The sequence below is a fragment of the Oppia nitens genome, unplaced genomic scaffold (genome assembly GCF_028296485.1).
Source record: "Oppia nitens isolate AA-2021 unplaced genomic scaffold, nextdenovo-longstitch-racon4-pilon3 scaffold24_pilon_pilon_pilon, whole genome shotgun sequence".
Lineage (NCBI taxonomy): Eukaryota > Metazoa > Arthropoda > Arachnida > Sarcoptiformes > Oppiidae > Oppia > Oppia nitens.
In genome coordinates, this window is record NW_026533204.1 from 1 (window position 1) to 72,089 (window position 72,089).

The following is a 72,089-nucleotide window of genomic DNA, read 5'->3' on the forward strand; positions in this document are numbered from 1 at the left end:
ATTTAGAACATTTTGAAGCATTATGTTTAGATTTATTTAAAAATAAATTAAAATAATATAGTATAAATAAATTGTATTAAAATTGATTAAATATTTAGACATTAATAAATATTAAACATCATAAATAAAGTCAAAAATAATTGAATAAATATTTAGGACATTTTGAAGCTTTAAATCTACAAATATTTAAAAATGAATTAAAATAATATTGTATAAATAAAGTCAAAAATAATTGAATAATTATTTAGGACATTTTGAAGCATTATGTTTAGATTTATTTAAAAATGAATAAATATTAAACATCATAAATAAATTCAAAAATAATTGAATAATTATTTAGGACATTTTGAAGCTTTATATCTACAAATATTTAAAAATGAATTAAAATAATATTGTATAAATAAATTGAATTAAAATTGATTAAATATTTATGACATTTTGAAGCATTATGTTTAGATTTATTTAAAAATGAATTAAAATAAAATAGTATAAATAAATTGTATTAAAATTGATTAAATATTTAGTACATTTTGAAGCATTATGTTTAGATTTATTTAAAAATGAATTAATATTAAACATCATAAATAAAGTCAAAAATAATTGAATAAATATTTAGGATATTTTGAAGCATTATGTTTAGATTTATTTAAAAATGAATAAATATTAAATCTCATAAATAAAGTCAAAAATAATTGAATAAATATTTAGGACATTTTGAAGCATTATGTTTAGATTTATTTAAAAATGAATTAAAATAATATAGTATAAATAAATTGTATTAAAATTGATTAAATATTTAGGACATTTTGAAGCATTATCTTTAGATTTATTTAAAAATGAATTAAAATAATATAGTATAAATAAATTGTATTAAAATTGATTAAATATTTAGGACATTTTGAAGCATTATGTTTAGATTTATTTAAAAATTAATTAAAATAATATAGTATAAATAAATTGTATTAAAATTGATTAAATATTTAGGACATTTTGAAGCATTATGTTTAGATTTATTTAAAAATGAATTAATATTAAACATCATAAATAAAGTCAAAAATAATTGAATAAATATTTAGAACATTTTGAAGCATTATGTTTAGATTTATTTAAAAATAAATTAAAATAATATAGTATAAATAAATTGTATTAAAATTGATTAAATATTTAGACATTAATAAATATTAAACATCATAAATAAAGTCAAAAATAATTGAATAAATATTTAGGTTTAGCTTTAAATCTACAAATATTTAAAAATGAATTAAAATAATATTGTATAAATAAAGTCAAAAATAATTGAATAATTATTTAGGACATTTTGAAGCATTATGTTTAGATTTATTTAAAAATGAATAAATATTAAACATCATAAATAAATTCAAAAATAATTGAATAATTATTTAGGACATTTTGAAGCTTTATATCTACAAATATTTAAAAATGAATTAAAATAATATTGTATAAATAAATTGAATTAAAATTGATTAAATATTTAGGACATTTTGAAGCATTATGTTTAGATTTATTTAAAAATGAATTAAAATAATATAGTATAAATAAATTGTATTAAAATTGATTAAATATTTAGTACATTTTGAAGCATTATGTTTAGATTTATTTAAAAATGAATTAATATTAAACATCATAAATAAAGTCAAAAATAATTGAATAAATATTTAGGACATTTTGAAGCATTATGTTTAGAATTATTTAAAAATGAATTAATATTAAACATCATAAATAAAGTCAAAAATAATTGAATAAATATTTAGGACATTTTGAAGCATTATGTTTAGATTTATTTAAAAATGAATTAAAATAATATAGTATAAATATATTGTATTAAAATTAATTAAATATTTAGGACATTTTGAAGCATTATGTTTAGATTTATTTAAAAATGAATTAATATTAAACATCATAAATAAAGTCAAAAATAATTGAATAAATATTTAGAACATTTTGAAGCATTATGTTTAGATTTATTTAAAAATAAATTAAAATAATATAGTATAAATAAATTGTATTAAAATTGATTAAATATTTAGACATTAATAAATATTAAACATCATAAATAAAGTCAAAAATAATTGAATAAATATTTAGGACATTTTGAAGCTTTAAATCTACAAATATTTAAAAATGAATTAAAATAATATTGTATAAATAAAGTCAAAAATAATTGAATAATTATTTAGGACATTTTGAAGCATTATGTTTAGATTTATTTAAAAATGAATAAATATTAAACATCATAAATAAATTCAAAAATAATTGAATAATTATTTAGGACATTTTGAAGCTTTATATCTACAAATATTTAAAAATGAATTAAAATAATATTGTATAAATAAATTGAATTAAAATTGATTAAATATTTATGACATTTTGAAGCATTATGTTTAGATTTATTTAAAAATGAATTAAAATAAAATAGTATAAATAAATTGTATTAAAATTGATTAAATATTTAGGACATTTTGAAGCATTATGTTTAGATTTATTTAAAAATGAATTAATATTAAACATCATAAATAAAGTCAAAAATAATTGAATAAATATTTAGAACATTTTGAAGCATTATGTTTAGATTTATTTAAAAATAAATTAAAATTTAGTATAAATAAATTTATTTGATTAAAATGAATAAATATTAAAATCATAAATAAAGTCAAAAATAATTGAATAAATATTTAGGACATTTTGAAAAATCTACAAATATTTAAAAATGAATTAAAATAATATTGTATAAATAAAGTCAAAAATAATTGAATAATTATTTAGGACATTTTGAAGCATTATGTTTAGATTTATTTAAAAATGAATAAATATTAAACATCATAAATAAATTCAAAAATAATTGAATAATTATTTAGGACATTTTGAAGCTTTATATCTACAAATATTTAAAAATGAATTAAAATAATATTGTATAAATAAATTGTATTAAAATTGATTAAATATTTAGGACATTTTGAAGCATTATGTTTAGATTTATTTAAAAATGAATTAAAATAATATAGTATAAATAAATTGTATTAAAATTGATTAAATATTTAGGACATTTTGAAGCATTATGTTTAGATTTATTTAAAAATGAATTAATATTAAACATCATAAATAAAGTCAAAAATATTTGAATAAATATTTAGGACATTTTGAAGCATTATGTTTAGATTTATTTAAAAATGAATTAATATTAAACATCATAAATAAAGTCAAAAATAATTGAATAAATATTTAGGACATTTTGAAGCATTATGTTTAGATTTATTTAAAAATGAATTAAAATAATATAGTATAAATATATTGTATTAAAATTAATTAAATATTTAGGACATTTTGAAGCATTATGTTTAGATTTATTTAAAAATGAATTAATATTAAACATCATAAATAAAGTCAAAAATAATTGAATAAATATTTAGAACATTTTGAAGCATTATGTTTAGATTTATTTAAAAATAAATTAAAATAATATAGTATAAATAAATTGTATTAAAATTGATTAAATATTTAGACATTAATAAATATTAAACATCATAAATAAAGTCAAAAATAATTGAATAAATATTTAGGACATTTTGAAGCTTTAAATCTACAAATATTTAAAAATGAATTAAAATAATATTGTATAAATAAAGTCAAAAATAATTGAATAATTATTTAGGACATTTTGAAGCATTATGTTTAGATTTATTTAAAAATGAATAAATATTAAACATCATAAATAAATTCAAAAATAATTGAATAATTATTTAGGACATTTTGAAGCTTTATATCTACAAATATTTAAAAATGAATTAAAATAATATTGTATAAATAAATTGAATTAAAATTGATTAAATATTTAGGACATTTTGAAGCATTATGTTTAGATTTATTTAAAAATGAATTAAAATAATATAGTATAAATAAATTGTATTAAAATTGATTAAATATTTAGTACATTTTGAAGCATTATGTTTAGATTTATTTAAAAATGAATTAATATTAAACATCATAAATAAAGTCAAAAATAATTGAATAAATATTTAGGACATTTTGAAGCATTATGTTTAGATTTATTTAAAAATGAATTAATATTAAACATCATAAATAAAGTCAAAAATAATTGAATAAATATTTAGGACATTTTGAAGCATTATGTTTAGATTTATTTAAAAATGAATTAAAATAATATAGTATAAATATATTGTATTAAAATTAATTAAATATTTAGGACATTTTGAAGCATTATGTTTAGATTTATTTAAAAATGAATTAATATTAAACATCATAAATAAAGTCAAAAATAATTGAATAAATATTTAGGACATTTTGAAGCATTATGTTTAGATTTATTTAAAAATGAATAAATATTAAATCTCATAAATAAAATCAAAAATAATTGAATAAATATTTAGGACATTTTGAAGCATTATGTTTAGATTTATTTAAAAATGAATTAAAATAATATAGTATAAATAAATTGTATTAAAATTAATTAAATATTTAGGACATTTTGAAGCATTATGTTTAGATTTATTTAAAAATGAATTAAAATAATATAGTATAAATAAATTGTATTAAAATTGATTAAATATTTAGGACATTTTGAAGCATTATGTTTAGATTTATTTAAAAATGAATTAATATTAAACATCATAAATAAAGTCAAAAATAATTGAATAAATATTTAGAACATTTTGAAGCATTATGTTTAGATTTATTTAAAAATAAATTAAAATAATATAGTATAAATAAATTGTATTAAAATTGATTAAATATTTAGACATTAATAAATATTAAACATCATAAATAAAGTCAAAAATAATTGAATAAATATTTAGGACATTTTGAAGCTTTAAATCTACAAATATTTAAAAATGAATTAAAATAATATTGTATAAATAAAGTCAAAAATAATTGAATAATTATTTAGGACATTTTGAAGCATTATGTTTAGATTTATTTAAAAATGAATAAATATTAAACATCATAAATAAATTCAAAAATAATTGAATAAGTATTTAGGACATTTTGAAGCTTTATATCTACAAATATTTAAAAATGAATTAAAATAATATTGTATAAATAAATTGAATTAAAATTGATTAAATATTTAGGACATTTTGAAGCATTATGTTTAGATTTATTTAAAAATGAATTAAAATAAAATAGTATAAATAAATTGTATTAAAATTGATTAAATATTTAGGACATTTTGAAGCATTATCTTTAGATTTATTTGAAAATGAATTAAAATAATATAGTATAAATAAATTGTATTAAAATTGATTAAGTATTTAGGACATTTTGAAGCATTATGTTTAGATTTATTTAAAAATTAATTAAAATAATATAGTATAAATAAATTGTATTAAAATTGATTAAATATTTAGGACATTTTGAAGCATTATGTTTAGATTTATTTAAAAATGAATTAAAATAATATAGTATAAATAAATTGTATTAAAATTGATTAAATATTTAGTACATTTTGAAGCATTATGTTTAGATTTATTTAAAAATGAATTAATATTAAACATCATAAATAAAGTCAAAAATAATTGAATAAATATTTAGGACATTTTGAAGCATTATGTTTAGAATTATTTAAAAATGAATTAATATTAAACATCATAAATAAAGTCAAAAATAATTGAATAAATATTTAGGACATTTTGAAGCATTATGTTTAGATTTATTTAAAAATGAATTAAAATAATATAGTATAAATATATTGTATTAAAATTAATTAAATATTTAGGAAATTTTGAAGCATTATGTTTAGATTTATTTAAAAATGAATTAATATTAAACATCATAAATAAAGTCAAAAATAATTGAATAAATATTTAGAACATTTTGAAGCATTATGTTTAGATTTATTTAAAAATAAATTAAAATAATATAGTATAAATAAATTGTATTAAAATTGATTAAATATTTAGACATTAATAAATATTAAACATCATAAATAAAGTCAAAATAATAATTGAATAAATATTTAGGACATTTTGAAGCTTTAAATCTACAAATATTTAAAAATGAATTAAAATAATATTGTATAAATAAAGTCAAAAATAATTGAATAATTATTTAGGACATTTTGAAGCATTATGTTTAGATTTATTTAAAAATGAATAAATATTAAACATCATAAATAAATTCAAAAATAATTGAATAATTATTTAGGACATTTTGAAGCTTTATATCTACAAATATTTAAAAATGAATTAAAATAATATTGTATAAATAAATTGAATTAAAATTGATTAAATATTTATGACATTTTGAAGCATTATGTTTAGATTTATTTAAAAATGAATTAAAATAAAATAGTATAAATAAATTGTATTAAAATTGATTAAATATTTAGTACATTTTGAAGCATTATGTTTAGATTTATTTAAAAATGAATTAATATTAAACATCATAAATAAAGTCAAAAATAATTGAATAAATATTTAGGACATTTTGAAGCATTATGTTTAGATTTATTTAAAAATGAATAAATATTAAATCTCATAAATAAAATCAAAAATAATTGAATAAATATTTAGGACATTTTGAAGCATTATGTTTAGATTTATTTAAAAATGAATTAAAATAATATAGTATAAATAAATTGTATTAAAATTGATTAAATATTTAGGACATTTTGAAGCATTATCTTTAGATTTATTTAAAAATGAATTAAAATAATATAGTATAAATAAATTGTATTAAAATTGATTAAATATTTAGGACATTTTGAAGCATTATGTTTAGATTTATTTAAAAATTAATTAAAATAATATAGTATAAATAAATTGTATTAAAATTGATTAAATATTTAGGACATTTTGAAGCATTATGTTTAGATTTATTTAAAAATGAATTAAAATATTATAGTATAAATAAATTGTATTAAAATTGATTAAATATTTAGTACATTTTGAAGCATTATGTTTAGATTTATTTAAAAATGAATTAAAATAAAATAGTATAAATAAATTGTATTAAAATTGATTAAATATTTAGTACATTTTGAAGCATTATGTTTAGATTTATTTAAAAATGAATTAATATTAAACATCATAAATAAAGTCAAAAATAATTGAATAATTATTTAGGACATTTTGAAGCTTTATATCTACAAATATTTAAAAATGAATTAAAATAATATTGTATAAATAAATTGAATTAAAATTGATTAAATATTTATGACATTTTGAAGCATTATGTTTAGATTTATTTAAAAATGAATTAAAATAAAATAGTATAAATAAATTGTATTAAAATTGATTAAATATTTAGTACATTTTGAAGCATTATGTTTAGATTTATTTAAAAATGAATTAATATTAAACATCATAAATAAAGTCAAAAATAATTGAATAAATATTTAGGACATTTTGAAGCATTATGTTTAGATTTATTTAAAAATGAATAAATATTAAACATCATAAATAAATTCAAAAATAATTGAATAATTATTTAGGACATTTTGAAGCATTATGTTTAGATTTATTTAAAAATGAATAAATATTAAACATCATAAATAAATTCAAAAATAATTGAATAATTATTTAGGACATTTTGAAGCTTTATATCTACAAATATTTAAAAATGAATTAAAATAATATTGTATAAATAAATTGAATTAAAATTGATTAAATATTTATGACATTTTGAAGCATTATGTTTAGATTTATTTAAAAATGAATTAAAATAAAATTGTATAAATAAATTGTATTAAAATTGATTAAATATTTAGTACATTTTGAAGCATTATGTTTAGATTTATTTAAAAATGAATTAAAATAAAATAGTATAAATAAATTGTATTAAAATTGATTAAATATTTAGTACATTTTGAAGCATTATGTTTAGATTTATTTAAAAATGAATTAATATTAAACATCATAAATAAAGTCAAAAATAATTGAATAATTATTTAGGACATTTTGAAGCTTTATATCTACAAATATTTAAAAATGAATTAAAATAATATTGTATAAATAAATTGAATTAAAATTGATTAAATATTTAGGACATTTTGAAGCATTATGTTTAGATTTATTTAAAAATGAATAAATATTAAATCTCATAAATAAAATCAAAAATAATTGAATAAATATTTAGGACATTTTGAAGCATTATGTTTAGATTTATTTAAAAATGAATTAATATTAAACATCATAAATAAAGTCAAAAATAATTGAATAAATATTTAGGACATTTTGAAGCATTATGTTTAGATTTATTTAAAAATGAATTAATATTAAACATCATAAATAAAGTCAAAAATAATTGAATAAATATTTAGGACATTTTGAAGCATTATGTTTAGATTTATTTAAAAATGAATAAATATTAAATCTCATAAATAAAATCAAAAATAATTGAATAAATATTTAGGACATTTTGAAGCATTATGTTTAGATTTATTTAAAAATGAATTAAAATAATATAGTATAAATAAATTGTATTAAAATTGATTAAATATTTAGGACATTTTGAAGCATTATCTTTAGATTTATTTAAAAATTAATTAAAATAATATAGTATAAATAAATTGTATTAAAATTGATTAAATATTTAGGACATTTTGAAGCATTATGTTTAGATTTATTTAAAAATGAATTAAAATAATATAGTATAAATAAATTGTATTAAAATTGATTAAATATTTAGTACATTTTGAAGCATTATGTTTAGATTTATTTAAAAATGAATTAATATTAAACATCATAAATAAAGTCAAAAATAATTGAATAAATATTTAGGACATTTTGAAGCATTATGTTTAGAACTATTTAAAAATGAATTAATATTAAACATCATAAATAAAGTCAAAAATAATTGAATAAATATTTAGGACATTTTGAAGCATTATGTTTAGATTTATTTAAAAATGAATTAAAATAATATAGTATAAATATATTGTATTAAAATTAATTAAATATTTAGGACATTTTGAAGCATTATGTTTAGATTTATTTAAAAATTAATAAATATTAAACATCATAAATAAATTCAAAAATAATTTAATAAATAATTAGGATTTTTTGAAGCTTTAAATCTACAAATATTTAAAAATGAATTAAAATAATATTGTATAAATAAAGTCAAAAATAATTGAATAATTATTTAGGACATTTTGAAGCTTTAAATCTAAAAATATTTAAAAATGAATTAAAATAATATTGTATAAATAAATTGAATTAAAATTGATTAAATATTTAGGACATTTTGAAGTATTATGTTTAGATTTATTTAAAAATGAATAAATATTTAACATCATAAATAAAGTCAAAAATAATTGAATAATTATTTAGGACTTCGCCTGGCGGTAACACCGTTTTGAATAGCCTGTTCGCGGGCTGCCGCAGCGGTGCGAGCAGCAGTATCCAATGTGGCCATACGCTCTGCCAACTCATCGAGGTTGGTTCGGCGTTGATTTGCTGTGTTAGGCTATCCAAGTCGTCGGCTATATTCGCCATGTCTTCGGCATTATCTTCGTTAATATCTTTGGTAATATCTTCGGCGTCGGTAAGCGGCAAGATTGCCCTATAGTTATTACCGGATCGAAGAGACATCGGTACCTTCTTCGGTCTTTCTATTACATCCGTGTTTTCTGCGATGCCAATGTTTATTGGTTTTGTTTCATACGTAACTCTTGTGTAAAGTATTTCGACGTCTTCTTCGTTTTCTGCATTTTTAATTACATTATCTGCATCTGTTGTATCATTTTCATCATCTGCATCATTCGAATCATCGTCGTCGTCTTTAATTTCATATGCCTTTAACTATAGATCATTTCTTAGAGTAATAAAATTTCTTGGATGTCTATAATCATTGTAGGTGCTTAGGAAATATTCAGGTGCTATCTCGTTTTCTGTAGCATTATCTATATCCATTTCTGAATCACTAGAGATATCAATTATCTCTATATACAGAACGATTGAATTATTAATTCGATGTTGACGGTTTAAAATAAGGTAGGTTCACTGAATTATTAGTTGAGTTAATAGTTAGGCGCACATTATTGTTGGCATCATTTGTCCGTTGATTGTTTCCGTATGAGACCATAGACGAGTCACTGTTTGATTTATTATTAGACATCTTTTATAAAATACAATTAAAATAAAAGTTTAGAAGTGCACAAATAATTAATTTCACTAATTAAAATTTTTATAGTAATTATCACAGCGCTCATAATTCAATTCAAATGTTAGGAGTTTTGCGCTTTACCCCAAATATTTATAAATTAGTTTTAGTTAAGTGTTAGTATTGAAAGTCATAATTGTTTGTAGTTCACAAAATATTGTTTTTTTAAATTGTATAGGTAATTGTCTTTTTTGTAATGGTTATTAGTCTCTTAAATCAATTCTCTCATTCCTCCAATTTAAGATGTGAGAAGACAGGGTCTAAATCAGTTTTCGAACCGATACCCCGTCACAAAAATGTTATTTATTAGTAATCTTTATAATTTTGGTCACAATCGCGATTCTGAACAATATAAGCATAGTTGATATGCTGGTTCTAGACCATGGTGTTTACTCGTCACACATTCATTGTTTGCATCCATAACCATCCCGTTCAGTCCATTGTTGGGTCTCAGTCGAGAGTCGAGCGTTCAAAGTCAACGAAGCGATCATATATGTCATTCGCCTTCCTCAGGCAGTCGAACCAATGCTCTCATTACTCACTAGAGAGTAAGATATGTCATAAGGTTATGTCGGTTTTCGTAACAACACCCTTTGTTGACAAGATTTTGAGATACCATTCCATCGGTTCTCATAAATCTATGATCTTTTTAGGCGGTCGCGCCTCTATTTTGACAAAAGGGACTCCAATCGAAGAGTCCTTTCGCCATTATGTTAGATTGTATATTAAAGTGGTACAGTTCTAGACGAAGATCGATACCATCAGATATGAAAGTGTTGGTACAGTACTAGTCGAAACACAGCACAGCTTTCCCGCAAACATGAACACTGGCCAATTCAAGTCCAATGCTACCGATTTTAGACAAGTTCTTAATCCCACCGCTGCCACCAAATGTGTTGTGTTGCCGTCTTTTCTGTCTCGCTATAGTCCCGAGACCATAATCGACACACCCAACCCGAGATCTGTCTGACCATAGATCTCATCGAAGACCGTTCGATAATAGACTTCGCTTAAGACCAACTGTCCTCAACAATATCACAGTCGACACACGATAAAGTAATCCGTAATAAATGGTACACACAATATAATAATTAAAAGTATTGTTTATTTAATAATTAATAAAATAAAAGTATAGAATAAAAATTCAAAAAGTACATAACAATATAACTGCACTGCCCGGAACTTATGAACAATGATTTGCAAGTCGATGCAAAGCAAAAGCAGGCCACTTCAGGCAGAGCTTAAGCTCACTGTTCGAAGCTCTAACTATATAGCCCATTATATTGAGCAGACCAGTCGAATCTCAGCCATAAGCCGAGAGCATTTGAGAAAATCCAATCATAGAGTTGAAATTTTTATTTAAAAAATAAATATTGTTATGGTAACTTATCTTAAAATGCCACTTAAAAAATCTAACATGTAACATGTAAAAAATATACTAAATGTTTTAAAAAAATTGTGTTAAAAAAGTGCAACGTGGAACTATTAAATATAATAAAATTTAATTATATTAATAAGAATTTAAAAATAGTTTAAATAATAATGGACTTTAAAAATAAAAAAAAATTACAAAAATAAGGTAATATATAATTTATATCTTTGTATAAAAATAAATAATTGTATTTAAAAAATAAAACCTATTAGATTAATTGTAAATATTTATTTTTTATATTTTTCATTCATTTATTAAATTATAGAAAAAATATGTTATTATTTCATCTATCTTTGTAATTGCGATTTTGGTTAATGTTAATTATACTACTTCTGGACAAAATACTGACAATGAAAATAATGAAAAATTTTGTAAAATTTTGATTAATGAAATAAATAGTAATACTGCCGATACAGGTATTTAAAATATAAGATATATAAAATAATAAAAATTATAATACAGTGTAATAGCATTGATTTGGATGAATGGGATAATGATTTCGATTACGAGATAAACAATTCGATGACTGAATTCGATAAATATATTGCTAGAATTATTTTAATAGTTTATATAAAAAATGTTATTAGCGGTAAAAAAATAATTTTTAGTAATACTTAAATTTATTTCCCGTAAATCATTAATTTTTATACTTGTCTATTAAACAGATGTAACACTAATAATATAATTTTAGAATTAATGTAAACTTTAACATTATGTAGTTTGTCATATATATCGAATTCAATATATCAGTCAACGAATTGTTTATCTCGTAATCGATTTCATCAAAATCAATACTATTAATTTAAAATATACAATGAATTTTAAATTTAAATAGCAAAATATAAAAATATAAAAAGATACAACTACAGATCATAAAGATAATTATGTTTATTTTGAACCAAGTAACCTTTTTTAATATTTTATTATTAAATATTAAAAGCAATTTAATAAGGTTTTTTAGCATTTAAATATTTTTTCCTTATTAAAATTACCTTTCTATTAATATTTTATTTAAATTCTAGACAATATATTTATATTATAATTATTAATTTTTATAATTTTTATAATTTTTATAATTTTTATAATTATAATTATTATAATTATTAAAATTATTATAATTATTATAATTATTATAATAATTATTATAATTATAAATATCATAAATATTGTTTATATATTTTTTTGTTTATTATTTAGCACTTTGTATACTAAATGTTAGTATTTTGAATAAAATTTCATTTTAAAGTTAGATCTCAACAATATTTTTTTTTCAAAATAAAATGTCATAATCTGACTCTAACACATTTAGAACTAATATGAGCCAATGAGTCTCAAATGCTCTCGGCCTATGATCTCAGCTCAACACTTGAGTGACTTTACAATAAGAACTACATAAGTATTTATTTGCTTTTGAATCAATAGGTCTTATTGTTTGCAGACGATCCTAATGAGTGTCGTGTGCATACAAGCCTTACTATACAATACATAAGTACCCCTCACTTAGAAATTACTATATAAATTCCCATTAATAATAGACATTAAATTTACTACTTAATGTTCCCACTAATATTCCCCAATATTTTAGTTTAAAACCTTAATTATAATAAACTACGATTTTTAGACGGAATAATTCACGGGTTTACTCGGGTAATTATCCCTTAATTATATAACTTTAACTTTTAAATCCCGGGACTCCTGGTTTGTCCCGTTGGGACTAAAAACAGTAATCTCATTTACAACTCTAATGTATGTGGTGTCGGCACTCATCGATAGATGGAAGTACCGGCGCCACAATACATGTACATCTTTACATGACAATTTTAATAATAATAAATATTACAATTATTACAATAATAATAAGCATAATAAGCATAATTAGAATCCTTTATTGTTGATTTTCTTGTTTTTGACGTTTTCTGCGTTTGTCTTTTCTTAATTGGTATGTGATCTTAGGCTTTTGATCTGATTTGATCTGATCTTATGACACTAGTTAATCCAGTCCTGTCATTGAATGCTAAGCGTCCCATAGTATGCCAATAACGTCCATTAACATGGTCTTTTCTAGTCCTTATCGTTAATAGTTATATCCTTTCTTTATTTTTTCGATTACATTTAGTAAACGATGCCTTTATTTTTAGATTTGTTCATCATTTCTTTTAACATCAAGAATGTCGACTCTTCTATCTCCTGACATCCCTGTACGGCTCAATACAGTTTATTCTCATTTATCCATTAAGTTTTAAGTCTTAAGTTTTCAATTTTGTTCATTGTAAGATTTTTTTAATTTATGTTTTTTTATAATTTTTGTAATTTGTTTTATTTGAAAGTATGATTTCAATATAATGAGTGATCATTTCTGTCTATTGAAACTACGAGTCACTCTTCAACCGTTTGCGCAAACACATGCTCAATCAGGAACATAACCTGTATAACGTGATTTGTTAAGGAAAATTAAATTTATCTTCAATTCAAATCTAAAAATGTATTGTTATAGTCAATTTTTATTCAAAGCAATGTTATTTCTATGGGTAATTTTAAATGATTATTGAGGACAGGTAGACAAGTATTGTGTAATTTAATTTTGCTATATTATATGGGTCATAGGGCACCGGGAAGTTAGCTACCTAATGCTTAATTTTTGTAATTTTTTTCAAATGCAAAAATTTTCAATTTGTATTAAAATTTTCAATTTTTATTAAAAGTAATGTTATTTCTATGGAAAATTTTAAATTTCTATTGAGCTCAGGTAGACTTTATGGACAGGTTGGCAGGTGTTGTGTTATTACATTATGATATATTGTATGTGTCACAGGCATACATCAAACATATAAGCACCGATAGATATACACTAACTTATACATGCAAATTGACTTTATATGTAGTTGCAGCGCTATTGCTATGACTTTACTGGATAACATTGCTAACTTCCACAGTGTGCGAGTGGATTTGATCTATGGTCACAGGGCACCGGGAGGTTATTTACATGTGCAAATTTCACAAAAATGATTAAACTTTAAATTTTTTAAAAATTATTTAAATATATATATATAAATCTAAAATTTCTCAAGAGTTTAGACGTATAAATGAGTATTGGTTCTGTAGTTTTGTTACATTAGGTTAAGTAGTTTGTTGTTAAGTAGTTGTATAAAACAAATTATGAAGTCATTCAAATTACTTATGATAAATATTTTAAAATTAGTTAAAGAATTGCACGGCTATACATGTTGCGCGGGACAAACTAGTTCAATATAATGTTTTATTTGATTTCAACTTTAACTCATTCATTCAAAATTATTCTATTGTATCTGATGTATGCCCCGAACATAAACCGATTAGGTTCCGATCTCTAGTTTTAACCTTCGTGGATTTTAGTGTATTCTTTAAAAATATTCAAAAGTAACGTTTGATGTGAACAGTATATTGTAATAATTGGTAACCAAATTGGCAATAGAGAGGCGCCACTCACTGTACTAACCAATCAACGATTTGTTAGTGTGTTTGTGTGTTACTCACTATTATATACATACTCTTCATGTTATAAATGTCCAACACTGAAAATGGGCGGAGCCTACAATTAAACACAACTACTATACATATTGTAGCATTTTGTAGGTATATATATTATATATTAAATCTATAATCTATGGTTTGTTTATAAGGCAAAGTCTATGTATGTTTTGACTATTACTTAAAAAAGCGTTATATACGCCACTATTATATACAGTGTGTGTACTGTAGTGTAGTATTGAATGCAATCTAAGTGTTAGTGTATTATAATATCGAGTGATGTCATGTGCGTTATGACCGGCGACTCATACCATACACACACACATACAGACAGACAGACAGACAGAYACTACCGGAGCCCACAATAATTGAYTCATTTTTTCTTTTTTTGTTGTTATTGTTTTAGTTGATCCCATAATTAATTGGTTAAATAATAGGATCCGTTTGACAAAACCGCCAAATAATAGTATAGTCTTTGATTAATTGGTTGATATCATTAGTTTCCTGAAGTATTGACATCATTGACGAAGAAGTTGTGGTTGAAATTGATTTCACCCGTCATATGAACTGCTTTTTGTATATTATTATTATTATCTCTTCTGTTCACTTCACACGTGTGTTCACCACTTAGTCCGTAAACCATGAGTCTGAAAGACATCCTAACGAAGACCATCTCTCCGAGTAAGTGTTGCTTTTGTTGTTGTCGTCGCTGATGACYATCTTGTTTGTCACCAGACATTAGTTGAATATTTGATTACATATTATTAAGTTATTTTGTTTTCCTTCTGTGTGTCCAACAGATCAGATTGAGCTGAAGGCCGCTCAACAATATCTGGAGCAACTGTGCCAACAAAATCTGGTCAGTATTTAGTTAACCTCATGTTTTTTTGACCTACCAGTGCTCGAGAAAGATATTAATTATTGGGTTAATCCTTATGAGACTTAATATAGCATTTCCTCTACTTTTTTATGTTATTCACAAAATAAATGTCTAATTGAATTGATTTATTTGAAGAGATTTATCAGTCATTCAAGAAAGTATGCATTTGTCGTCTTATCAGTTGACAAATGCATTGACTCTTTGACTCTATTATTATCATTCATTCAACACATTTCTCTTTTAATGAAGAGATAAATACCACTTCTTGTATAAACAATGTATTTTCATTACATCTAATGTCAAATATTTTATTCTTTAATCATTTTATTAATTAAAATGATATTTAGCCGGAATTTTTGAAACAATTATCGGAGATCTTAAGCAATATTGGATGCGAACCATTCATCAGACAACAGGCGGCACTACAACTGAAGAACCAATTGACTTCCAAAGATATTGAGATTCAGCGCCAGTTTCAACAACGATGGTTAGCTTTTCCAGAAGACGTACGCTCTTATGTCAAGCAAAATGTGATCAATGCGTTGGGAACGGAACAATCGCGTCCATCGTCGGCCGCACAATGCGTGGCCTACATCGGTGTCGCCGAATTGCCGCACAATTTTTGGCCCGAACTGATACCGATTCTCACACAGAACGTAACAAATGCCAACAGCACCGAAATGATGAAAGAGTCGACACTGGAAGCCATTGGCTATATTTGTCAGGAAATAGATCCCGAAATACTGGTCGCTCAGTCAAACAATATCCTCACCGCTATTGTTCACGGCATGCGTCGGGACGAGACATCCAATAATGTGAAGTTAGCCGCCACTACTGCTCTTTGCAATTCACTTGAGTTTACCAAAGCTAACTTCGACAAAGACACGGAACGACACTTCATTATGCAAGTGGTTTGTGAGGGCACACAGTGTCCCGATATTAAGGTATGGATTCGTGAAATGAATTAGTTTTTTTATATTTATTAATTATAATATTTTTTAGGTCAAAGTTTCGGCTCTTCAATGTTTGGTTAAAATTATGTCACTTTATTACCAACATATGGAGCAATACATGGGTCCGGCGCTGTTTGCCATAACAATGCAGGCGATGCGCTCCGAACACGACGAGATTGCACTACAAGGCATTGAGTTCTGGTCAAACGTTTGCGATGAAGAAACTGATTTGTCTATCGAGGCTACCGAAGCCGCAGAACAGGGTAGGCCACCGACACGTACCTCAAAATTTTATGCCAAAGGCGCGCTCCAATATCTGGTGCCAATACTGATGCAAACGTTGACAAAACAAGAAGAAAGCGATGATGAAGACGACTGGAATCCATGCAAAGCGGCCGGCGTTTGTTTGATGCTTATGTCCGCGTGTACTGAAGATGCCATCATTCCGCATGTGTTGCCATTTGTTAAGGACAACATATCACACCAGGACTGGCGATTTAGGGATGCGGCAGTTATGGCTTTTGGTTGTATTTTAGAGGGTCCTGACTGTAGTGCACTGAGACCGCTAGTGGACAGTGCTCTGCCAACGCTGATCGTTATGATGAAGGATCAGTGCGTTATAGTAAGAGATACGGTCGCCTGGACTATAGGGCGTATCTGCGAAATAACACCCGAAAGTGTCCTTAGAGAGAACGTATTGAAACAATTGTTAGACGCATTGCTCGAAGGTTTGCGATCCGAACCGCGTGTGGCCGCAAACGTTTGCTGGGCATTCAATTCGTTATCCGAAGCGGCCATCGAGAACGTCCAGGAAACCGATGGTACCGAACCAAAAACCTATGGTTTGTCGCCGTAYTTCCAGCTGATCGTACAAAAACTGTTGGAATGTACCGAACGTCAAGATGGAGGACAGGCCAATCTGAGATCTGCCGCATACGAGGCGCTGATGGAAATGATTAAAAACAGTGCAACCGATTGCTATCCCATAGTCCAGAGCACAACAATGATTATATTGGAACGACTCAATCACGTTCTGTCACTTGAGAATCACATCGACAACATGCAGGCCGACAGATCCCAAGTGAATGATCTTCAATCGCTATTATGCGCAACACTTCAGTCGGTATTACGAAAGATGACACCCGAAGACGCGCCCAGAATATCCGATGCCATTATGACTGCATTGTTGCAAATGTTTAACGCAAGTGGAAAGTCTGGTGGAGTACAGGAGGACGCACTTATGGCTGTCGGCACACTTATCGAGACCTTAGGCGATGGTTTTCTCAAATATATGGATGTCTTCCGACCGTTTTTAATACTCGGTCTCAGAAATTATGCCGAATATCAAGTCTGTACCGCTGCTGTTGGTCTGGTCGGTGATATATGTCGTTCAATTAGCGGCAAAATATTGCCGTATTGTGATGAACTGATGACCGTTTTGATTGAAAATCTAAGCAATAATGCCGTACACAGAAGTGTTAAGCCTCAGATTCTATCAGTTTTCGGTGACATTTCACTGGCCATCGGTACCGAGTTTAAGAAATATCTGGACGTTGTTCTCCAGACGCTTATGCAGGCAACACAAATACAGGCCGATCCAAACGATTTTGAATTAGTCGATTACGTCAATGAGCTCCGGGAGAATTGTCTCGAGGCGTACACTGGTATTGTTCAGGGACTCAAAGGCGATGCTGAAGTACCTAATCCAGAGGTGCAGCTCATTTTGCCGCACGTCCCATACATGGCTCAGTTTGTCACTCTAGTTGCCAGCGATGCCGAGATAACCGATACATTAATATCTTCGTGCTCAGGTCTTATCGGTGACCTATGCGTTGCTTTCGGTAACGTTATGATTCAATTGGTCGACAACGAGCACATCCAGATTATGCTTAATAGAGGCAAAAAATCGAAGAATACCAAAGCCAGAACATTAACCATTTGGGCCATCAAAGAGATTAAGAAGTTGAAGGGTGTGATGAACGCTACCCCCGGTCTCTAATTTGTTGCCACAGATTAATCAAATGTAAGAACTCTTGGATTAACGATATTATTAGTGTTTTTTATTTTATAAATCTATAATAACTTCTGATTAATAATTGAGAAAACAAAAAATTATATAATAATTATATGTTTGTATACTTATATATATATATATWTTTTAATTTTTATATATATTTTAAATATCATTCAAAAATTTAATGCACTTTAATTAATGAATTAAAATTTTGTTAATTATCATAGTTTTCATAATTATTTTTTAATTTTGGAATTAATTGGAATGTTTAATGTATAGAATAACAGTTTTTATAATTACATTTCTGAAAAGTGTATTATTTTTAATGTACTGTATATTTATTAAATATATATAAATCGTTTACTAACTTTTTTTGTTTGTTTACAACAATATTTATTGTGAATTTAATAACGTGTTTTTAATTTCGTTAATCTTTTTTTATCGCAGAATCTCTACTAAAACACACAGCGATGAACATTTGAAGATAATTTGTGGCCAAAAAAAAAATTAAAAAACTTCAACACAACAAACAAAATCAATTATCTCTCGTCAAACAGTTTATTATTAAACAAATTGTTTGGACAAACAAACAAATAAACAAAACACACAACAAAACTTGCGCTGCGATTACACCACACATATTAAAAAAACAATAATTAAAATACCGCTAGCGATACAACTGCGCGCCCGATAATACTGCTATATTTAGCGCCGGTATGCGAGTGCGAGTGAATGGTGTGTGAGTGTGTGTGTGTGTGTATGTATGTGTGATACTTGTATGATTGAGTGTATGAGAGTGGGTGAGTGAATGAATGAATGAATGAATGACTATGTATGAGTGGGTGAGTGAGTGATAATAATTATTTTTCGTATGACCCCAACATTCAAACAGGACATACAGTGATAAATATTATAATAATAATAATAAAACAGAAAACAATTTACAAATACAATACAAAATCAATGGACACAAGAAAAAAATCACAACAAGTTTATAATCAGTTTAATTATCATTCCTTATGTGTCTAATCATACCGTAAATTTAAAAGTAATAAATTAAAAAAATAATATTAATTTTCAATAATACATTAATAATAACAATAATAATATAAATGAAAAACATTTAACAGCTATTACTATGAATTGAGTGAATGAATGAATGAATGAGAAGTGTGAGTGTTTTGAATCACAAAAAAACAATATCAACAAAAAAATACACTTTAATTAACATCTCATTTATGACAATTAATCAAATAATTTATGAATTATATTGAAAAAAATATAAAAATAGTAAAATTTACAAAAATACATATATTATTATATATAACAGATTTATCATAAATTAAACTATATTTTAGTTAATTACTAAATTAAATGATTAAAAAAATTGTTTTAAATTTTTATTATACTAATTAAAAAATTTGTTAATAATATTTGTTATTATCAGAAGAAGAAAAAAACATTCAAACTATGTTTTGCAACAAAATTATTGTTTAATTTGCGATTTTCTTTATATTTATTGGATTGAAATTAATTTATAATTTAATAATTTAGCATTTTAATAATTGATGATCAAATTGTAATAATTTTTTTTGTTTCAAATAAAACATTGCGCGCGTTTTCACCCAATACTAAAATTACTTTATTTAATCTTTACATTTAATTTTAATGCAATATTCAACACTAAATTAAATAAAATGAAAATTACTATTTTTCTGAAATAATTAAATTCTTTATAAAATTTATACATTAAATTTGTGCTATAATTTACAAATTGATAAATTCATTTATTTTAATTATACTTTTTTGTTATAATCTAATTGAAAAATATAAGAAGTACTACAAAAGTTATAAAAATATTTTGAATACTTTTTATCATTTATTTCTATTTTTATTAAAATGATTGAAGTGTTATACAGTATATACCTGTATATTATAGCCGTAGTATAGATCTATGATATATATCAATATATATTTTTAAGTACCGGTATTTGAATTGTGATTATATAGTAAAAATATTTGGTTAAATTAAAAATATTATATACCTTTAGTGTGTTTTAAATAATAATATTATTAAAAACTAAATTAACAAAAATAAATAAATGGGATTTAGAGAGAAAATATGCAAATAAGTTATACACTACTGAATGCTGTGATTAGTAATTGAGAGAAAAACCATTTATAATTGATTGCATACACTATTTATAGAGACATTTATTAAAAGGTGTTCACGATTTAGATAACAACGATATTTGTATAGAAAGTATTTGAAAGTTATTACACATTAAAAAAAATAGTGTATAATATACTGGTATATAAATATAATGATAAAGAAATTTTGAAGTAAAAGTTAGTTTTTTTGTTATGTTAATTTTATTGCTACCAATATAACGAAAAAATCAATCAATTATTTAATTTATTATATAATATAACATTGTTTATTATTATATTAATATAACTATAATATTATAGCTATATTTGTTCTCAATTATCGTTATTTTTTCGTTAAAATATTGAATGTCTATAATTATTTAATTTTAATAACATATTTGTATCATTTTTTTTTGTTCGTGTAATTCATGTATATATTTAAACGGATTGAATGGGGGGAACATGTAATCAATAATTTATTGCAATTTATATCTAAACCTAATTTTTTGGTCATTTTCTTGTTGTTGTTATTAATATTTTTATTACTACTGTATTATAGATAGTTTATTATAGATATATATATAAATTAATAAGTTAATATTAGCAATAATTTGTAGTTTTTATTTATGTACTAATATTTTTCTATAATCTAAATTTTTTTCTCACCCATTAATAAATTATAAAAAAAAAACTATATTTGGTCTAAATTTATATTGAAAAAATATTTATTATTTTAACTTATATTATTAGTTTAATATGCATAGTATACATTGTATACAGTATATTTTTGTGAATATATAGAAAAAAAGAAAAATTTACTGATAATTTTATTTTTCATTTCAATAATAATAATCACAAAAAAATACAAAATATAAAAATATTTTTACATTACTAATCAATTTKTGTGGGTTTTTACTTGTTTTTTTTTTGTTACAAATTTTATTTGTCATTATATTAGAAAGAAAATAAAAAATTTGATACTATTTATGAAATAAGTATTTTATTCTCTCTCTCAACCAATTTAATACATATATTTACAATTATTTATTTTATTTTATGTGTGAAAATATTTTATTTAGTAATATAAAGTGAAAATTATATGTAAAAATACTATAATTAGTTAACTTAAATTAATAATATCATTGTACAGTACTTTACATATCAACTTTTTTAAACAACAAATTAATAAATAATAACATTTAAGTGATAATTTCACACACAATGTAAACAATTATAATTAACTTATTGCTATAATTTATTAATGATTTTTTTTATTTAGCATGGACAATTTTTTTTAACAAACTGGGACTCCATATAATAATTTTTAGAGAAAGAGAGAGAGAGAGAGAGAGAGAAAGAGAGAGAGAGAGAGAGAGAGAGAGAGAAGAGTCATCAATGCCTATCGATAGTCATCATCAATGGGAGTCAATGATAGGTTTTAAAAAAACTGATTATTTTTTAATTATTATTTAGTTAATATTATAAAAGATAAATTTTCTTATCAAAATATGAAAAAATGAAAAATTAGTAAATTAATTAACAAAATAAATTTATGACTAAAATAGATGTCCACTAAAACTTTTTTAACTATTTAACCTGAAATGAAATCAAATATATTATATTAGTGTCGCACGAATTATTATTATTATTATTTTATATATTTTAAATGACAACATTACACGCAATGTTTTGTTTGATAATTATGATATTTTTGAAAAGTGTGTTATTAAAATTTTTAGTTTTGTTAAATTAATTTAAGATCAAATCTAAACTTATTTTTTATATTTATTGATTTTATAATAAATGTTAATTTATATTTAGCAAAATATTAAATATTATTTATGTCTTAAATTTAATTATTTTTTAGTTTAAATTAATTGTAAAAAATATATTTTATTATTATTTTACTTATGTTTACATTAGTCCTACAATATAATTATATTTTGCATTATTAATATAATTATTAACTTTATATTTTTAAAAATATAATATAAAAATCAATATTTATTTAGTAAATTACATATTAATAATTATATTTATTTATATATTAAATTGAGCTAATTGAGTTTTAATTAAAACTCTTTTAAAATATTAAATATTATACTGTATTTAAAATATTATTTAGTTTTTTATTGTAATTTATAATATTTTGTCGTATAAAATAAATATAATTCAATTTTACAAAATAATTAATAAATGCCAATTATATAAATGCAAAGTTGATTAATAATTAGTAATATTTTATTTTGCATATCATATAAAGTATTATTAGTACAGTATTAGTATTGAATATAAATGTGTTATTAATATTTTATTTTTTTAAACTATAACGGGTTAGAAAATATAATTTTTCAATGACTAAGATTTTGATTAATTTTATTATAATAATAATAATATATTATTTATAACTTATAATCAATTGTAAAATTGGTTTCATTTATACCTGTATAATAAAATTAATGTGTAAATTTTTTTTTTAAAAATTACTATTAATAATTCAAAACTTAAATAATATTTAAAAAAGAATTTTTTTTATATCTTGTATTATTAATAAATAATAAAAAAATTTCTTATAATTAATTAATTAATTATACGAACAAAATAAATAAGACATTTGTCGATTACTGTATTATTATTATTATTTATATATCGATTTTAATGAGCACAGGTAGCTCAGTGAGAAAGAGTCGGGTAGTACTATATTTGAATCTTTAATTAAGTAGTTAATCTATTTTTTATAATTTTTATTTAAATACACAATTATATATAATATATAAATATAATCATATCATTTATGTTTTTTAAAAATATACTTTTTTACCTTTATGTATTATAATTATTTATGTAATATATACAGTATATATATATAATTTGTTCACTGATTGCCAAAAAATATAATTTATTATTTTATTAACCTTTTGCTGTACAAAGTGATAACCAAATGCTGTCTTTAATATTTAATATAAAATAACTTATATCCTAAAAAAACAAAAAGAAAGTATGAGTTTGTTATTAATAAAATAAAACCGTTTTATCACAAATAAAGTGATATATTATCGAAAAACAAATAACTAAAATAATTAATATAATCAAAAGTTATTTAGTTAACCGGTTAGCATAAATATTATTTAATTTGATAATCTATAATATATATATATAATTTTTTTAATTGAATACAAATTTATAGACAATAATCTATATAATTTAAAAATTTGTTTCGGATAATAATTCAGTATAATATGATTATAAATACTTTTAAATTAATATAACATATAATTTCTATTACAAATCATTATAATTAAAAAGAAATTTGTTGATTTTTAGTCAAATAATTTTTATCTAAATACAAAAATAGATACAATTTATAAATATAATTTTGTTAATTAAAATCTTAAAACCATAATTTAACAATCTAATAAATTTATTTTAATCACATTATAGCATTTGTTTAATTTTTATTTATATTAGTAAACAATGATTTATTTTATTTAAGTTTACTATTTTTTAAAATAATACATTCAATATTATTTATACATTAATTTGTCACATTAGTATTAAATGTACGGTATATGTATAAAAAATGTTTAAAGTAAAAAAGGATAAAAATTATTTTTAGTAATTAATTTAAAGTTATGGCTAAATTCACGCGAAAAACTCAAAATTAAATTAAAAACATTTAAATTATAAAATTATATTTTATAATATATAATTCAAAAATAATATTTACTTTTAATAACATAAATAATTCAAATTATAAATTCAAAATTTCAAATAGTTTGTTATTTCAAATAGCAAAATGTTTGTTAACAAAAATTTAAAAGCAATAAAATCTATAAAAAACACTTTCAGTAAAACATATTCAAAAACTATTGAATACTCTATGATTAGGTTTATGTCATTTAACTATAATAACAATAGTCAACACTCGTATACATTACCACCGCTAATGATAATTAAACCGAAAGACATAGGTCTACCAATTATGACACCATTGAAGATACACTTATATCTCAAGCCATTTATTGACAACAATTTTGATCTGAAAAACTTTTTGATTGGCGCCAAACAAGCCTTAACAGTAATATCTGGTCACTTGTCCGACGGTAACATTGAGACTATCAAATCATTAGTCACTTGCGAGGCATACAATGAAATATCAATGAATTATAGCCAATACACGAATCAACAGAAACAACTGTTAAGAGTTACTGTCGATGATATTCAACATTGTTTTCTGTATAGTCTATGGATTAATAAATTGTCCAAAAATGAGTTTAACGTCAAAATGTTGACAATATTTGATGTACTGATTAACGGTCGACAAACTGAAGACAATGTTCGCCATGAGTTGCAACACAAGAATCTCCAGTTCTTTGATTTCCACCAAAATTATAAACTATTGGAACAGCTTTTAGACAAAAAGTTTTTCTGTATCTATGAGTTTAGCAGACATTATACCACTGATAGCAACAGCGATTGGATTGTATCAAAGCTGGTCCACTACCGAAACAAAGATATCTGGATTAGTGAACAATTAGTCAAAAAGTGATTAAATATTTTTTTGGGATTATCTCATATGATCTCAAGTGAATGATTTTAGTAATCTGAATATTATTTGATAACATTTTAATACTATTTCATAACTATATAAAAAAAGTTAATTTTTAAAATAATTAAAATTAATATTATGATTTATGTTGAAACTAAATTTTATAACAAATCAAAAAAATCATTTAATGTTTAATATACTGATTTTAATGGTCGCCCCTAAAGGTTATAATAAATCTAATAAATTTTAGTTTGATTTTCATTTATTTGCTTATACTGTAAAATATCCCAATTTTTATCTAAATTAAAACCATTGAGTTAGTTAAGCAGCGCATCGGTAGGTCTAGTATGTGTGTATTGAGGGTAACTGATACCTGATTAAACTGTATATACAGTATATATTGGTATATATAAAAATATTTTTACATATTTAAAAATATAAATATTAATTAACTCTAAAATTTATGCAATTTTTCTCATAATAAATATTATCTTGAATAAAATAATTTTGTTTTTTGACTAAATTAAAGTTAAATGAATTACATTTTACAACATTTGAGAGTAAATCAATTTCTTCATAACATTTAAGCCTAAAGTGATAATAAATTTTTATTTATTATTGTTATTATTATTATGATATTATTGTCTAATTTAAATTTATTTTTCTTTTAGTCATAACTTTATAAATAAAGTTGTTCAAATATAATAATGTAATTTTAATAGTATTATTATTTTATGAGTTATTTTTATTGCTTATTTTTCTTAATGTTGATTTTGTTGTTTGTTTTTTACTATTATTGTTATTCTGTAGACTTTATATTGATTAATGATTTAAGTGGAAAATACAAACAAAACAATGATTAACATAAAATTGTAATTAAAAATCAATTCCCATTATTGAATACATCACAAAATATACTTAAAAAAACAATTTTTAAACAACAAAAAAGTTAACATAAAAACACAAAGTTCTCGTAATCCATATATTTTTTGTTTAATTAATTTGCATAAATAGTGAAACAAAATTAATAAAAAAAATTACTTAAAAATCTATTTTGTTTTTATAATTTGTTACCAAATTTGTAGAATAATAAATATCTAAAAAAATTATTATTTATTATAAGATTACACAAACTTTTACAAATAATTTTATCATTTAACACATAATCCCATAATAGGGATTACTTTAAATTATTGTATAGTATTTGCATTATTTTAAATGATTATATTTTATTATTTCATTTAGCACACATTTTTTATTATCATATTTAAATTTTCAATATTATAAAAAATTAGTTTAAAATAATTTATATAAATCAATTTAAAAAAACTTAATCTATTGAATTGAATAAATGATTAATAGACAGTCTATTTTTCAACAAATTTGTAAACAATTGAACTTTGATTTTGTTCACATAATTAATTTTAGCTAAAAAATAATTTTAAATTAAAATGAAAACAAAATAACTTCAAATTTGCTTATAATTTGTTTATGCTATTTGTTTTTAAAAGAAAAATTAAGTTTACAATTAGATAATAAAAAATAACTATAATAGAAATAAAAATTATAATTTTAAAATAAATTACTATACATTTAGACATTTATGTGTATGTAATACATTATTTTAATGTTAAAAGATTAATATTAATTATATTGTTTTATTTTTATTATTTTTATACAAAGCATAACCTATCAATTATATAAATTAATTTTTTATGTAATAATATATAATGGTAAAATTTAAAGTAAAAACATTTAATAAAAGTGTTATTTAAAATCGTTTGTGTTTTCAATAAAATCAAAAGTGTTATAATTTATTTATTTTTTGTTAATTGTTAATCATCTGATATTATTTAAAATTTTAAATAACATTTAGTTTTATTTATTGCTAAATTATCTATTGTAAAATATGCTATAATATATAATTGTATAGTTATTTAAAAAATAACATAATATTAAATTATATACTACAGTAAAACTTTTATTCTTAGCTATTATTATATTTTTTCTTGAAAAAAATAAATAAAAATCATAATAATAACAGTCAATTAAACAAACGGTAGTTTTATTATTACATAAAAAATAGATTTCGGTATATAATTAACATACATATATAAATATATAATTTTGCTTTTAATATAAATCTTAAACACATTATATTTAGTTAGTTATACACGTGTATAGGTAACTAAAAACTCCATTATTATAATATTAAACAAGTAATGGTAGCAAACAAATAAAAGGTGTTTAAATAAATGATTTATAAATATAATAAAATTTGAGTTTTTGTATTATATTTATAATACTTTAGTTATTTCTGTAATGAATTATTATTATTATTTTTACAGTATTATTTATTTATTTATATACTGTTTATTTTAGTGCAAGTAAATCAAGGATTAAATTTAGTACAACAATAGAAAGTAGATTATATATGTTATACATGTTATATATATTTAAAAAATAATAAATATATTTAGAATTCATATAATATGATTTTATAAAAGTAAAAACTAATTTATAACAACAGTTAATTGTAACTTTTGCTTAATATATTGTTTATACAATATTTAAAAAATATGATTATTATTATTAAGTAAAGCATGTATGCTTTTATAAACAGCATTTCAAATATCAGGTAGTATTATATAATTTAAATTTTACATGTATTACAGTATACTTTGTATATATTTTTATATTTATTTAGTGATGATTGCAGTCAGAGTCACGTTCCGGTTATTTTCAATTAAGACAAATGTATTACAAATAGTTAATTAAAGCTTTTTTAGATTTAGAGAGAGAGAGAAAGAGAGAAAGAGAGAGAGAGAGAGAGAGAGAGAGAGAGAGAGAGAGAGAGAGAGAGAGAGAGAGAGATAGGAAAACTAATTTATATTTAGTTAAAACCATTTTTTGGTGTAATTTGTTTCACTTTTTTCTTGTAAACATTTTTATCCAATTATAATAAATTAAATAAAAATCTTAATGTTTTTAAATTTAACAAGTTATGTGTTATTTATATGGTACATCTATTTAATAACAATATTTTTTTAACGAGATTATTAAATTGTATTTAACTTTTTTTTTATTATTATTAAAACTTATTTTTATAACCATAAAAACAAAATTAATGTTTATTATATCAGATAATAGATATATTGTATATTTAAATACATGAATTAGTGTTGTTATCTTAAAAGCATTATAGTTAAAAAAAAGTATTGTGTAATCGTTTTAAATATAATTGAATAAATCACTATTTTTATAACATAAATATTATCATATTTTTAGTAATAATATATTCAGTTATTATAATCAATGTTTTGATATATCTATAACAGGAGTTAACTATATATATATTTTATACATAATATTAGATAAAACTATGTCTGTATGTTAATTGACTTTACTTTACTTAATGTAACAATAATGTTGTTGGTTTGCCGTCAGTTTTGTTATAAAATATAAGTTATTATAAATAAATTTTTGTTTCTTGACTTACTTTATGTTGATATTCATTAACTTTAATCAAACTTAGATCCGGTATTATTATTATTATTATAATGAGAGAGAGAGAGAGAGAGAGAGAGAGTCTACTGAATTATCATTATTTTTATCAAAAATAAAATTTTATAAAAAAATAATTTTAGACCTAATAATCTAAATTAAATAATAACAAAATAAATATTTTTATTAATTATTTAATAGTCTAATGTTTTTGCTATTATACATAACTATTAATTGCTTTGTGCATATTGTCTGTTATATAAAACAATATATAATAATTAATTTATTATTCAATTGCTTTTGTAAAGAAAAATTTATATATTTATTTTATAAAATACAGATTAAGTGCCACACCTACTGTATTATGTGTCTAATTAGACTTAAGTATTAGAATAATAATAATAATAAAATTAAAATAATTTAAATTATTAGAGTATTATTTATTTATTGACCATTTTGTCTGTCTTGAGACAAAATATCGTACAATTTATTTGTTACTAACAAATAAATCATATTATTTTCACACAATTAATCTAAGGTTATCACTGGTAACAAAATTTGTAACAATTTTACAAATGATAATTAATAAAAACAAAAATTAAGTTTTTCAAAAAATTAAATAAAACAATTTAGTATAATATAGTTGTTTGATAAGTGATTAGCATGTGATCATATTTATAAAAAAAACTTATATAACTTATTAATATATCATATCAAGTATTTTCTACTTGATAGCTGTATAATAATAATAATATCCAAAAATATAATTAAGTGATAGGTCGCTCATTCACAAAAATAACTGAATAATTAAATAATTGTTAAATGAAATTATCACACAATTTATAAATAACAAAAAAAATCTGAAAAATTTATTTCACATATTGTGTCATCAGGTTTCTCATGGCTGTCCAATATATAAATATTAGATAACAAAACAAATTGTTAACAAACATGTTATATTAATTAAAATAAAATATAATTTTATTGTTAAAATTAGATTATATACATGTATATAATGTAAGAGTTTATGTAAAACAATTTTTAAAATATTTATAAACTTAAATAATGACAAAATTTTTACTAAATTCCCCGTACAATACAATTTGCTATATAATCATAAAGATGATTATGTGATACTTTATAAAAATAATTTTTTATACAATAACATTGTATGATAATATGTATTAAAAAATTACATGCGTTTATGTGAAACATTTTAATTTAAAAAATTAAGTTATATGATATATATTAAATAAGATGAGCCTAGACAACTTTGTTTTTATATAAAAATAATTTATTCTAGATTAAATTGCATATATTGTCAATTATAATAAAAAAATTAAAAAATAATTATCAAATTCATATTTTTTTTATTTGTAATAAAACATTTGAGACTAAGTTTATCCCACAAATTATTATTGTGTTTAGTCTGTGTGTGTGTTGATTGCCATTAAAACTTTGATTCATGAGAGGGAAGTATTTAATAGTAAATAATATTGCAGTGATTATAATAATAAAAATATGATCTATCAAAATGAACAAAAACTGATTGATATTTAATTATAGTTTACCACAAATCATAATAATAATAATAACAATAATATCAAGTAAACTGTTTTGAGAAATCAGTTATTTTTTTTATTCTAATAAAATATACTAAAATATACAAAAATATTTTCTCTTAAATCACATTCACATTAATTTTATAAATAAACTATAAGTTGAGTGTATTTATATATAATATTGTAATAATAACGTGCAATAATTTTTTTCGTAATTATGATAAAACTATTTTTTTTCTCGTAAAAGTTATATCAAAACAAAAAATATTTTTGTGTAGAAAATTTAAAAATGTTAATTTTTGCTAAATAATAATAATAATAATCAATTTAGTACCATGTACAAACTTGTTTGCAAACCCCTGACCTCTCTGGTATCCCTGTGCTCTCCAAAGGCAATAAAGTCAATTAATGTCAACTTTTTGACACAATATATATATTTAATGATATAAGTCTATATACTATTAATATATATGTATTAATACAGTCTATATATAAGTTTATTGTTTGATATTGTTTACTGACACTCAACTCGGAAACAATTTTCAAATAAAAATAATTGATATTTTAATGAACATTTCAAATAATCTATTTACTATTTCCCTATATATTGATATAAAGAATATCAAATTTATTATTAAAATTAAATTTATTTAATAAGAATAATATTTTTTTTTTGAATTAATCAAAATAAAATTATTAATTATTATTATATTGATAATAACATGTTTTATGATATGTACATAAAATAAAATTGACATTTAGATAAAATTATTTGCAAATAAAACCAATTGTTTATTACATAATAATATTTAATGTATGATATACTAACCACATATGATTAAAAAAAATATGCCAATAAACTATGGAAAGTTATATTATTGAAAACATTTTTTGAAACAAATATCACGTATCAAAAAATATTAATATTATAGTGTAGTACTTATTATAAAAGGGTTATCAAAAAAATAATTTTCTCATAAAAATTTTATATTATAATTTTATGTTTGATAGTTTTATGAAATATCTATCAGCTAACTATCGATAATAATAATAAATATAATATTTTTTCTTAACAAAATCGAGAGAGAAAGAAAGAAAAAAAGAGAGAAAGAGAGAGAGAGAGAGAGAGAGAGAGAGAGAGAGAGAGAGAAAAAGAGAGAGAGAGAGATTCTCATAAGAAATACATTATTGAAAAACAAAATTTTCAAAAGTTTTTTCTCTCTCTCATTATTTTAAAACTTTATAAATAGCTATAAATCTGGTGTTCAAATACCATATGTAAGGGTCGAGCGTTCAATAATATTATTTTCTTATTATTTTATTCACGACTCAAAAATCAAATTTAACTGAAAAAAAAGGTTTTCTTGTATTAGTTTATTATTAGTTAATCGCGAGTTAGTTGATTAAAATAAAACTTTATCGAAACATAAAATATATTAATCAATAATGTAAAGTAAAAACATATATTTATATATCATATATATAATATATATAATAATATATGTAATATCAAATTTGTATCATATTTTATTAAATTTTATAAATATTGTAAATATGAGATATGTTGAGATTTTAAAAAATAAATTATATAGATTAGTGTATAAATATTATTGTGTTTGTGTTTTATTTAAATACACTTAAATAATAAATAAATATGAGAAATAATCTCAATTTTGTTTGATGTATATTTACAGTATTATGATAACATAAAATGATGAATTGATGCCATTGAAACACAAAACAATTATGTAATAATGTTTAATCCAATAAATTTATATATTGTTTGTGTACTATATATATAGATTTATATTATCATGATATCAATTTGATATATTAGACAAATATGAGATCAACTGATTTAATGTTAGACATATGTGTGAAATACCCTATAATTTAATATTAAATTATATTTTTGGTGTCAGTACTTACATATACAATATATATATTTACTATATATATGTAATGTATTTATTTATATAGTATATGGGGTTGAAATGTGGCTTTAGTTTGTTTTGTTAAATTTAAATAATTTTTTAAAGATAGATTTTATAGGTTTTAACAAACAAATTCATTCCTAATTTTTAATGATATTAAAATTATTTATAATTTTTATATTCATTTAAACATTGATTTAATATTGTATTATTTTTTCTTTATTTGAAAAATAATATTTCTAAGTTATACTATATTTATGACTCAAAAATTATAGTTAAATTTATAAATAGGATGCAGAGTTAAGTAAATAATTTTTTTTTTTTTGATTTATTACGTTTAGCAATGTTCAAAATACTAATGTTATAAATAAATATATATTTCATTTACAGGTGAGATATGACCTTTAATTTATTTACAAATAATTTTAATATAATTAAAGATTTGATAATTTGATTCAAATTAAATTTACAAATATGTTATAACAAAAAAGGTTATTTTGATTTTTTTAAAAAGTGTAAATAATAAAAATATTGAAAAATGTTGTTTATAAATAATAGTTTTATTATTTAGAAAAAACAATATTTTATTTTATTTTTCAATATCAAAAAATATGATAATAAATTATTTCAATAGTTAATATATAAATTATATAAATAATAATAATAATACTAATATTTGATAAACTAGTTTCAAATAGCGATGAGCTATCTTATAGTATAGCTATATGTGTGTGAAATAAGTGAATGAAATGAATGATTAAAAAAATTATTTCTACAACTTTTCTACTCTTGAAAGACACAGACTATTGAATAATACAGTAATAATAATAATAATAATATTTGAATTATTATTATATTTTTCAATATTATTAAAATATAATAACACTTATTTTGCTATACAATATATAAATGATTACATTTTTGCAGAGCATATTATTTTTCTAAATAACAGTTATAAAAAATGACTGTAATTATACTAAGAATGTATATATAATATAATCATAGATTGAATTTTTGTTTCACTCAAAATGTAATGAATAATTTTTTTAAATTATAGTATAATATATATAGTTTATAGTTTGCATGTTTTAGATGTTAAATAAATTTTTAATTTGATGCCTAAAAATACTAGTTTCACTAAACATATGTAATAATACACAACAGTATATAAATATGTAAGTTTCAGTGTATCTCATAATTTGGTGATTTGTTATGTGTCTAATAAGTAGTTATCTGAAATCAAATTTTTTTTTAGTTTTTCATTATTAATAATACTAATAAATAATGAACCAAATGGTGTCCATATTTAACCTCAGGTAGTGGTAGGTGTTTATTATGAGATAAATATGATGAAAGTATATTTACAGTAAATTTTAAATATATGTGCTTTTTGTTTAGCATAATTACATTTTTTAATAAAATAGTTTCTGTCAATTAATAATAATATTGTATAATACTATTATATAGTTAATTTATACTACTATATTTATAAAAATAAACTTTAAATTAATTTATTAAATAACTTACCAAATATTTTATAAAATAAATTATTTAATGTACATTAATTGAGAATAGTTGAATATCTTTTAATTTTTTTTACAAATATTTGAAAATGTATAAAATTATTTCTAAAAATGATATATAATAAAATTATCCAAATTTAATATATGATATGTATTATTTTTTCATATACAGTATATATTAATTGAAAAAATATTCAAATTAATTTTAGTAAAAAATCATTATAGAGGGGTTCATAACTTAATGTACATAAAATGTGAAATTTGGTATCAATATAGTAGATGTCATTTGAAAACAATTTTAGGGTTAACTTAGTGTTAATTAAATGAACATTGCATAAAATAAATACAATTCATTATACATTGTATATATTGTTGAAAAACATAATTAAACGACAAATTATGCATAATAATTAGTTATTATTAATTGCCTATTATACAGTTATATATAACTTATACAATTATTATAAAAGTAAAAATAAAATTATATTTAATAACAATATTATTACTATATTAATAACAATATTATTATTAATAATATAATAATAATATACTGCATATCAGCCAAATATAATTGATTAAAACAAATCACTTTTTGTTTGTTGATTTCCTCACTTGAAGTGTACGAGGATTGGGATTAGACAACAATATAACAAACACACACTTGTAGTGGTCAGACCTCGCAGTCAAACACGATATTCACGACCGAGTCCTACATATTTGAGGCCCGAAAACTTAAAATTAAAAAAAACTAAACTGCATTATAATTATTGTTAAACACTGGTATTTGTTTGTTTGTTATCAATTTTGTTTGCATAAAAATAATTAGCAAAAATAAAATAACAACCGGTAATTAAACATACGGTTCACTCAAAAAAATAATAAATACAAAATTAGTTATACTTTCCGAGTAAAACCATTAATTCTTTGTTTTTTTGTTGCCAATGTTTTTTTATAGATATTATTTCAATATATTATTATTATTATATAAATTTATATATGTATTTAATATATTTGCTTATAAATTATAATATATATAAGTTTGAGTTTATGCTAATTTAGGCTTTAATTAATGAGTTTTTTATATATATTATTATAATTACTAATATATTATTAATTTGTTTAACTTTTAATAAACATTTTTTTATTGGACAAATACTAAAAATTATAACCTATTTTGTGATATCTTAAAAACAATGTATATTATATTGTATTGTTTTTTGGTTGTATTTTAAAACATTTTTTATCTATTAAATAGATTTTGTATTTAATTATTTATTGTATTTTTAATTATGAGTTGTTTTTCTTATTATTATAATTATAATTATAAAAATATTTATTTAAAGATTATCTTATTGTATATCTTATGGAGTTATCTCTAAAATAAAAATACATAAATACAACAACAAAATAATTGAGTTTTGAAAATAAAACTGTATTTCCTATATTATATCATATACTTTATATATGATATGATAAGTTGTTAGCCTAGACATTGACGATAAAGATATTTTGAATATTTATTTAGCAAAATTAAGGTTTTATATAATGAATAATAAATTTTTAAAAATAAAAATATGAAATGCAATTATATTATATATTAAAAATGCAAATATATGAGTTAAATAAGTGTATATCATGAAAATAATAATAAATATATATAAAATACAATTTTTACTCTGTGTTATAATTTATAAGTTTTGCTACTATATTGTGAATAATTTTTTAAATAATATAATTCAAGTTTTATGATATTATAAAAATTATAATGTGATATTATGATATAATATAAATAATTTCTATTATTGTTGCTAATGTCTTAATAACTACATTATTATTATTATTACATTTTTAATATAATTGCAATTATAGTTAAATCCGTCAATTTTTTATTTGTAAATCCTATGTAAAGATTTATTAGATGTTTAATTTAAATAAACAGATAACTTATTTATAATGATTTTTTATTTTACCATTATTTTTTGTTGTTATTATAATAAAATGCGGAAATTTTTCGTTGACTATTAAAATGTCATAATTTTGTTGTCTATATATATTCATATAGTATATGTAATTCAAAAGTTTTAATAAAAACATTAATTTTTATTATATGCTGTGTTTTGAATAATAATTTTATATTTAAATTGTAAAATATTTTTTTTATTTATAAAATAACTCTCATTTTACTATCATAAAAATATTTAAAAAAATATATATATTATAATATCAATAAATAAATTTGTAAAACAATTTCCAATTAGAAAGATAAATATATAAACTATTTTTGAAGACAAAAAATTTAGTATACAGTATATTAATAAAAATATTTATATTAAGAAAATAAATTTATATATTTAATTAAATAATTTAAATTTATAAATTAAATATATATATATATATATATATATATATATATATATTACAAAATTGTTAATCAAGGATGTGGTTGTGTATGTGTTGGCAGTGAATAGCCGGGTCATCATCAAAGATGCCAATAAAAATTAACAAATACCGACCGCTCCCTTTCACCGATATGTTATTACTTTTGATATTTTTATCAAAATAAAAAATTAGTATTTATGTGATGATATAAATTTTATATTTATATAAAATATATTTATAACAATTTATTATTTTTTGTTTTATAGTAAATTATGAAATAACTTTGAATTGCTATTTTTGATAAACTGTTTCTCAATTAAACAAAATAAAATAGTTTACAGCAAAGTGATTGATGGCTACATTTGAATTGTATTGAACAGGTTTATTACTAGCCCTATGATTGACAATTAATATATGTTATGGAAATAGAAAAAACCTATTGTTTTTATTGATTAATTTAATATAATCATTAGATTTTTAATTTTTAGTATAACTATTTTTAGATATTGTAGTCATCATAACATTTGATGACAAATATTGGTTGAAATAAATTGAATTTTAGACATTTTTAATTACTATATAGTTGAATATATATTTATTATTATTATTGTTTTTATCTCAAAATAATACTATTTTAATGAAATGCCAATTCACTGTCAATAATGGAAAGTCCGGTATTTTTTAGCCGACAAAAAAAGCAAACTAACCGTTCAAATGATTACTTATTATACATACATACAGTAGTACTGTATGTGCTATACTTGTTAGCCATGATTGCACAGTAATTATTTCAACAATAGTATTGTATTATTATTTATATTATTATTATTAATGAGTAGATTTGAAACTGTTTTTGTCAATTAGTGATGACTATAATAAAAAAATGAAATAAAATTTTCTGATTACAAATGAAATAGAGGTCGGAATTCAACTGTATTTTTCTGAGATGTCATTGACTTTGAAATAAAGTTGTTTTTTTCTCTCTCTCTCTCTTTCTCTCTTAGAATCAATTTGTCATATTTTTCCGGCACCGACACCTGCCAGCTCATGGAGTGTATTGAGTGAGTATATGAGAAACTGTATATTAGATACGGTGCTACAGTACTATACTATCTACATGTATACTATACTAACATAAAAACTTAATTTAAATGAGATGTTAATCTAATGTAACCGTAATAATAATTGTTTATATTAAACATTAATAAATGTGTGTTATTATACAATATTATACAATAAAAGTTATATATATATATATATTTGTGCTATAATTTGCTGTATTTATATACAGTATATTAGTCAATGAATAAGACAGTCGTATTAGTTCCCAGTAGTGAATGTCTAAGTTTTTTATGGGAAAGTCATAATAACGAGTCATAATCTGATTACTTGATAATAAACTATTGTTTTTATGTATTGTGTCCTTTAATTTTTGATTATAAAAATAACAATTAGTTTGACTTATAATTAAACTCTATTTATATAATTTTATTTGCTTAACATATAATTTATGGACTGTATATAATGAAATTTTAAAAATGTACAATTATTTAAGCACAATTGTATAAAAATTATAGTTTTATTAATATAAATATTTTAAATACAGTATAATTTATTGTATATTCAGTATTAAAATTAAATTCATTTAAATCATATAAATAAATAAAAGTAAAAATAGATTAAAAATTTTAAATTGAGAGCAAAAAAAAATATAAATGGCATTTATTAATACATAAATTAATATTATATAAAAATAAATTTAGAGAAAATGAATATTTTCTGTATAAATAGTAAACAACAAAAAATATATTTAAATCACGTATTGATTAATTTTAAAGATTTTTTATTTTGAAACAAAAGAGTAAAAAAGAGATAAATATTAGTATTTTTAAATAATTATATAATTGTATGCAAAATATTTTTCTGGTGTTATAATTCGTGAGCATTTTATTTGGTAACTAATGTATAATTTTTGATTGTATCGAAACTTTTATTTTTATATATTTTTGTTTATAAATATATTTATATTTTTATAAACTAATCTATTGATATAGAGTATAGATTATTTATATACAGTTTATTATAAATAAATTATAAAAGATGGGTAAATAGAAATTTTTAATAAATTTCTCTGAGAAAATTTCTAGTAAATTTCATACCATTTATAATACTATATCTATAGCTACTGTAATACTATATTTGTGAGACATAATACATAATTTATATACAATACACTACTCTATAATAAAAATGTTATCCCTATACATGTATATAAAATAATTAGTTTTTGTAAAAATTTTATTCATTATATTTTTGTTTAAGTTATTTAATGTTTAAGTTTAATGTAATTAAATAGATTAATTTTATTTACATTAATTGTTAAATAAAATTCTAATATTTAATTATTATTTGTAATTATAATGTATTGTAACAAATATCAAGAGAACAAAATTAATATTAGGAATTAACAGAAATTTTCTTTTAGAAACTTTCTAGAAATTTCTATTTTTTTGCCAACACTATTAATAATATATCTATTGTTATTAATACACAACTAAAATTCTATGAAAATATTCATCGATWTAAATATAAAATATTACTAAAATAGTCTTATATTGTATTTAGTATAAGTGATAGTACAGTACATTAGCATACAGTGTGTATTATCTATCCTTAAAATACAGTATTTAGTGATCCACTAATATATATACAATTTAAAAGATTATTTTTTAAATAAAAATCATAAATTTATATCATATAAAATCATTTAACGGCTTGTCATAAATCATGATAATATTATAATAATAATAAAAAATTAAAAATAATAACAATTCTTCTGTATTTAATGTAATAAATATTCACAAAATATCATTATTGTAATTATTGTTATAAATTAACAAAAAAGAGCTTACATTTAATGATTTTTTAATTTAGTTTTAATCAGTTTATGTCCTAATTATTGCTAAATAATATAAAACTTTTGTATCCCTTAAATCTTATTATTATTATTTTAGTGTTATACAAATTAATAAAATATAATCAATAATAATCTTATGATAGTATAGCTTAAATAAAAAATTTAAAAATTTAAGTAATTTAAAGGATTTTTTAAAGCACACAAATTTAATCTAAATTAATTATTTTAATGATCAATTAAATTGCTGGAGCTATCGTTAAACAATACAATATATAGTGTTAAATAATATAAAACAACAAATAATTTATAATTGCATTTAAATCACAATAATTTACATATTAATAAAAAATATGAAATTATAAATTAAAAATTATTTAACATTATCACGTTATATAAAAATAATAATGATAATACTAATACGAAAATTTAAATTTAAAAAAAATATTTTTATGTGTAACTTTGTGTAAAATATAATTTAATACTAATTGTAATTATAATAAAAACACATTTAACACATCATTCAAATTGCATGCTTAAGGAAATAAAAAAAGACGATTATTATAACAGTAAACTTTTGCGATATAAATGTGTAACATATTGTCTATGGTTTGTATAGAAAAAAAACTACAAAAAATCAAATTATAATTATTATTACATTTTATTACATCTTAAATACCTTATATAGACATTATGAGTGAACTAAGAAGCAATTTATCAAAAATAAAAAAGTATGTTATTTATTATTTTATTTAATAAAACAATAGTATATGCATTACTAATGAAACAAATATGCTTATCTATTTGGACTGTATATAAATTAAAACAATTGTAACATTATATAATAAAACAATAGTATTAAAGTATATAATAAATAACTTAAATTAATTATTATATACAGTACCAATATATTTAATAAAATATTGAGATTTATAATAATAAATAAAATAGTAATAATAATAGAATTAATTAATAATTAATTATTGACTATTAATTGATTAAAAATTGTTTTAATTAGTCTTTTCATTGTTTTTGTTAATTATGACAAATAAAACAATTTTAAGCTACCGTTTCACTGAAATTAATATCTAATTTCATTAAAAGAGGTTAATTTAGTATGAATTTTGCAATTTTATCGGTCACTTTAACTATTTTTTTCGGTGTCAAATTGTATTACTATTATTATTTGACTTTTTTATTTATTTTTTGTAAAAACTAATAAAAAAATAAAAACTATATATATATATAAGTTACAATTATTATTATTTTTCAATATAAATAAAAACAAAAAGTGATAAAATTGAGTACCACTTTTTTCAATCATTGCTTATTAGTTACTTATTAGAAAATTTATTTTTAACATATAATATAGTTATTTATATTATTTAATCTATATAAAAATATAAATAATAAAATTTACGAAATAGTAAAAAAAAATTATTATTATTATATCTATTGAAATATAATATATAAAAACATTTTTGAGGCAAAAAAAATTGAATTATTGTTGCAAAACAATTGAATTGTAAATATTGTGTAAATATAATCAGTTATTATTATCAACAATTATTATGAATATAATATGAAAAAATAAATATTTTATTAAGAAAATTTGTTCAAAACAAATCTATTTTGTCAAAAAATATTTTTTATTGAAAATATTACTATAAAACCAAATAATTGACTTTTATTTTTTGTGTTTATCTAAAACAATCTTCCCTTAAAAACTATCAATAATTATTAATCTATGATTTGGTATTGTATTAGTATTTACAGTATTATATAACAATTAATTGTTTGTTTGTGTTTACAATATATATTGTAATAGTTTGTATATACAGTATATATAAACCAAATATTTTTTTGTAGGTGACAGGAGTGGTATATTAAATATTATGGATACAAATAATTTAATATGAATTTTTATCTATCTTTTTAATTATATGTGGCCTTTAATGTACAGCAATCTCATGGATATACAGGTTTGCCATCAAAATACATATACAAATTAGTTTTTTGTTCACTTAAAAATTTATTAATCATTTCAATAATTACAGAGAGTTTAGATTTTTGATACCAATTAATATTTTTAGGGTTTGTTGTTTTGACTTATTTTATGTGAAAATAATTTAACATTTGCACCAAAAAAAAAATTTTTTTTTGAATAAATTTTTATTCAATTTTTTGGTTGCAATTTATAGTTTGAATCTCTCATATGAATCAATTGCTATTTGGAAAAAAGTGACCTAAAATTTTTTACTATCCAGTAATGACTGATATTTTTTGTTATTGTTGTAATTTACTTGTAATTTAATTTAAAAAAAAATTAATCTCCCAGTTCATTTTATTGTTGAATGTAATATAATACGGGTGTAAAATTTGACTGATTGTCATCACTATTATTATTTAATTCATTGTATGCGTTCTAATCAATAATTTTTTACAACAATTTTTCTTATATTCTTAAATAATAATAATACAGATATTAATAATAGTTATATAAATTATTCATTTTTTATATTTTATTATAATTTTATTTTTTTAAATAGAAAGTAATATTTATGATATAAAAATTATAATATTTGTTATAAAATTTATTATATAATAATATACAATAATTTGAATTTTATTTTTTTTAAATAGTCTAGTAAACTATATATTTTATATTATTTATGATATATATTGTCTATGTTGTCTGCTTTAAAATATTATTTGTCCATAAAATTCAATGATTAAAAAATATAATAAAAATTTAAAAACTAAATAAAAGATATGATAACACAGATTCAATGGCATTATTAAAGGGTTATACACAGTGTGTGACCAACAAAATTAACTCTATGTTGTGTTTTACTGTTAAAGTTATTTTTGTTACAAAAATTTCACGCATGAATATGCAAATAATAATATTTTATATAAAAATATAATAATAATAATATGTAGAAAATTATATATATATTTATATGAAGTTTTAATCGATGACTAAAATCACAATCAAGAGAGAGAGAGAGAGAGAGAGAGAGAGAGAGAGAGAGAGAGAGAGAGAGAGAGAAACAATTTATAAAACAATATTTAAAATAAACGTGATTTGCCTTCAGTTAAGTTATGATGTATTGGCTTTAAAAAGTATTACTATTAATATATTAATAAATCTAAAAAATAATACAATATTACAATATGTAATATATCTAACAAAAATCTATTATCTATACATTCAGATCTCTCAGTCTAATAGCAAAGTCCTATTTGTTTACTTTAAAACATCAATATTTGTTATTAAACACACAAATATTATGACTAAATATTATATATTGTTGTATTATATATTTTATATTAAAAAAAACTTCAATACAATATAAATTATTAAAAAATTCAAGTAATTATTTATTCACTATATGATTGATAAAAAAAATAAATAATGATTTTATTATTATGATTTTTAAAATATTGTTTGAAATTATGTTTTCCAAAAAAAAGTTAATGCATGTATTCATAATTATTGTCTAGTATTACATAATTTTTTTAAACAAACAAATTTATAAAAATAAATTTAAAAATGATTTTTATATAAATTTATGTTATAAGGAAAATTAAATATTTGATATGACCTTATCTTTTATATATTAAATATATTGATATAAAGTATATATATGTATTGTTTTAGTTGCAGACAAAAATGAAGTTTCAAATCATTGAAATCAAAAAACATAACTTATATTTTGTATTATAAAAAAAGTAGAGAAAGTATTATTTGATATTCATTTTATTGATAATAATTTCAAAACACATAAAATTGCAAAAATGTCAGTAAATAAAATATACTAAATATTAATAATAAAAGATAATAATTTATGAATCAAAATAAATTAAAAATTAAATACATGTGAATTACAAATATTATTACAATACAAATAAATTATTTGTTAGTTTAATTGAAAGTTAGTCCATCAATAATAATGTTAATAATGAATTTGAAACAATAACTGCAATAACAACAATTCAATTGTAAAAAATACTTTTATTTTAGATATATTGCTTTCCATTAAAAGTATGATTTAAACAATACTTTCATTTGATTTTATTTTGCATTTTTTGAGACAATTGTATGAAAATAAAAACATTTCAAAATCTTATCATTCATAAAATGATATGAATTATATTTTTCCTGTTTATGTCAAATATATTGTATTTATATATATTTATATTTTTTATGTATTATGATATAATACAAAAAATGAGCGATTTTTAGTATGAATTATCATTTATTCAAATCCAATGGTTATTCACCTCAACAAACACCTTAAGCTATCCATAAGATGAGTAAAACAATGGGCTATTGTATTGCCGGTTATATGCCATTACATATATGGAGCTAACTGTCCATACATATAGTATCAACAGTGCCCGATATGTTATACTTTCACTGACGTTATAATTATATGTATTAGTAAGTGTGTGTGTGTTGTGTTAGTATTTATACGTATGTTTGGCACTAATATAAGGAGTAATTGTAAGAAAAACAAGATTAGATTTAATATAAAAATAATTTTTAAAATTCAATTCTCGAAAATTTTGTTGTGAAGAGTATTTAAGAGCTAACTGTAATACCCATACCTGTGTGTATGCAATGGCATACATGTGCTCTCAAACATATACCTATTCCAATGCTTGGGCGGCAACTAATTTATGTATTTTTTATAGTCCGACCTAAATATGCCGGTTCACCACTACTATTACTATTACTACTACTGATGGATATATGACGTGAATTACAAGAGATCTGAGAGAGAGAGAGAGAGAAAAAAGGGCTTCAATTCGGGTCACTATTATATTATTGAGACCACAATTAACAGTGTTTTATATCCATAGAGTTATTTGGTTAACTGTTTTCAATATATTTTGTATATAAATTTTTGTTGGTGTCTTATTTATCTGTATTAATAATCGTTTGAGAAACTCATTTTTTACTGGCATTTATGAGTGTTTTAAAAATATGAGAGGGAGTTGTTATACATAATAAAAAAATGTTTGACAGATATTGTGAGATATTTTGTTGCTGTTGTTGTTGTATATAATCTGTACTTTTACTTTCAATAATCCATTAAATTATTTTAAAATCGTTGGGCTTTTCACTTGACATTTATTGAATTTTTATTGTAATGACATTAAATGTATTTTTTGTTTACTGTWTAGTTGTATTTAAATCAAATAAAAACTATTTTTTATATTGATTATTTCCCATATTTGAAGTTTAATTGCATTTTTATTGTACATCAAACCAAAAACGATAATTTGTACACTTATTATTATTATTATTATAATTATACATGTAAATTGAAAACTACTATACTATATGTAAAATAATAATTATTATAAATATTATTCAATTTTGATTTAATGTTATAATTATTATTATGGGTTTAATATTACACACTAAATAATAAAAATCAATTTCAATTATGTTTTTATGTTTACCCCAGTAGTAGTAGTAGTGCTACTGTACTGCTATTGAGTTTAATTAAATATATTTTAACTTAAATAATAGTGAGTACATTCATTACACTATCTATGTTGAGAGTGATTACAATTTATAAAAAAAATAAATAACAAAAACAATTTTTATGACCACTTATTATCATTACCTTTACTTTTTAAATACCAGTCCCTCTTTTATGTAATGTTTATAATAATACAAAATTATTTTATTTTCATAATTATTATTATTTGTAATTTTCAGATCAATTACTTAAAAAAGGCTTTTATTAACAATCATTTACAGCGAACACAAAAGTATTTAATATTAATAAATTGTACTAAATTTGAATAATTAGTTTGCATACCAAACATCAAAATTTATTAGTATTATGAATATATGTTAGTTTATATTAATATTATAATACAAACACACAAAAAAACTTTAATAAAACTATAAAATTGGTAGAAAATTGTATTATTATCCGTATATGTATAGTAAAAATAACGATAAAAATTAAAAATAAAACTCAAAACCAATAAAAATCAAACAATATTTATTTTAGTTTTATTTTTATTTTTTCACAATAAATTGTATGAATAACAATAAAAACATTAACTTTAAAGACAAGTAATAATATAATAATATGTTAATTGCTTTGTTTTTGTTGTTTGTTTGATTATTTTGAAAATTTTTAATAATTGTATAGTTATTATTAGTTAAATGCAAAAAACTTATGAATTCAAATAGAGTAACAATAAAAATAATAATAATAATAATTAGTATTAATGCAAATTTGAATAAAAAAATACCTCCGATCTCCAGTCTATATTAGAGAGTGTAAATAACAACTAAAAACAGATAAAAATAATTAAAAATATAATATAATACTTAATTTGCAGTTAATTTATTGAAACAAACCTTTCAGTCCATTCTCTTATTATTATTTCTATTATTTTTTTCTGTTTTAATAATTGGATTTATAAATAGATATTAATTTGAAAAATATGTTGTTTTTTATTTCGGAATGAAAAAAATAACACTTCATAAATACCTTCATATACTGTATATTAATAAATGAGATAAAAGCTGTCTTTAATTCCGGGCAAACCTTATACTAAATGAAAAAATATTTTTTTATTAAATACACTTTTAGTTTATAGTTATTAATCAGTTACATAAACTATTACAATGAATTATAATGGCAATCAAACTGCCGGCACCACAGCTACTACTATTACTATTGTACTTATAATGGCTAAATAAATCGATAAATTAATGGTCAAATTCAAATAATTTAAGCAATTTATTGTTTTATTTGATGGGTTAAAAACTGCCGCCCCATTACCCTCTCTTTTTCAAAAAAAAATAAATAATCAAAACATCAATTATTTGACATTTTATTAGTAGTATTATTAAACTATTAAACTTTTTTCCTAAATAGTTAACTGTTGTGTATGTTTCGTGTTTCAAAAAAAATAAATAAAAAAAATAAAATAAATTATAACTGAATACAATTTTGAAGACACAATTTATTTATTGTTTTATTTATCCGGGATATGTTTTTGTCTGTTATAATTTAAATTTTAGTTAATACATAAAAAAATATTGTTTAAATCTTCAATCAATTTCAATGTTAGATTTTTAGGCGTTTTTAACCAAAATAAAAAAATCTAAAATAAAAAGATTTGATACATGTCTTAATATAGTTGTATTTTTATATTGAATATACTATAAATTATAGTCTATAATATATATATAAATTTATATATAACCACAGAAAATACTGTTTAATACTAAATTTGTTACCATATTTAGTGCACCGRTAGTTATTTTGTTGTAGTTGTTGTATGAGATGCTTTAACCAAATCAAATTGACGATAATTTAATATAAAAATTAATCTATATTTAGAAAACAAAAATTATTTTTGGTATAAAAAATAATAATTATCTTTTATTAAAAAATTAGTTATATATACAATATTATATATATATAGTGTGTATATAAATGACTTTTAAATTAAATGAAAGTATAAAATTAGCTATAATTATGGCTAATCATTATTTGATACGCTATTGTTGTTTGTTATTTGTTATGATTATTATTTATACCCTTTATTATGATTGTACTGAAGTTATGTATGTTTGTGTGTGAACTCAATTTGATGCAAGAAATTTGAATTTAGGTATAATATGCATGTAATTGCACTGTAAGGCAGTAAACTACAGGTGCGCTCATGGATCTGATTTAATATATTAATAAAAACATGTGTTTGTGTGTGTGTTGTTTGTATGTAATGTATAAAAAAGATGAGTTTATTTATATATTAAAATATAATACATATTAATATAATATTATGTTTATAAATAATATGTTATTTATATATAATAGTATAATATATATCTTTTAGTTAATAGACTATAATTAATAAATTAAAATTAAATACAATCGAAATACAATGTATAGTTTTATTAATATTTTTTGCTAATAATATATTGCATGATTTTTTGCTGCTTAAATAATAGTATTAAAAAACATTTTAAAAAATAATTATATTATTAAATGCAATTATTTTCTTGAAAATCACAGTTATTGTTGGGTTGAGTCGATTCCCGGGTGCGGTCATATTTTACATATACCCACATAAGCTACATGAGCTGTAAATTTAAAAACAAAATTGATTTAGTTTATATAAAATTTATATATATATATATACTGTTTAAAAGGATTGAGTAAATCCTAAATCAATGTTCATCTAAATTAATATAATTTATATACATTTTTATATATACTTTAATAAATATTCAGTGATAATAAAGAGGTTGAGTCACAACTTGAGAGAGACATATAAATTAAAAAAAATACAATGATTTAAAATAACCACAGTTTTTTAAATAAATATTTTATAAATTAATCTCTCTCTTTCTCTCTCTCTCTCTCACACACACACACACACACACACACACACAGTCAATCAGTCAGTCACTAATAAATATTTATTTTTGAATCATTAAATAACTTAAATTTATATTTAATTTTTTTTTATTTATTTGGTTCAATGTCAGTAAAACATTTTGATTTATATCCTATTTTTAAAAATATAATATACCTATAGATAATGTTAATAATATAACCAAATTATCATTTTTATGTGTGTTGCTTTATTTATTATAATAGCGTTTTATTTTATTTATTAATATAAAAACTTTATATAAAATTCATTGATGATGAATAAATTTATTATGAAATTCAATTTTTTGTGTGTTAAAAATATTATACTTTACATTAATTTAGTACTTGTATTTTATTATCAATTTTTTTTATAAAATTTGCAAATTGCAAGCAATTTTGAACAGGACTTTTGTTTAAAATAAATAATATAATCATAAGTGTATGATATAAACTATTTATGAAAATGCTATTTTTTCTATGTCCTACTAAAATACATTWAAAAAAATATATATCTACTGTAAATTAATTTATTAAATACACATTTGAATAACTTTAACAGTTAAATAAATAAAATAATGTAAAACAGTAGTCAATTGCTAAAAATACAYAAAAAATTAGTTGAAAAAATTATGTGTCAATATTAGCTGATAAAATACATTAATTGTTAGACTAATAATTGTTTTAGTTGTTTATTATAAACATATTACTAATATTTTTAAACTACTAATCAACACGTTTGATGTCAAACATTATAACAATTATCTGTATATCTTTATCAAACATCGTTGACATTAATATTATAATTAAATGTGACAATAATTTTAGCAATTGTGGAAATAATTTTATTTGCATAATTAAATTAACTTTTAAATTATTAAACAATATTAGAAACTATAGATAAAATGTTAAATAAGTATAAATTATAATTAAGATGTTAAAAGTTATTAGTAAATTGTTTACARAATAATTGAAATTAAAAATTCAATAATACAATTTAAATAATTTTGTTAATTTTAAGTATTGTTTTTTAAAATTCAACTTATTATAACAAAACAGATTAATCAATAAATTATCGTAACCAAGGTTGTCTAATTAGATAACAATAACAATACATAACTATCTGGCTAATTACTAATCTACTAAAGTTATTAAAGTATTTGTTATTTGTATTAATGTATTGCATATACCGTAAAATTTTTTTTGTTACAAAAAGCAATTTGTTGTTAAGATCAAGGTTTTAAGTATTTTAGACCTTCATTGTAATCATCAAAAAATATATATACATAAAAATGAGATATTAAACCGCAAACACACATATTGTTTATAATCAATTTGCATATATGTTGTACTACTTTACTTATAATACGCTATAAGTAATTATATAAACAATTGATTTTTAAACACACAAACAGTGTGTGTGTGTGTGTGAGTGTATATGTGTGTGTACTTACAGTACATCTCAATTAAAATAATATTCAATAAACAAGCCATCAAAACATTGAAAAACTTTTTTACTGTATATATATATATATATATATATATATATATATATATATATATATATATATATATATAATAAATATACCATTGAAAATATGTGGGTAATAATAGAGTATAGATAATAGTTGAATATGTTTTTGGTATGTATCGGTATTATAAATTTTTATAAACAGTATATAAACAATATAGTTGTGTTTGTGTTGTCTAAAAAACCGTGGGCAGACATATAGAGATAATAGCCCAGTGCTCTGATGAGGAGTTATATAATTTATCAGAAAAATCGGGTCACAAATCAATTCATACACACAAATGAATTGTATGGCAAAATCACACCAACACTATGTATGGGCACATAAATAGTGGTTTATATATAAATTTATAAATTTAAAAAATACAAATAGTATTGTGTCTGTTATATAAAATTATAGTAAAATACTATAATATTATTTTTTATAAATTATAATCTATATATTGAAATACACGATACAAATATTTTAGTTATTATTATTAAAAATAATTTTATTATTACTTTAAAAATTTATATGTACTGTACTATATACAGTATACGCATATAATTTTTAATATAGCAAATAAATTACATATTATAAAATTGCAAATATAATTATATAGATAATACTGTAGTATATGTATAATAAAATTATTGTTGTTGTTGTGTTGTACTGATATATGACTGACAATATGGCACTAAAATGTTTGCACAATCAATAATAATATGATAATAATAATGATTTTAAAACAACCGGTGTTCATAACCTGCTGTTGTGTGGCAATGGGGGTAACAAAAAAATTTATGAGTTTTTTAATATAATAATAAATGTTTAAACAAACTGATTGACTTTGAAATATTTTTATTTAAGAGAGAAATAAAAAGGTTAATTCTTTTAGATTAACATAGTTTACTATTTGGCTATAAATTTATATTGTATTTTATTAAAAAATATATAGTATTTTATAACCATTAAACAGTATATATAATATATACACGCATACAGTACAGTACATATTTGTARCACAATTATGCAATACATATACCTACCTATGCTCTACTGTTGATAATGTTGTGGTGGGATTTCTGCATTATAATGAGYATTACATTATTGAAAGATAGAGAGCACAGGTAACTGATAGTAGGGTTAGTTAAAATAAATTTGTTGACAATTAATTTTGACAAATGTTGACTACAGTACAGTACGTTAATGCATAAAACATGATTTATTTGTATTACATATTATTACTGACATTAGAAATAAAAATATTTGTTTGTTTAACATATTATCAATAAATACAGTACTCATACTATACTATAGTATGATTTTCTAAAATAATTATTTTATATTTTCGTAATAATGCCAACAAAAAACTGCCATAAATTCATTGCATTTAATTTTTTCAAAAAAGCATAACATTAGCAGATATATGGGAAATATATATAAATTTTATATTTATATTTTTTTAATGACACAAAAATCATGAATAATCAGAAATCAAAGGCAAACCATACAAATAAGCTAAAACTCTTCAAAAAAAGTAAACATAAATTATAATATTGTATGAAATGTTTTATGAAAAAAATATAGTACTTTATCCTTATAATATTTTTTTGTGGTTAATCATATCATACAATTCAAACTTTGCATATAAAACAAATGACACAAAGTTTTTTATATTAATTTATTTAATTATTTGAATGCAAACCATAAATGAATGAATGAATGAATTCAATGACTAAATGAATTGAAATGTTTAGACATTTGATTTCAATAGGAGTCAGTTTGTTGGAAAAAATACTTCATTAATAATGATTATTATATATTATTATCCATTTAAATGACTAGTACTGTAGTTTTGTTAGTATATTCAATCAAACTGGGATTACCGGTAGGACACACGTATACATAAACAGTAATATATTATACATATAACATATAACATACGGAACTTTTTCTGGATACCCCCATAAAGCACATATATTTATTTATTTATTTTTTTGAATTTACAGTAGTATATACAGCAAAATGATAATTTATGGCAATTTATATTTAATATGCCTAAGCAAATATTATTCAAATATGATTTTATATTATATATTATACATACATTTAAATAGATAAGCTGGATTACTGGTTCAGGTAGTTCGGGCAGTTTATAAGTGCAAGTCAGACCATTAGAGATTACTACCCGATGAGCACTGTTAGGTAACTGCCACTAATAACATATGTYATCAATGAATTTATAAACCTATGGGTAGATAATATTATATGGCATTTTGATTATAATGGTTAAATTCATCTCACAAATAAAAAAATCATCACTCATTTATATCAATAGTAGCATTCATAATATGAAATAAATTTTGCATTAGTATACTTTATAAATAGATGTTTTTTAATACAATAAGCAATTATCATAAACACAGTCACATAATAGACTAATAGTGATCGTTGCAAATGATTATAATAATAATAATAATAAACAGATTTATTTATTTATGATATAAACATTTAAATAAATTGTATATACAGCCCTTTTATTAATAATAATTTATTACTGCATTATATTGTATGCAATTTAAGATATTTTTCTATTTGTATATGTATTGAAAAAATGTATATTTTAAATACATTTATCTGTACAATATATAATTGAGATGCAAATAAGGCAATCATTTATATATTATATATACAATAGAAATATATTATTAAGAAATTTAAATTATAATAATGTATACAAAAATGTTTGTTTATATATATATAATTGTTGTGTTGCCATAAATTAAGATAAAAATGCATAGAAGTTATGAAAGTAAGTGAAAATTATATATAACAACAAATAGTATAAATTTAGATAATAATAATAATAGAAACAATAAAAATTAAAGTCAATAGTATACAATTGAAAATTAATGTTATTATTATTATTTGTAGTATTTTTAATGTTATGCTTCCAGAGTTTATATTAGATAAAAGTTTGTATATTATAATTATTGCTATTGTTTATTATTATTATTTTTTTATTGAAATATATTAAACAGAAACCAATTGATGATGAGTTGATAACTATTATTTGTTTTATAATTTTTAGAAACATAGAAACATTATTTCATATAAACGATTGCTCTCTTTCTCTCTTATCAATTCATAACATGATTTATACTAAATTATCAATACTTTAAACAAAATACTAAATTGAATAAAAAACCTATTTTTTGATAAATATTATTATATTCAGAAAAATATGATTTTTATTATATATAGATAGCTTGTGTGTCAAAAGTCAACTATAGATTTCATAGTTGTATATCATTTTTGTTATCAGACTTAATAAATAAATAAAATACAAAATATTAATGTAAATATATAATTGAAGTGATGACCAGTGAAAATGTTATTCAATACATACCAGGGTTAATTTAGGGGGTAGAGGTAATGCCAAATGCCCCCATAAAATCGAGATTTTGGGATTTGACCCCTACCTGACTTTTTGACCAAATTGAAAAAATTGTCGCTTAAAAAAGAGGAGAAATACCCCCCCCCTAAAATTTGGGCGCCGAAGGCTCCGAATTTTTTTCAAGTTTATAAAAATTATAATTTTAATTAATAATATTTTATTAAGTGCTATTTTGTTTTTATAACTTATACGAATGTAATTATTGAGTAAAAATAAGTAAAATAGTTAAAATCATGTTAAAATTCATCTAAATATAACATTATTTTAATTAAAATATTCAACTAAAAAAATTAAAAATTAACTATTTGTTGAAAAGACAGTAATCATATTATAATTTAAATATAATTTTAAGATAAATATAATTAGTAAAACAATATATACTGTATATAATAGTTTTTATTATTAATTTCTAAAATATTAGTTTTGCATTTTTAATAAATACCGTTTAAAAATGCAATAAAAGTCTAAACCCATTCTATACCTCCAAGATTTTTCGAGATTTCTGTCATTTGATCCCCCCCTAGACCCCCCTAAAAACCAAAACTTAGCTTAACCCTGAATAATTACATACCGATAATAACTATGATTAGTATAATCTATAGTATAGATTCTATACGATATGCTCTCATAAAATGTTTATAAAATTGTGTATAATATAAAATATATATTATTTTCATTTATACTGTATATTTAAATGTATGGTTTATAACATTTGCTTTAAAATATAGTTTATAAGTCAATATATATCTAAAAATTACTTTTTTAAATGATGCTCACTAACTATTATTAACTAAATTATAAATATTTTTAAAATAAAATTTTTTTATTGTTAAACTTAAATTTGTTTCCATATTGATCTATAATCTATAAGTTATACTGTATATTGATTATACATATACATATGCAATTGTAATACACGCATAATTTGATGATGACTTAAAATTAGATAATATTTTTAAAGCAATTTTGTATTTATGTTTTTTTATTTACCATAAAATATAATAAGTTTTTGTAAGATATGTATTTTATAAAAATAAATAAATAAATTTTACATTTAAATAATCTATAACTTAAAATCATTACTCAAACAGTATTTCAAAATATTTTGATATTTTTTATTTAAAACTTTCTAATATTTACAGTATATACTAAATACTGTTTTGAATAATCTGTAAATAAACGGTTTATTTTATTTAAAAACTTTTTATATTACAAAAACAAATCTCCATTAATATTATTGTTAAAATAGATTATTTAAATCTATATATGAAAAAAATAAACAAAAAATGAACAAATTATCAAATTATTGCTTTTTAGTGTTATATTATATACAAGTTTTACATTAAAAGATTATTTTATTTTAAAAGCAAATAAAAAATAATTTTAATTTCTAATCTTTTATTCACTCATTTACAATACTGTTTAAATTATAAATATCATACTAGTAATAAAATTTACAACATAGCTATAATAAAAAAATAATTTGTTTTGATATTCCCGGATAAGTTATTTAAATGCATTATTGATATTACATGTATATGCCCTGATAAAATAACCAAAATATAGTGTAGAGTGATATAATATTGGCAATTTACTATATATATATATTTTTACAACAAAATTTTATATATTGTTTTATAATCTTATATATAAAATGTTTGATAAAAATAATCTCAAGTGTACGGAAGTATTAAACTTAATATATAAATTATATATACTGTATATTATTTGCTATCTATTATATTATTCTATAATATATTTTTTTGGTACTCTACAAAAATTGTTATCAATAATTGTAAAACATTGATAAACAATGTATTTTTCACATCACTAGTAAAATATTTTTAATTTATTACAACAACAACAAAAATATAACATAAAAATAAAAAATAATTGTTTCAACAAAAAAACTTTCAATTGTTTTTTTATTTGTTGTATTATACATATAATATATGTTCAACAGGTTTGCCAACACTACTGTATAAATGTCTATTAAAATAAAAAAAAAATTTTGTTGTTATTTTTATGTTACGTTTATTTATATGTCATATACTGTTTGCAGTATTTTGTGATTATTAGATATATCGTACATATATTGTTAAAAATTGTTGAAAAATTATATATAAATACTGTATATCTGGTTTTTATTTTTTTATAAATATAATGACAAAATAAGTCAAAATTATAGAGATTAAAATATATTTTGTAAGCTATATTTCCTCCCCCTTAAAATCTCCCCAAAATTTATGGGTGTTACATTATTATTTATATAAAGATCTTTAATTAAATGTGTTAATTAATAAAAGTTTATTATTAAGTATCAAAATTGTTTTTTTAAAAAGAAATTTCTACTGATATTAACATTTTTATGTTTTAGCAATAAATATATAAAAATACTATATATAATATATAGATATCCAGAATAATAAACACCCAATGATTATATTAAATAATATAATTTATATAATAAGTTATATCTATCTGTCATATAGTTTTAGATAAATACAATCAAAACAATAAATACAAAAATAAAAGAGTGAAATGTTTTCCGCATATTTGCAATACATCTTAATCCACAAGCAATCGGACATCACTTCCTATACACTGACTATAATAATAACGGCAAACAACACACAAAACACTTGTATTTTTTATCAAAAATATTTTGCTATACTTTTTTTATACTTTTTTCTCTTATTTTATTTTTTAACCAATTATTTTTATATACTTAATATATAAAGCTATATATATATTATGTGTTATTTTGTTTTTTACCAAAACTTTATTTTTCTATAAAATAGTTATCTGTGATCTCTCTCTCTCTCTCTCTCTCTCTCTCTCTCTCTCTTTCTCTAGATGTGATGTTTTTTCGTTTAATAAAATAAAATATGGCTTAACTAAAATATAGTTTTGTTGTAACCACTAAAAAAGCTCATATTTTACACATAAAATTGTTTATAAAAAGATTTCTTCAATTGAACTAAAATTTTATAAAAAAAATAAGTTTCAAATATAAATCATATACTCATATATTTCTTGTGAACTTTTAATCTTAACTTTGATTTTATTAGTTATAAATGGTTATTTTTATTTATTATAAATTTAACTTTCAAATTTTATAAATTGTTTATAACAATGATAATAATAAAACTATAAGTCAAAAGTTCAGCAAATAATGTGATAAAAAGATTTTTGAATTATATTAAATTGGTTGCAAATAAAATATTTTGTGTATTTTTTCATTTTATAAATAAATAATATTTTAGAAATATTAAGAATTTTTATTTTTATTTTATTAGTCATAATTTTATTTATATTGAATGAATGATTATTCAATATTTTGATATTTTTTGATTAACAATAATTTATTAACTCCAATTAATATTAGTAAAACAAATAATTAGTTTCATTTTAGTTTTCAAAATGAAAAAAAATATAAATTACACAATATTAAATTTGAGATATAATTTTTAATAAAAATTCTAATTTTTACATTATAATTAAAACAATTACACTCACAAATTAGTTTTTATCCATATATAACAAGAGTTTTAACACAATTATTTTATTAACTTTAGATACAGTAATGTATATTAATGTCTAATCTTAGGGCATAATCTGTATGTCAAACAAAATTTGATTATAACGTTATGATCCATAATTGGTTTTTTTTATTAAAATAAAATGTTTGTTAATGAAAACCTAATAAAAAATGTGTGTGCATTACATATAAATATGTATAAACTGTGAATTGATATTATCAAAAATAAAAATTAGTGTTGATTTAACAGTGAAAAATATATGCCGCTTAGCTATACATGTTTTGCAAAAATTCCCGACCATTTGGGTGAACAGGTATGTAGTGGTGTGATGAGAGATGACTGACTTTTTTGGTTATTTACTCGTAATCTCATTAATATAGTTAAGAGAGAGAGAGAGAGAGATGAAAAATTGGAACAAATATTTAATCATAAATTAAAAAAACAAAAAATACAAATTTATTAAATTAATTTCTAATTTATTTATTAATTCATTAAACCATAATTTCGTTGGTTTTTTCTTTCGTTGTTACTTCAAGTGTATATATAAAAACTATTTTATATAATTATTGAATATGTTTGCTCTATAGATAATAAAATATAAAAATTTATGCTATATTTATGTTTACATATATTTAGTTTTATTGCAAATTAAAGCGTCTATAACCCTGATTTAGGGATTATCGACTGTATATACCTGTATATGCATACTATTTATTATATTATATATGCCAACTTTAATTTTTTATGTATGTATAATAATAATAATAAAAGCAAATATAAGTTATGGTTATTATTTTTTAATAGAAAAAATAGTTTTAAACAAACTATTGTATAAAATTTTTAATGGTTGTTAAATTATTATTATGTAATTGCATTTAATGTTATTTAACAATATATATGATGCAATAGAGGACAACAATAATTAACGATTTATTTGCAATGATTTATCATATTTTTTTCTTTCTCAAACAACACAATAATAATATAAATAAAAAACAACAACAAATCAAATATTGTAAACTCAAATGTTTGCTGCAGTTTCATGAAAAAAACCAGTAGTTTAGATATAATTAACTATCATTTTGTGTAATAAACTATAGGCAAGCAAACAAAACATAAATAAACGGTGTGTTAATTAATGTACAAAAAATAATACTATGTATGCAATGAAAATGACTTAAAAAACAATTGTAAATTAAATAAAAAATGAGAGAAAAATAAAAACTGAAATTTTAAGTTTTAAGTGGGTCTCAGACTATACACACATACGTGTAGTTAAATAATAGTCTCTTTCAATAAACCAGTGTTTTTTAAAATACAAATTATTATAGAAAATCTTTTTTTATTAAAAAAATGTTTTACATTTTAAAAACTATTTTCGAAAATTAGATTCTCGGCACTGATATAATCAGCTAATAATGTGCTTATTATATACAGTTTTGTTTTATATATTAAAACTGTATATTACATACCTGTATAATGTGCTATAAATGCAATGTATTTAATGAAATCGTGAACATAAAAATCTTATTTTCATAAATATTTTTATAAAATAGTTTATATAAATATATTTTAAATATATAACACAATTAAGTTAATGTTTTATTACTAGGCATTACATAACAATTTTAAGAGAGTAAGTGAGGCTAAGAGAGAGAGAGAGAGAGAGAGAGAGAGAGAGAGAGAGAGAGAGTTCATGTATAGAATTTAATCAAGATATTGATAAATACCAGTAACACCAATACTATTATTATTTTATATACCGTTTTTGGGCAATTCAATGAATTAGCAATAAATTTAGATTTTTTGTGTCTCTTTATTAAAACAATTATATAATAAAATAAATACTGTATTTCAAAACGATTTTACAATTTACTCTAAATATTATTTTATATTAATTTTATTTAAACCAATGATTAGCGTAACTCATGAATTAATTATCCATGAAATATATTATGTATTTATTTATTATTGATATGATTTCTGTATTTATTTATATAATTCAGAATTAAGTTAATATAATCACTTTTAGGGGTAATTGTGTTATAGATATTATTTCTATAGAATAGATATATAATACTTAGACTATATATAAATTTATATTTTAGATAATTGTTTTCGTTATAAATGATTAAATAATTTTTGTTTCACCAGTAAATTGATATCAGTGCTCATCTATCGATTTAATTACAAGTTAATCTAGAAATTAATATAAAACAAGAAATTAGCGCTCAATTATGTTTTTATTGCTATGGGAAAGGGATGAGATAATTAGCAATCATGATTTTTTAATACCAAATTGGGGCCATTGAGGTGTCCGGTGCTAAATAGCTAACACACACACACACACACACACACACACACACACACACACACACACACACACACATACATACACACACAATATTATTATTAATAATAATTTTCTAATAATAATAATAATTTTTGATTATGTTATTATCGATTTTCATACATATAATTATACTGTAATGTAATTATTTATAATAATATATGTGAACATCGATAACACAATAAATATAACACTTTTTTATTTGGATGTTTGTTTGTGAGTGTGTGTTGTCTGTGCTATAAAATAATATTTAAAAAAATTAGAAATTAAAAAGTAATTTATTTAAAAATGCATTATTTATTAGTTAAATTTATTTTAGTTGTTGTTTTTTTTGTTATGATATTCATTTCATTATTAAATTATTATTACTGGGAATTTGATTTTAAATTAATTGCAAATTATAAATTAACAAAAAATTGCTTAAGATAAAAATTAAATAAAAATTAATTCACTAACAAAAAAATGATGATACCATCGATAATTATGTTTAGCATTATTATTAGTTTTTATTAGTATTACATATAATTCATGTTTAAATAATAGATAAACTTCATACTAGTATAAAGTAGTACTTTCTATAGTAATAGTGGAGATAATTTTGGTGTCATTGATATTACATATGATTTTAATCATAAATAATAATTCCAATTAATACACATCAGATGATATCAAATTTTGTCTAATATATTATTGATATAATATGTGATAAATTAATTATAATAATAATATAGTAATAAGTTTTCACATGAGCCCATTTTTATCTAACATGGATTAAATAAATTGTTTTATTTATTATTATTTTTTTTATGTTATATTATTATTAATAATATATATACTATTATATATTATTAATAATATTAAAAATTACATATTGCATGTGACAACAAAATTATTAATTTTCCATATTAATTATAATTATTAATTTTTGTTATTAATAAATTGTATGAAATGATAAATAAATTAACCAAAAAATAGTTTTTTTTATCTAAAAATACTTAATTTTTGTTTTTATTTTATTTCTCAATTGAAAACCTCATTAGACTTTTGAGAGAAACACTTTTGGCTATAATTTTGTTGTTTTGTTAATAATATCTTATGATATCTTTTATAGAAAAATTAATGGATAACTTTAACAAATAATATAATAGATTTAAATATTCCTACAAAAAATATAAATATTAATAAATATATAATAAGTTTTAATAAATATTTTTATTTAGTAATTTATTCAAATATTATTTTATAATTAATTAATTAGTAGTCATAATATCTTTTAATATAGAAAAAATTAAAATTATTATAATTAAATATTGTTATAAATAGTTAAAATTATTTATTATTTATATTTGGTATTTAATTAAATATTAATTTTATGACATATATAACAAGTTTTAAGGCTTATAGTTAATTTATAAATATTGTTTTATTATAATAGTTATTAATATAATACATAAATCATAATTTATATAAATATATTTAAATTTAATAAAAAATTAAATACAAATTAAATAAGTCATTATTTATTAGTTATTTAAATAGCTTTTTATGTGAGAAAACAATATTATATTTATATTTTTGATATTTAATAAATAAGTTTTATTGAATACAAAACAAAAAAATATAAAAATTTTAAATTAAAAAATAAAATTCAATTATATAAACGTTTTATTTATATAATAATATTTATTAATATAATATAAGCTTAAGATTTTAGTATAATGTGTTAAACTATAAATAAACTGAAATGGAAATACTGTACTAACAATAAAACAGTAACAATAATAATACTGTAATTTAAATATAATAACATTTATTTATTAATGATAATAATTATTATTTTAATTTTTTATAAATAATAATTATTTAAACTTTCATATAATACTGTATTTACATATTACATAAATAGCTATCAATAAATTAGTGAACTTTTATTATTTTTTTCTTGCTTATTAAAAATAACTAATCACTAAATGTGTTTTCTATAATATTAATTATAATATTAATTTGAATAAATCATTATCGATAAATTGACAAATATTATTTTACAGAATAATCTTATAATAGTGTAATATATATATATATATTGTAAATACTATACTTACTTATTTGATTAGCAAATAAATAAAATAAATAATAGTTATTATATATTTAATTACTAATTAAAAAATACCACAAATATTGTTATGGATACTTAGATTTAATGTATTTTTACTGAACATATAATAATATATATTTTATTTTTTTTAAATTAACTTTTTAATACAAATATATTTTTATTTATATATTTAAATCCAAATTTGAATATAAATTTTTACATATACTGTATGTATTATATAAACTTTCTTATTATGTTATCTGTGAAAGTTTAGTTATCGGATTTTTTATTTGCTAAAAATGTGGTGTATTTCTAATTTAAAACTCAAATGTTACGATTAAATTACAAAAAAAATAAATAAACACTGATAATTATATAACTGTGTTTTAATTTAATATTATTAATTAAGAGCAAAATAATTAAAATTATAATTTATTTAAAAACATCTATTAATACTTTGCAAAAAAAACTCGAGAAAAGAGAAATTATTTGTTTCGATAGTTTTGTTTAATTAAAATTTATTTGTTTTTTCTCAAAAAAAACATTGATTTAAATTTTATGTACCGTCTATTTATAATAGATAACTTMGCATAACGTGCTAATGATGAAAACTTTCAAAAAATAAATTTTTGGATTAAAAGAAAATAAATTTTTACAACAAATTTTTAATTAAATTTATTCACATTTGATATACAGTATATTTATAGTATAATATTTATCATTTCAAATGAGTGCATTCACAATATGTTTATTTCACTACCAAATAAAGTTGTTTTTTGTTTATATATATATATATATATATTTATATGTAATGATAACTTTTTCAATCAATACAAAATAAAATTATATAAAAAATAAGTTGTCTCACTGTTGCCCACAGCCTAAGGGTTGCCCTAAAATACAGACACATCTCTAAAAATGAGAGCTCCTGTTTCTCCAATAGAGATAATAAAAGAGAGAAAAATGCATTTTATTAAGACTTTTTTAAATTGAAAATATTATTAATTAAATTTTTATATATTTTTCTTGTTATAACTTTTAAATACATAAGTATTTTTGTTTGTTTATATTTTTAAAAATTAACTTTTTTTCTATTACTTTCAAATATACTGTACAATACGTGTAAATAGTTTTTATCCCAATAACAACAATAATAACAAAAATACTATTGATAAGTTTTCTAAATTTAATTTTCTTGATAATTAACTAAATATTTAATTTAATATTCTTTAAAATTGCTATTAAAATAATAATATATATATATATATACCGTATATTGTATTGCAATTGTTTGCAATAAATTGTTGCCCACCTGTTTGATTACCCATAACAAAAAATGCTATGCTTGAAATTATTTTTTTTTTTTTGAGGTAAAACATATTATTTTTATGGTTTAGATAATTCATAATACCTGAGCACCTAATAGGCAATTAGCTGACACATACAGCCTATTACTGGTGAACTTGAAATTTTAACATTATATGCTCTCTCTCTCTCTCTCTCTCTCTTAATCTACCGGTGTTTGCCAATGATTCAGCCATACAAATGACTGATTACCCAAATAGTGCCCTAATATATTACGATAAGTGTCACCGATATTATGTATGAATACCCATATAAATCATGTGTAGACACACACAAATACTTGGTATTATTATTATTATTATTATTATTACTAAAGAGCACAGTTAGTCTATGAACCAATACAATAACAAAAAATCGGTTAGCTTTTTTATTATCTTAGGTGCTCATCATTTTGGTGTTAATTTATCTAACATGAGATCAATCATTAAATTTCATCCCATTTTTGATGTGAACCGATTCAAACACGTCTCCAAATAAACAACAAAAACTTATAATAATTTTTTCTAACAATTATATTATGGTTGAATATTGATTATAAATAACTAAAATAAAGCTGTTTTTCATATTTATAATTTTTAAAAATTATTTTATTGAATTTTATTAGCTATTTTTTATTGTTTAGTACAGTTTATACCGTATAACCAACTATTATATATACTGTAGATAATTATCAATTTATTAGAATTTTTTTATTTGTAGTGTTTTTGTTGTTGTTGTAAATCTTGAGTTATATTTATTAAACATATAAATCAAGTGACTGTCAAAAATTAAACTGTTGCGACAAAATTAGAGCAAATATTTTATTTTATATGTAAAAAAAAGTTAAATAGTTTTTTATATCAATATTAATGAAAATTATGTTAAATTTATGACAGTAAAATTTTTCCTATACTTAAATTTACTAAATAATAATAATACTAATAAATTATTAATAAAAATTTGTTAGTTAATGACAAGTAATAATAATAATGATATATTGAAATAGTACTGTAGTTTATTTATCAATTATTAGTAAATAATATTTATTTTTTTTCGAAAACTATTAGTTTTCTTAAAATTAAAAAAATAATAATGTTTATTAAAAACAAATTGCTGTCTATATTGTATCATAAATACCGGTACTGATATATTTATTTTGTTTCATTATTATTATTAAACATTTAGTTTTATTATTAGTTTTCCGCATATTTAATATTATAAATACATGGTTTTAGACGTTTAGTTAAATTGAAATTCTCGTTTTAGTTTCTTTAAAAAAAAAACATATAAAGAGAGAGAAAATATCTGATTATGTATTCATAGAAAATGATGTTTAGATTTTTGTTTGACTTAAAATTATATATTATTTTCTCGTTAAGAGATTTTTTCTTCTTATTTATTATTAATAAAAAATTTTGTATATATATATTTTAAAAGCCCGTCATAATAATAACGGTAAGTAATATCATATAGACATACATTAGTTATACTGTATTTATATAGTAAAAAGTTTATTTATTATATACGTGTTGTCGGATATCAGCACCGGGAGGCTATATCGAGTTCAAGTGCATCAGTAAATAAAATCAAAATATATATAATTTTTTTAAACTAAGAGAAAGAGAGATTAATAACTCATTAAAAAAAATATTAATATCTATTCCGAGAGTTACATAAAAATTTTATTCAAATTTTTCACTTGATTTTTTTGTTTGTATAAACAGTAAAGTATATGTATGTGTAATGTAAAAGTTTAAAATCTTTAGATACATTTGTTGAATATTAAATAATTTTTTTCTCTATGTATATTAAATGATAAAAACGTTTTATACTTGAATATTAAAATATTGGATATGAAAATAAAAGCAACAAATATCAGTGGAAAAAGATGATAATAAAAATAATTAAAAAAATTATTAAACGGTAAAAAAATGTTAAAAGATTTTGTTTGAACTTTTATTTAATCCTTTAATATAATGTCTGTTTAATTTTTTTTAAATGAAAAATAATTTTGATATTTTTATAGTTTGTAGAAAAGTACTGTTGTTGTAAACAATCACTGTTTAAGCAAAATAATAATAATGTAATAATATTGAAATTATTATGAATCGCTCGTATTTATAAACAAACAATAAAAGTTATTATTATAATAATTATTTATTATATACTTTTTTAAAGATATAACTTTCAAATAATACCAATAATAAATGATATATTGTTGCTTATTTGTTGTTGAGCCGTAAAAACACATAACAAAACCAAACATAACCGAAAAAAATGAAACTATATTTTTGAAGAGTAAAACCATTTAACATATTTGGCATTTTAGAGGAAGAGATGAAACAGGATTTAACAGTTTATAAAAGATTTTTATATATTTATATAAATATAAATAAAATGTAATATATTATCATTTATTATGAAAGAGAGAGAGAGAGAGAGAGAGAGAGAGAGAGAGAGACTTACATTAGAAATACATAGTGTGTAACGTTATTGAAGTAATAAATAAAAGTCAAATCTGGATCTTAAACTTTTAACTATATATTGAATATATTAAATTATGTGCATTGAAAATAAATTGACATTGATAATTACCAATTGTATTATTATATCATAATATTGTTGATTTTTAAATTTTCTAAAAAGTATAACCAAAAAATATACATAAACTAAAATTTTTTTAAGGTAGTGTTTTGAATTAAAAACTAAATTAAAGTATTATACTTTAAATAAAAACAAAAAAAAATTCAAAACAAAAATAATAAACATATGATTTATATAATAGTCTAATTCAATACTAGATCTGAACAGACTCTCTCTCTCTCTCTCTCTCTCTCTCTCTCTCTCTCTCTCTCTCTCTTAACTCACTCTGAGGTAAACCCAAAATATTTTTGAAAATCAAGATTCACTTCCCTATTCACTATAAGTCTCAACCTTTTTTATGATTAACCATAAAAAGTCAAAATGCATTACACATTTGAATGTTATATTAAATTAAATTAAACGGTAATATTAAAAGTGATGAGAATTTGCATAAAATTAAACAGTGATTAATGGACAACAAATTGATTCACCCAATGGCTGGCAATAAATGCATTTTTAAAATATAGTATATTATTATTATTATTATTATAAGACAATATAAATAACAAAACATATTACAAAACAAAACAATCAAAACAAACAAAAAAATATAAATTCAGTTATATTGGTATATAAAGCCATCCCTTAATTATTTTAAAAATTTTGTTTCCGCTTTCAATAAAAAGTTTGATTCATTTGTTTCAAATGAATTATGCAATTAATTTAAATTAGCTTTCAAAAAATTATCTCACAAACACACACACACACTAACATTCACTCACCCGCTAAATGTTGTTTCAATCGGGAAATCAAATTAATTTTCTCATCAGTCACTAATAGTGATTCACTATCCTGGACCTCTCTCTCTCTCTCTCTCTCTCTCTCTCTCTCTCTCTCTCTCTCTCTCTCTTAATATATGCTGAGAAAATTTTTTACATTTGTCATACAAAAAATTAAATAATTTTCACATATAATCAATAACAACTTACTTAGAATTTAAATACAAATAACATTTCAATTTATTGATTGAATATAACGTTAGTCTATTATATTATTTATATTATACAGTAGTATTACATTATAATTGATTGCAATACATTGTAGACATTTAGATTAGTAGAGAAATGGTATCTCTTAGAGTTTGACTACCCGTGCTATTAGTGTTTAAATATTGATGGTTTTCATTAAGTGTTTCTAACAGCCAAACTAATTACTATCTTATATTTATCTTATACTGTATTAATACAATACAACAAAAAACTGTTACATTAAAATATATGTTAAATGCAATGATTGAGATCTTCATTTAGTCATTTGGTCCATACATTTGAAAGATAATATTAACAAAAAACAGTTGCTTTTGATGTGTCATTCAATCATTTATATTAGCAAACAATTGATGACTTGATAGCCATTTGATTATATAATTTCTGAGAGACTACAGTATAATACGTGTGCCAATTGACTAATTAAACCCTAACTACTGATTTATACTTAAATGAGGCTAATTGTCCATTATTTTACATTTGATTTAATAAAAAAAACTAAATTATAATATATTAATTGTATGCATTTTTAATTTTATTATGTTATCATCAAAAAATGTTTTGTTTTTCTCGTATACATCTATTATATACCGTATATATATATATTCTAATACAATGTATTTTGTTGTGTGATTTACTTTTTTAAATAATTATTATTATTTAAATTAATGAGTGAAACATTTTACTATTGAGTTAATCGTTAATTTTTAACGTCAGTCTCCGATCAAACAAACACTTAAAATCATTTATAATATTATGATATATTATATATCATATATATGTATTAAACTTTTAAAAATTGTAATTAACATTCAAAAAATGAAAGTTTGTATTTTATTATTATTATATTTAAAATCATATTAACCTTTTTATTATTATTATGAAAAGACACCTTAAAATTAAGTCCACTACACTTTGCTTTTGTTAAAATGCCATATGTTTTAAATGAAAACAAAAACACCTATAATAAAATAATAATTAATAATATATTAATGTATTATTACAATTGTTATTAATTATAATTATTTTGATTTTTCAAAAAAGACTAAACAAATTATTTCATGTGTTTTATGTGTTTCAAACAAAACAAACCTCAATATAACAATATAGTTGTAAACACAATGAAATAACATATATTTATTAAAAATTATATTAAAAAAATATTTACTGACACATCATATAATATGGTATTCATTGATGAAAATTAAATGTATGTTAGCATTAAATACAGTATATATATTTTATGTGTATGTGTTTAATAAACATTTAAAAATTCATGTTATAGAAATTATTATTTTATTATTGTAAACACATTTTATTTTTTCACAAATTAATTACATATTTTATATTTTCAAAAAAATACAATACACACACATTTCACTGACACTTTTGTTTTCGGTGCACAAGTATTTCACGAAATTGTGTGTAATACACACTGTGTATGTATGTGTGTGTGTGTGTGTGTGTGTGTGTGTGTGTGTGTGTGTGTGTGTGTGTGTGTGTGTGTGTGTGTGTGTGAGTAAGTGAGTGAGTGAGTGAGTGAGTGAGAGAGAGAGAGAGAGAGAGAGTGAGAGAGAGAGAGAGAGAGAGAGAGAGAGAGAGAGAGAGAGAGAGAGAGAGATATTACTTCCCAAAAGAGCACCGGTATGTGTGGTATATATTAATAATTATTAAAGAGACCAATGTTTTTAAGAGTCGATGTCCACCCACTTTTAAATACACTAACTGTGAGACCAGACTTGCATAACATAACAGTGCGATAACCTAACAAACAGATAAAAAGAGAGAATGTGAACAGTTAAGCACAGTTACCCCACGCAAGTAAACATAGAGGAGATTAATAGCCAGGTATAGTACACACACACACACATACACACACACATGTAATCTAATGTGGAGTACCGTAAAGCAAGTATGACCTCATAATATATATATAAAAAAATAAATTCAATACATGTGTTTCACCTTTCAAGTGGTGAAAGAAAATAATAATAATAATAATAATAATACTATTTTTTGTGTTTGAAAACATAATTTCATTTTAAGTTTGTATCATATATTGAATTTTGAAAAAAATAAAAGTGTTATATATTATTAATAACTCACAACTCTTTTGTTGTGCACAAAAAAATGCGTTACAATAGGAAAGAAGATTTGCATTACAAAAAAATCATTGTTATTATTATTAATCTTATTATTTATATATACATTAAAACAGTATATTATTGTTTTATGTATATACTGTATAAAAAGTGCTAAAACAAAAATGATTTAATTGTTTTTAGTTGAACCGACACTTGAGATTCATTGACTTTCATTGACTTAGTTTTTTCTGATGAAAGACTATTTTAAATTAATAATAATAATAAAATTTAATATAACTAACAAAAATAAAATAAGAATAAAAAGAGAGTAAAATGAATTTTAATTTACTTCAAGTGTTTATAATATTATATATTATTTATTATTATTAATAATATTAAGCAAATTTCTATTATTACTTTCTCGCTTTTATTAAAAAAGACACACACCTTAAAAATAAAAGATAAGACTTATTTTAAAATTATTAATAATAATAATAATAATTACAAAAAAAACGTAAAATTGTATGACCAAAACAAAAGCAAAACTGTTTTGAAATAAATTTACAAAAAAATATAAATATTTTTTATGTAATCTTATCAATTTTTTGTTGGCGTTATATAATATATTATTTATATGTGATACAGGTAGATATACAGTTTAACATAATTAATATAAATTATAAGATTAATTGATGCATAAATTTTCAGAGCACATATAGTATATTTATTTATAAAAAACAGTTTTTAATTTATTATTTTATACACAAAAAGATTAGGTGTAATATGGAAGGTATAACGGGGTGTGGGTATCGGTGACTATAAATGGTCGGCTTAGATAAGTTGTATACTTAAATATACTGTATTGTATTTTACAAACAAAAAAAACAATAACAATAATAAAATCAAAAGTTATGCATATTTTTGCAAACCTATAATATTGTACAAAATATAAAAAACATTGAGGAAAAAACAATTTTTATATTTTTATCTCTGCATTCATTTATTGAATACCCACACATTTAACTGTGTTTTATTTAGTGGAGATTTCAAAAGTTTTTTTAATATACAAATTAGCCATTTATTTGTAACTAAATCCCTATTTATTAGCTGAGATGGGGTGTCCAACTCGTCCCCCAAATATATGTTTTGTAAATACTATTCAACAAAATTTAAATGTAGGGGTTATTGCTCTACATTTTATGACTATAATTTATTTATGATTAGTAAAAAAAATATCCAAGATTAGTTTTGCATATTTTAATAATTATTAATTATTTACCAATAGCTATGCTAAATAATATGTTGTTAATAATGTTGTTTGTTGTTTGAAACTTTACATACAGTTTACAACTGTATGTATTATTTTATTTTTAAAAAATAATTATTATAAAAATTTATTTTAATTGAATATTACATTTACAAAATTTTCTATTATTATTTTCTATACTCAAATGTGATTAATTCATTCAACATTTGAAAATATTAGTCCATTGAAACCAAAAATAGTAAAATTAAAGATTTTGAATGTATTATATATAAAGTATATATATATATATAAATTTATGTTTAATCAATCATATCGTCATAAAAACCGATTGAATTTAGTCAAAGCTTGGAATGCAATTAAAAAATAAATAGTTAACCGAAAGTAATTTAGAAAATTAAAAATAATATTTATGAAAAATTTCAAATTTTACAAATTGAAAACTCTCGTAATTTTCATTAGTGTGGCTAAAAATTGTTAATATATTTATATATTTGCTTTACAGGTACTACATATACTATAAATTATATGATTAACTATTTGACATAACTATCCACTTTAAAAAATGAGGTCTGAGAGCACATAAGAGGGCGTATTATTTATAGCTTTAAATTAAAACCAAACAAAAAAATAGTTTTTTAAAAATACATTTTTTAAAAAAATTATTATTAATTATATCACATTATAAAATTTGCAAACTTTCACATTTAGATTTGTTTAACACTAAACTTTCACCAAAAGTATGTCTTAATTTTTTTTGACTGATATAAGTGTCGTTTATATTGTAATAAAAATTAATATACATAAAAATAGACACAAATATTTAACTGAATAATAATTTTTTGTGCTATTATTATAATTATTTTGCAAGAAATTTAATGTCTGGTGAGAAATTTAAACACATTTTTGTGTGTAATTTTATTTACTATAAAAAACATTTTAATTTAACTAATTTATTTGAGATATGTAACCAAAAATACCTGATTTTTAACACACAATAAGTGAAAACATTTAATAATAACAATATTATTATTTTGTTGTTGTTTTTTTGTTTCAAAATTAATTTAGTTTGTTGTGTTGTATGCATGTAATCACATTATAAATAGTAATTTATATAATTTTATGTATGTTTTACATATATTTATGTCTTTACACATAAATATATTTAATAATTTTGTAAGATTTAATAATAGCAAATTGTAATTTAGTTTTTTTAAAACGAGATATTATATGATATAAACAAACATACATACAGTGAAAAAGTTGTTTTGAATATTAAAATAGTTTTCTTTGCTTATTCCTAAATTATTGTTTTAATGTATTAAGTCATAGATATGAATATAAATATATTATAAATTATTATATAATTATTTTATTTTTATGCAAACTATATATATATATAATATTATAGCGAAAGGGATATCAAAAAATGATGCTCTCGTTAAAGGTTTTTCTCCTCTCTTTCTCTACACTCTTACATAACATCGAGAAATTGCATTCAAATGTAAAGATTTATATTAAAATCAATAATAATAATAATAATAAAATTTAGTTTATTTGCATATTAATTAGTGCCAAATAAATTAAATATATACATACATACATAAACTTTATATACTTGTATTTATTTATATATAACTATTGATAGAATATGAAAATATTTTGTATCCGTTTTCTCGATGAGAGAAACATTTTATCGCATTTTTATGTTTGATTGAAGTTATAGTATTAACGTATAAAACTCTCTCTCTCTCTCTCTCTCTCTCTCTCTCTCTCTTTCAATCTTTCATCCGTCTGTTAACTCTCGCCTCGCATTCATTTACAGCATATTTATTGCCAATCAGTTTATCAAATTTGACAACAATTGAAGTTTTCAATACATATTTTGCAATACATTGTCTAAAATAAGGCATACTTACACTATTATTATTAATAATATTTGTGTTGTTTGTATATTATTGGATCATTAGGTAAACATACATAATGTTAAATACTTTTAAAATAAAATAAAAAATAATTTTTCTTAAGTATATAAAAATGCATTTTGATTTTTCCTACACTTATTTCTGGTTTTTTTACTTATTGTATTTTTATAACTATACAAATTATCAACCGATAGTAGTTATCATTTAAAAAATATTTTGATATGTTTTGTATATGTTTTATATAATGTATATAAATAGTTAAATAATCAGTCAACATATCAAAACATATTTAGGGCTCCGATTTTATTTGTGATTTTTATTTTAAAAAAAACCATCACTTGATTGCAAACGTCTTTATACATCACTTGTGATCTCAATTCACAAATTTTTATATATTTATATATAGTATATACCGTTTATGTATTTCTCTATATTTGTATTATTCAAGCAAACATTTATTATGATTATTATATTTAAAAAAACAAGTTGTATTTGGTATTAGTTTTTATATACAGTATAATCAATTCACTAATAAAAAATAGTACTATTTTTTCGAGACTAACAATATTGTATAACTCGAATCCAATTTTCAATACATAAATATTATAAATTTTTGTTCATAAAATTATTATAAATAAATAAATAAATGTATATTTATATAGTAAGTGTTTGGCCCAATTTGTCAACCAATTTCAAGATCTATTTTACTGTATTATATACCCATTGATTATTTTAAATATACACTTTTTTAATATATAAATTTTTATATTGTTAACATATAGATTATACCGGTATATAAGTACATATCATATATATAACTTTATTCAACATTTAATGTAAATATAATACTAAATATATTATATACACTACATGTATATGAAAATGAAAAACAGTTACTTTAAGTTAGACTTTTATGCAATGATATTATTTTTAGTGGTAATTCCATAATTTTTTATATACAGTCTATGATAGTATATCTGTAAACCATACTATAGTGATTGGGACAATACAGGTCCCAAT

At 20.3% G+C, this 72,089-nt stretch overlaps 2 protein-coding genes across 2 annotated transcripts; both read left to right on the plus strand.

Annotated features, from left to right (window-relative positions):
* Positions 1–15,260: 15,260 nt before the first annotated feature.
* Positions 15,261–20,030, plus strand: LOC128953873 (importin subunit beta-1-like). Its single transcript, XM_054299401.1, has 5 exons — positions 15,261–15,760; positions 15,880–15,938; positions 16,307–16,903; positions 16,962–18,935; positions 19,374–20,030. Exons 1-4 carry the CDS (start codon positions 15,721–15,723, stop codon positions 18,909–18,911), a joined length of 2,646 nt encoding a protein of 881 aa, XP_054155376.1. The 5' UTR covers positions 15,261–15,720; the 3' UTR covers positions 18,912–18,935; positions 19,374–20,030.
* Positions 20,031–24,952: 4,922 nt separating this feature from the next.
* Positions 24,953–26,159, plus strand: LOC128953999 (uncharacterized). Its single transcript, XM_054299556.1, has 3 exons — positions 24,953–25,593; positions 26,000–26,019; positions 26,156–26,159. Exons 1-3 carry the CDS (start codon positions 24,958–24,960, stop codon positions 26,157–26,159), a joined length of 660 nt encoding a protein of 219 aa, XP_054155531.1. The 5' UTR covers positions 24,953–24,957.
* Positions 26,160–72,089: the final 45,930 nt, after the last annotated feature.

What these genes read in the sequence shown, in the direction of transcription:
- LOC128953999 (XM_054299556.1), top strand. Translation starts at nt 24,958, where the DNA reads ATGATTAGGTTTATGTCATTTAACTATAATAACAATAGTCAACACTCG. An exon ending in TCCACTACCGAAACAAAGAT is followed by an intron (nt 25,594 to 25,999) that starts ATCTGGATTAGT and finishes GGTAACTGATAC; the next exon opens with CTGATTAAACTGTATATACA.